We start from the raw sequence: 72,089 nt of genomic DNA on the forward strand, positions 1-72,089 counted from the left end.
ATTGACATTTTAGTTTAGGGTCCAATAGGATACTGAGGTTTCTATCCCCCTACTCTTTTTTCTATGTTATTTCTTTCTTACTAGAATATTGATGATTAAAATTAAAGGGAAGAAAAGAAGTTGTGTTTTGGAATAACATCGTTTCGGCATAATGATGTAGCACACCACAAAATGTAGAATCTTTCTGTTGATAAAGTTGTGTTATGTACTATAGGTAGTCACTCAATTGATGATATCAGTTAATGTATTTGTTTCATTATCAAAGAAAGAGTCTCCCAATAGAGTTTCCGTTTCTTGCCTTGCAGTTTCCTTCATCTTTATTCTAGCAGGGGAACTAGGTTTGCTACTGATTCTATTCATAAGCTGCTCAATTTGACTATTCACCTTGTAATAGGGTATTATCTCTTGTTATAATTATCAGGAATATTCCATATTCCTATTCTGCAAATCCACCTCTTCATTATTGTTTCCTTTTATGGTGCACTGCCATATCTCCCTCTTAATGTATATTAATAGCTTTTCTTAAATGTGAATATTTTCCTTTCTAGTTGTTTATTTTCATTCATATCAATCTATTCTTCCATGTATAAATTAGAGACAATTGTACATCAATAGTGAATGAAAAAGACTTACAAGGTAATTCTTTCATGGTATCAAGAGCCACAACCATACGGCGATAACTTTTTTTTAAGGGATTCGACTGATTTTTTTTCTTCTTTTTGATATTCCACCATTACCAATTAATAATAGCTTCACCATTCCATCATTACCAACATCCCAAGCCTACCCAAATTTAGTGTTTCCTTCCCTACAACCCACTGTTACGACAACATACTCTATTCCCACACTTATATCACAAGCACCCAATACATCCACAATAACCACACCTAACTTTTCACTTTTTCCTTCATCTAATCTTACACAAAAACCACAACTTTTATCAATAAATGCATCAGCTCAAGGCCCTATCAAACTTACACCATCAAATTATCAAATATGGTACACTAAGTGGCGCTCACTGTTGATTGGATATGGCTTCACAAGCAATGTTGTTAATAAGTCTGGTAACGGAATCAGAAAATTTTGTTCCGATTCGTCAACTCCGTTTCTGATTTGGTTCCGGCACCGGTAACTACACGGTACCGGTATACCGGTACCCAATGGTCCGGAATACATTACCGATGCGAACCTTTAAAAAAATCTGGTATTTTCGATTTTGGTTGACCGATTCTGGTACTGGTTGACCGGTTCTGGTACCGGTTGACCGGTTTTGGTTCGTCAAATGCGTTCAATTTCTGCCCCCTCCTCCTTTTTTAATTAAAATTGAGATTGGGTTGGTATATTTGGCAACGGCTCTTTTGGCCGTTGCTTTGAACTAGCCGTTGCTCCCAGCCCCCTCCCGATTACCCCACCCCCTCCCAACTACCCCATACCACCCCTTAAAATTTTCATTATAAATATTCTTCATTTTAATTTTTTTTCCACACAACTATTATCATTTCAATTCTCAAACTCTCTCTTAATATCACATTCTCTCTAAATATTTATAATTATTATATTAGTTGGAGTTGAAGACTTTTTGAAGATATTATAACCTTCAATTATCATCTTTTAATTCCGACATTTGGTATACGTCTGCTTTTACGCAGACGTTCGGTATATTCGTTCCAACTTTAATCTCTTTTTATTTTCATTAATATCTATATTTTTATTTTTTAATAGCTACATTTGTTTACTTACATTAATTTTATAATTTATAATATTTATATTGCTTGTTTTAATAATTTAATTTAAATTATGGATTTCGAATGGTAAAAAACCAAGCTTTGGTAAGTTTTTTCGTAGAAATAAAAAAAGTAAGGCTAGTACTAGTTCATTACCACCTACATTTAATGAAACTTCTTTATCACAATCCAATGGTTTCGATATTGGTATTGGTATGGAATTAGCTGATGAGACCCTAAGTAGGCATTATAATAATTTTGAGAAAGACTTACCGAAGGAAGATGATATAGAAGAACAAGAGTTAGGTGATACCCCTACCCCTACTTGTCCGGTTACGAAATTACCGGAACACGGTGAAGAACTTCCCCCTTTACTGGAATTTACTAGGGCCAAAGGTACCGAACGTACTAAAAGGTCTTTATTTTGGAAATTTATGGAGCATGATAGGGTAAAAGGTATTGCTACTTGTAATAAATTCAAGAATATTTTTAAACATTTGATCGGGGGAGAAAATGGTAGGACAGGGTTGCTAACTACGCATTTGATGAAATGTAATAAAGAATTTATTCGTCTAAAAAATGAGGCTAAGGAAAAAAAGATGGTACAATATTTGTACATGAATCTGTAGGAGGTAATATGGTTCAAATGAGTTTAGACATATTTAACCCGGTTGAAGCAAGTTCATCATCGACATATAGTGAAGATGTAGATAGAGAAGAACCAGCGAAAATGGTTATTGTTATGGGTTTGTCTTTTAGTTTTCCTTCGCATCCTGGTTTTATTCATTATATTCCACAAGTATATAATCCCTCCTTTAAAGATTTTTCACGAAATACAATTAAAAATGATATTTTAAAATTTCAAGCTGAACATTGTCATTTTCTTCGTTGCTTATTTGATAAATTTGATGGTAGAATATCTGTTACTTCTGATATGGGTCGTAGTGTTGTCGGTGTTGATTATTTTACTGTCACGACTGATTGGATTGATCATGATTGGAACATGCAAAAAATAATTATTGCTTATAAATATGTTGACGAGTCTAAAACCGATATGTATATAGCTAGTACAATAGCGGAGAGCATGAAATATTTTAGATTTATTGGTAAACCTATGGCATGCACATTAGATAATGCTTCCAATAATTTGAAAGCTATTGACGATTTAAAAACTAGATTATGTTCTATAGATGAAGATCATTTTCATGTCAGATGTCCTGCACATATTTTAAATTTGATAGTACATGAAGGTGTTCATTTGTTTGGAGATGGTTGTCTTAAAGTTCGAATTGCTTGTAGTTCTATTTTTAAAAATAAAAGAAAGGGTGTAATGGATGATTTTAAACGTAAATGTAAACAATGTGACCTTCCATATAGAAAAGTTCCAAAAATAATTCCTACTAGATGGAATTCTTTGTTTCAAATGCTTGAAGTTGCGTTTATTTATCGTAAACCTATACAATTAGTTTATAATTCTCATAATTAGGATGTTAGTTTAATACTAGATGAAGATGATTGGACTGAAGTAGAAGAACTTTGTAAATTTTTGAAAACTTTTTATCAAGCTACGAACACAGTATCTGCTAACTATTTCTTCCGTGTTAGTAACTATTACTGCTATTTCTAAAATACTTGCTGAATATAAAAAAGTATGCCCTTACAAAGAGGTAATTGAATCTATGGTTGAAAATTTTTTAAAATACTATTTTCCTATTCCACAAATTGTTTTGACAACTAATTTATTCAACCCATTTTATAAAGAACATGGTACAGTGATGTTGGTTAGAAAATTATACAACAATTTAGAAATTGGACCTCATGAAAAGCCATCAGTTGACACTTGTTGTGCTAATATAGTATCTACAGCTAGGAGTTTATATAACTTGTATCAAGATATGGAACAAAATATTGGGCCGATCGAACCTCCTACTTCTAGACATAGATATGATGATTTAGATGACGATATGGGCAAAGAATTTGGTCTTCAATGTTGTAGGAGTAATGATTTCGATTCGTATCATTCGCAGGATTGGGAAAATATTAGAGATGAAACTGGAAAACAACAACTTTTAGCGTGGTGGAAGACCCGTATCAGACAATTTCCAAAACTTTCAAGGATGGTTCAAGATTTGCTATCAACTTAAGCTTGTTCAGTTGCTTCGGAGCAAGATTTCAACGCAGAGAGATTTATAATAGGAGATCATCGATATTCGTTAGCAAGGGATAGTTTGGAGATTTTGGTATTATTTAGAGATTGGATCAATGCCGAACAAAGAAATTTTGGCTCCCTAAATTACTTCCCCATGTTGAAGATGAAATAGATGAATTTTTAAGGAAAATAGTGATATGGAATGGAAGCAATGGAGGAACAAGGAAAAATACCAATTCCGAAAGATTTAACCGCCGAAGAAATAGAAAAGTTACGCCCAAAAAATTATAATCAATTTACATATTAATAAGATTCAACAATAGAGATCTAATTCAAACAGAACCCTTCCAAGAAGGTGGCTATGTAGATTAGATTTTCATTTAATATCTTTATAATAAATGTACAATGTATGAAATTTGAATAAATATAGCGGCTTTGTAATAGTAGTATCTCAACAGTGAGAAAATGGGTGACATCCGCGTTCATGACTGCAAGGATTCTCTTTGCCTTGGTCCAGCTCTTACCGTGTAGATATGGTCTCTTTCCTCTAACATATTTAATCGCTTCTTCATCTCATTGGAACCTAGAAACTAACTGATCAAATCCCAAGCCACCGGAATCAGCTAGATTACGAAGATCAGCGTACCTATCTTTGAAATTATTGTAGAAGTTGAGGTCCATTATTGTATCAGCAACATCATAAGCATCTGGGTACGCTAATTGCCTGCCCCTCATGAGGCAGAAAATTTCATCAACATTCTGTGGTATAAGAAGATAATTTTTAAATAGGTTAGTAATTGTAAAGAATAAAAACACAGTGGAAAGAATCCGATGTAGAGGATTCTCTAAATCAGTTCACAGATTACCCAGCCAACGCAACTTATGCAACAGATGTGTATTATGTTGCAATAAAATACCAAGCTGTTGCAACAGATTACACATCTGGTGCGTAGATTCTTCTTCATGGAGTAGATTGGAAGGGTAGGTTAGCAAAAGTAAACTTACCTTATCCTCGTACCACACGCACATATTTGTCATATTCGAGAAGTTTTTGGCGGTAAATGAATGCATGGTGTATTCTTTTTGAACCTTCATATTAATGAATTCTTCCAGTTCCTTCTTCTTCTCCTTTCCAAGCGCCGCAAATATGTCCACCTTCTTCGGCGGCCCCTGAACTTCAACAACAATGCAGTTTTTTAGACTTGCTGAACATCATTTCTACCCTCGATGCCCGTGAGGCTGCTTTGTTGGTCTTCTTCTATTTTCTACCTAGGTGATAATCCAGACCATGCAGCTTCCTAGCAAAGTGTCCATCTGCATTGTTTTTCTTTCAGAGACACAACAGATGAAATTACATTATCGGATACATTTCATATTTGTACTTGATTCAGATTTCGCATCTGTTAAGATAATTCCATCGGCCAGATTTGTTAGAAGTTACTTTCTACCCTGTGACTCTTCTTCAATTAGCTCTCAGATGATATAGTCTTCCATCAACAACCCATTTTCCCTCGAAAGCATTCTCCTACCGTACCTTCTGGCATATAATCATTAACCCGAGCTCGTAACCCAACCATATAAATTTTGGCCAGGGCAATAACTATATTGGTTTTTCATTCTTGTTTGATGCAGTACAAGGCTTAGAGGGCCCTCTAAGGGTCCAATACACACTTAAAGTTAAGTCCAATCGCTATTAGTTCTCTGCAGTAACGACAAATATTGATCCCTTCTCAAAACTTGACACGCATAAACATGAGCACCAACCATCAGTAATTCGTAACAGGGTATCTGCACCATCTTCATGAGGTCCTCACCTTATCAATTTCGAACCCATTAAACTTAACGGTACAATGCAGGATCTTGTTTAAATGATCAATGCCTAATCGATTAAAAACTGCATTCACAAAAACATTGTACTTTGTGTGTATTGTCTTAGTAACCTTATCAATAATACATACTTAACTCCCACACATATGATGTGGATCCATCTGCACGCATCTTATTTTTCCTAGCCCATCTATGGCTTGAATTGAATAAAAAGATGACTAGCTTGTTGCAACAGATGACACATCTGTTTATATTGTCAATTAATTGGAGACATCTGTTATGACAGTGATCAACCTGTTGCAGAAATCAAATAGATATATACATCTATTGCAAAAAGATTGTCAGTATGTTGTAAGTTATCTAACAGAAAGAATATATTTTGTAACAGATTACCCATCTGTTAGATTTATTTTAAAGCAATTTTCTTTTTTTTTCGAGATACAATAATTTATAAATAGGTCCTTCCTTACAAATATGGATGATCCAGATTCGTACAAGAATATTCATATCGAGTTCTTGGGTGAACTTCAAAGGCAGTTTGATTGATGAACTCCAGAGAGATATTTGGCTGACTTCAGAGCAAGGCTGCCGGATGAATGAAAGATGTCTGATTGACAATAATAATAATAGTAGTAATAATAATTAGGTAATGTTTTTCATTTTAGCGATTATTTTCCTCCTTTTGTATATCAAATCTACCCAAGGGATTCAAAAATCTATGAACATTCATTTCATTTTGTTGTCGACTTTGAATTTTTAATTCTTATTTAGTATTTACTAATAATCATTCTGTTTAATATTTGTTCTCAACATGTCGACGGTTGGTGGTAAGGATAGAGCAGCAATTTGTGTCAACAGTTAGAGGTTAATTTGCTACGATAGATCGATCATATGTTGCACCTAGCGGTTATTAATAAAAAAGGGCTATTGTTGTTACTGAGAGGGTGAATGAAAGACATGACTCGGAGTTCCAATTATTCAATATGAAAAATATTTCGTAAATAAATAATAAACACAATTTATAACCACAATTTTAATAACTGATCATGACTTTTCACCATTTTTGTTTTTTAAATTATTTATTATATAATAAAATGATTATTATTTTATTAAGGAATTTGAAAAAGGCATTTTTTTTATTTATAAAATAAAAAAGTAAGCAAATTTGGATTAATGATATGATAATATAGTTATTTTTTAAAATGAAAAAGTAGATTATATGTTGCAACAATTAAATTATCTGATGCAACAGGTTCACTATGGTTGCAACAGATGATATATTTGTTGTCACAGATGATTTATCTGATGCAACCTATATCGAGTCACAACTCAATAAAAGCAGTTCTTGGAAAGAACTAATTAATAATAATAATATGAAAAGTCACGACTTATCACAATATTTCTTAATTTAATTAATTCATTACTTTTCACATTAATAAAAAATATAATTAATAAATGGAGGTAAATAGTTAGATTATATGTTGCAACAGATATGTTATCTGATGCAACATATTTTATATTTGTTGCAACAGATAATATATTTGTTGTCACAGATGTGTTATCTCATGCAACAGATATAGAATCTGTTGCCACAACTCAATAAAACTGGTTCTTCGAAAGACTAATTAATAATAATAATCTGAAAAGTCATGACTTATATCACAATATTTATTTTCTTAATTTAATCAAAAATTTAATTAATGTATGGAGGTGAATAGTCGTGCCTTTTTGCCTCTCATTCAAATTCAATCCTCTATAAATAGATCCGTCCTTGCTCAATCGTTCATTCAAATACACACTATATTTATTTATTGCATCTCGTCTTTCATATTATATTCTAGAAGATAAGATTATGGCTGACCTAGTTGGAACGCTGCTTTTCTGCAAGACGCCGTGAATGAACTTCGGAATCAACTTCGTAATCTGCAATGGAAATTGGGAGGAGTTAGATCAAGAATGCTCCATGAGATACGCAGGCTGAGGAGGGCCTTGCTACTTTCGGTTGAAGATTGGCCAGCTGGCAATGATGATTCTGATAATAATAATAATAATTATACTATTATTTTTCTTTTAGTCTAGTATATGTATTTTTATTTGTTTAATAAATGAATTATGTTTGATCTTTGATGTTTTAATCCATATTTAATTTTCATTCTGTCTATTATCTTCTCAACAAACATTTCGACGATTCGACGTAAAAAGAAATAATTTAGAATCCAGTAGCAATAGCAAGATTTATCTGTTGGGTTTGTGGCAGGGGTTGATTTTTATTGTTTCAAATAGATTAATCATTCGTTACAATAGATAATTATTCTGGTGCAACAGATAAACATTCTGATGCAATAGATAATTAGTCCGGTGCAGCAGATAAATATCCTGATACAACAGATAATACGTCTGATGCAACAGATAATACGATGATGCAACAAATAAATAGTCTGATGCAACAGATTACTCATCTGATGCACCAGATGATTGATCTGTTTAAATTGTAGGCACTTGTGCTAAATTCATAATCGGTGTTCTATCCATTGTTGGAAAAACAGAAGTGTACCCAGATGACAAATACGAATAAAAATTATAATTTTACTTACCAAAGTAACCTATGAAGTAATGACAAAGTGGAAAGTGATGTAGTAAACAAAATTTGACCTAAGAAATTAGTCAGATCGCAGCAGTATCGCTGTACCAACAACAACAACAACAACAAATGGTCGACAAGAAGAAGATGAAGCAGAAGATGATGAATAAAGCAGCAGAAACAGAAATAATTAACAATAAAAATCGCTAAGAGAGAGAAAACAACAATGGATGAGAAGAGAGAGAAAGACGCCTTTTTTCCCTCCGTTTTCCGTTATTTTAGGTATACATTGAGATCAAAGTGTAAATTTAAAAACTTGTGGGTTATTTTAAAACTTCCCCAACTTTCTTAATACATAATAAAGTAATTGTCACCTCCAACTAATAATTAAGACTTGTGTCACCTACACCTCATTTTAAAACTCTTTTGTCGCCTGTGGCTCAAACCCCCCAAAAAGTTGGACACGCTTTGCCCTGCCCCGTTTAGGAATTTTTTCTAATTTTTTCTTGGCTCAACCTATCGCTAAGACTTACCCCAACCTTCATCTCGGGCCTGCCCCGTTTGTGCTTTCATTATAACTTTACACTTGATACTACTTGTGGGATTACACTTGGTATTATGTTGTTGTTTACCTTTTACTTTGTGGTATTTTCTTTATTTTCTCATTCAGATAACATCCTTTGCTCTTTATGGTCACTGGTACAATTCAAGTCTAGTAGTTCTTACTAGACGCCAAGTTGTTTTTTTTACAGTACTTTCCACTGTCTGTGAGGTCTCAAAACACTTGATCTTCCCTGGCTTGATTTCCGATCTCAATGTCATTAATGCAAGAAATGATGTTATCAAGGAGAAACAAATTTAATTTAGCCAAATTCCATTTTCCATCAAGGATCAACTCTTTAATAGAGTTTAAAGCTCTTAGTAGTGTTCAGGGAAGCGTTATGTGGAAAAAAATGGGCAAGGCGCATCACGCATTACACGGTGTGTGAAGTGATGTGACCGCATCATTGAAGTGAAGCACAATTGTAAAAAAAAAGCATCCAAAAGTAAGTCTTACCTAAAATAACCACAACAACTATATAAACAACAATAAAGACGATATATAAGCAGAACGAAACATTAAAATCCAAAGTTTGATCACTAAAATCAGAGAAAAAAGAAAAAATGAGGAGTAGAAGTGAAAAATAGAGAAAAGAAAATAAAGCAAAATAGTAACTGATCGAAGCAGTGAACAACAGAAGTGAAAAGAAGAAGAATAAGAAGAAGAAGAAGAAGAAGAAAAGTGAAGTCACAGCAGTGAAAAACAGGAAAACAGAGAAGAACAAAAAAGGAAGACGAAAGAAGAAAGAAGGAAGAAGGAAGAAGGAAGAAAAATTATCATAAAATCTCAGTGAAAAAGAAAAGAGGCTGCAACAGTGAAGTTGTGACTCATAGCTAACACTAAAAATTCGCAAAAGTGAAGGCAATAGTGATTTAACTCTTTTTTAAACTTATTGACCCCACTCTTTTATTTGTAATTTAAAAATGGCCCTACAAATAAAATCAACACGATGTGAGCGCATCAGCTCGCATCTCGCATCACAGAGTTATGCGTCTGCATTTTTTAAATATCCTCGCATCAGTTACTCTAAGCGGGAAAGCCTTGCATCGCATCACTGCATAATATGATGATGTGCTCGCATTCCAGAACACTGGCTCCTAGTCCCTTCAGAAACGAGATAAGCAAGGGAACCTTTTCTAGTTCAATTAACCCACCAAAAATTTTTAAGTACCTAAATTGATTTACCAAATAATGTGACTCTGCCTTTTCCCTAACCTGAATCAGATGCTTCCGGGTATGGAATTCACCTATGAACCACTGTTTACTCATCATGTGAGATCTAATACAATATTTACATTTAAAAAAGTGGACTAAAGAGGCATCCAAAGGTGTGACCTAGTGATTAATGAAATGGATTGAGAATCATGAGGTCTCAGGTTTAAATTCCAACAAAAATGAAACACTAGGTGATTTCTTCATATCTGTCCTAGCCTTGATGGACAGAATATATATTAGGTTGCACAAAAAAGCAGGAAATTACATGCTATAGCCTAAATAGTGAGTGACTTTGAATTTTGACCCTAATAAAAAAAGTCTTTAAAGACTAGCATTCCTTCCATTTTTAGTATAATACAAGTACAATTTTGCCTTCTACGTCCCAAATATTTTTAAATTTTTCATATTCATTTGTCTGTCAAATTCTATTTTTATTTTTATTATTTTCACTTTTTTTATTTTTCCTTTAATTTTATTTTCATATTTTAATTTATTTGTCTCAAACTTTATTTTTTTTCTCTTTTTTCCTTTTTCTCAAACATTATCTATTTCTTCATTTTTTTTAATTCATTTGTCTTAACCTTTATTTATTTATTTTTTAGATTTTTATTATTTCTCTTTTTTTCCCCTCAATTTCCTCAAACTTTATTTTTATTTTTTTCTCTCATTTTTATTCTTCTCAATTTTTTTAATTCTTTGTTTTTTCCTTAATCTTTATTTTTGTTTTTGGCTTTTTTTTTTCTCAATCTCTTTTTTTTTTATTTCTCTATTTTGTTTGATCGCTTTTTTCTTTTTTCTCTACTTCTATTATATTTTGCTAATAAATAAAAATTTGAATAATCCGAAAAGAGATCTTCTTTTTTTAACATCAAAGAAAATTCAAGGGCATGAAAACATAACGTGGTAGAGTCAATTCTTGCCCGTGGGGCATAATTTGTTGTTTGAAAGTCTTTGAGCTATGTCTTGCCTCTAAGGCAATAGTTGTAGAACATCTCATAAATGAAAACATAACGTGGTACAGTAAACTCTTGCCCGTGGAACATAATTTATAGTTTTAAAGTCCTTGAGCTAAGTCTTGCCTCTAAGGCAATACTTGTTGAACATCTCATAAATGAAAACATAATGTGGTAGAGTCAACTCTTGCCTGTGGGACATAATTTGTAGTTTGAAAGTCATTGAGTTAAGTCTTGCCTCTAAGGCAATAGTTGTAGAACATTTCATAAATGAAAACATAATGTAGTAGAGTCAACTCTTGTCCGTGGGGCATAATTTGTAGTTTGAATGTCATTGAGTCAAATCTTGCCTCTAAGGCAATAGTTGTAGAACATCTCATAAATGAAAACATAATGTGGTAGAGTCAACTCTTGCCTGTGGGGCATAATTTGTTGTTTGAAAGTCCCTGAGCTAAGTCTTGCCTTTAAGGTAAGAGTTATAAAATATCTCATAAATCAAAATTCAATGTGGTAGTGTCAACTCTTGCCCATGAAACATAACTTGTTGTTTGAAAGTCATAAATCTTGCCTCTACAATGTGGTAGTGTCAACTCTTACCCATGAAACGTAACTTGTTGTTTGAAAGTCATAAGTCTTGCTTTTATAATGTGATAGTATCAACTATTGCTCATGAGATGCAACTTGAATGAAAGAAATCGAAGAAAAGAAAAAAAATAATAAGAATTGCAGAAAAAGAAGAAAATGAAGAAAAATATTAAAAAAATAAAAATCAAAGAAAATATAGAAGTTGAGAGAAAATGGAAAAAAATAAAGGTTGATAAAAAAAAAGATTAAACAAAAATAAAGATTGAGAAAATTTTAAAAAGAAAGAAAAATAAAATAAAATAATAATAATTTTTTTTTATATAAAAGTAGACGTTGAGAGGTGTAAAGAAAAAAAAAGTAAGGGTTGAGAAAAATTAAAAAGAACAAAAAAAAAAAAAATCAAAGTAAAAGAAAAAAGAAAAAAAAAAGAAGTTGAGAGGAACCAAGGTACTATCAAACACCAAAACCTACTAATGCTTGTAATAGAAACACCATACTCTTATGTTGACACAAAAGGACTCAAGCTTCCTCAAGCACCAACATTTCTAAGTCAATTTGCAACCCAAGTGATTCCACACTCAAAGATGCCTAGTTTCAATGACTTTTTCAAGTCCTACACTAGAAACACTGCTCACAAGAGAGTTTACTCAATATTCATCAAAAGCTAATGAAAAATAGATTATAAGCCTAAATGTCTATTTATAATTATTACATAAAGACTAAACTACCCTTAATGAAAGGGTGCTCCTATAGAGTGTAAAAGAGAGGTATCAAAAAATCATAATGCCCTTAATGAAGCTTAAAGGTGAGGCGCCTCTTGAGTGTGAGTTTGTAAGTGTAAGAGACCAAAATTCCCTTTAAGTGAGGCGCCTATGGAGTGTAAGGCTCCTTCTCCTCTATTCAACTTGGGTAATCCTTTGAAATGGTTCAAAGGCCCTTCACCCATCTTGTAAACCCAAACTTGGTCCTTTGAGAAAGATGTACTCTTTGCGCTCGTATCATTGGGTATAGTGCTTATGTGCAACATGAAAGGTGTATTTTGTATGGAGGAAATTTTGTAGCATTTGGACAGTCAAATTTTTTGGAAAATGTTTTCTCTAAAAAAGGAGAATTTCTAAAAAAAAATGAAAAAAATGTTTTTCGTAGAGGAACTAGGAAAAAACAAATTCTACAAGTAACATTTCGCATTAATTATCTCTTCCTAACCCCACACCTTACTCTTCAATCTCATAGTTCGTAATATTTGTCTAGATTATATACAAATATTTTTGAGACTTTAATTTTTACTTACGATCAAACACAAGAAAATAAATACTCCTTTCATCCAACAATACTTACTAATGTTACTAAAGATAGATATTCAACATATCTTTTCAGTAAAATTTTACTATTGAGGTTTGAGGAGGGTAAAGTGTGAACATACATTATCACTACCTCAGAGAGGTAGAATGATTATTCCCGAAAGATCCTCGGCTAAGTATAGCAAATTCAGGTACGAAGAAGAAGAACACATTGAAATAATATGTCAACACAGGACAGTGTGGAATCTACCATAAACAATAGTCAGCCATAAAATAGTGCAATAATTAAAACACAATAAACGACAACAAAGATGAATATCTACTGCTAAACTCTATGGTACCATATTGCGACTAGTGTACGACAATATTTCTACAGGACTAACCTTTTACTCTAATACACGTTCGTCATATTCCTCTATCTAAGATCATGTTCTCAGTAATCTGAATATGCATCATGTATTGTTTAAACATCTCTCCCCAATACTTTTTTGGCCTACCTCTGTCTCTCTCAGTACCAAGTTTGAAAAATTAACGCATAATTTATTTATTTTACCTTTAGCTATTAATTATAGTCATTACCAACACATTTTTAAAGCATTAAATCAATTATATTTAAAAGGTGACATAATAAAAATACTTTTATTATTTATTATTTATTATTTTTAATATATATGCCAAATTAATAGTGACCAACTATATTTGAATCGAACGAACCGAACGAATAAGAAAATGACTCATTTTCCAGAAAAATATTTTCAGAAGTACCACTCACTCAAAATGGGCTCACTAGATCCACATGTAGGCATGGGTCGTTTTACATGGTAATTTGCAATTGAGAAGCGCTGTTCGACGATAAAGTTTAATACTATCTCTGTCCTAATTTATATGATACACTTTTTTTATGAGTTATTTTTAAAAAGAATTTTCTACATGTATTAATAATTTAATTTTATAATGTTCATTTTATCAAATGATTTAGCACATAAATATTTATGATTTATTTTAGATCAGAAATTTTAATTTTTTTTTATTTTTTTTTAAAACTTACATTACATAAATTGCAATTGAGGGACTAATAGTTAAGAAACGCTAGTCGACAACAAAATTTAGTGCAGCATGTGATCGTATCGTATTCCCCGCAACCCCCACCCCCTCCTCCCCCCACCCAAACCCTCCCACACAACTGTGATTAATTTAGTGTAGCATGTGATCTTATACCCACCCCACACCCCCACACACACTATGGTTATAGTTATGAAACGCTATTGTACAACAAAATTTAGTGTAGCATGTGATTTATAATCCCCTTCCAAACAAAATGAAAACAAAGTGTGTTGCCCTCCCTTGAAAGTTATTTGAAAGATACCTATCCATGTGCCTAAATATTAGTACTAAAAAAAACAAGATAGTAATTGACTCATGCCTAAGATGTGGCCCTATTTCTTAGAACAGATAAGTTATTTCGCTCAAACATTCTATCAAGTACGCCGAAACCTGTATAGAGTTCCTATGTCGTTAACATTTCACAATTTTATGATGAAGATTCTTATTAAATTTTATATCTTTTTGCAGAATTATTTTCCAGCTAAAAACTAACACAAAACTAAAATACTTTTTCTTTCTTGGTGTTTAGTTGAGAAATAGTTTTTGTGAAGTATGTAAAAAATTTCGAATTGTTTATTAAAGAGGGTCTAAATTATAAAAATAGAATAGTAATCAAATCTTAAGCTAGTCTCTTTGGTTAAAAAAATTGAAAACTTGAAAAATTCTTTTGAATTATTTTTCTTCAAAACAACAAGAATTCTTTAATGTTTCTAAATTCTAGAAAATTACTCCCCAAACTTGAACTCATCATGAAAATACGTTGCCACATGTAGTGGCAGGAGGCTGAGCTTGATATCTTTTATATACTTGATTTTAATCGGATTTGTTTTCTTTTTAGCTCTTGAGGTGCTTTTAGTTGGATTTGACCGCACAGTCCTAAACATTCTACTGTCAGATTTGCAATTTAAATCACCTTTTTGATTGACTGCAGTCTCACTCTTCGTTGCAACTAAGAGTGAACGGGGAATACGCTGGAGTTATATATCTAAGATTATATATTCTTGTTGCTCCATATATCATTCACAAATATTACCTTTTCTATAAAAGCATATAGATCATGACACAATCACCTAAAGCGGAGGCCCTGCTACTGCAGGAATCAATGAAAAAGAACTAATATTGGTGAAAGACTAACAATACTGTATATATACGTTGTAAATGAACATTTGCTTTAGCCATGAAGGGCGGCAAGGCTGTTGATCAAAGCCAACGCATTGCTTGTCATGTGTGCAACTTCCAGTATCTTTCCCCTTACTACTGTCTTAACTTTCCCATTCATGACTTTTCCACCGAATCCCTCAGTGCAGGTGTCCTCGTTGGTCAAGGCGGCACTTATCCAAGTTTGAATATCATTCATTTTCAGGTCAAAATCTCTTCCTCTTACTTGCTTCATTTCACCCAAAGACTTTCTCAGTTCACTGACTGTGTCACCTAGTTCCTCCACACAGTCGCTCATGGCGCCAACCTCTCTTTTCGTCATGCCTTGACCATGTGCCACCTTCATCATCATGGCAGATGTTGACTGTGCTGTTTCAAGGCTGATGGTGAGGGCAGCATGGGCCATAAGATGAGCGGAAACTCCAATAGCACTTGCATGGCTTGATAAAGAGCTGAAACAAAGGTTGGGATAAGTTGTTGACTTACAAGATGTTCTTATAAACTCTGTATTAGTACGTCTGGTAACTGGCCTTGCTGCTGAGGCGAACTCCATGAATGTAGTAAAGGCTACTAAAATAAGAAAGACAGTGAGCAAATGGCAACGGTTATTACAAGAACCTTCCATCTCTCTCTTTTCTTAAGCTTTTTTGTTTGTTCGTCTCTCAGTTACTAAAGATAGTTGAGTGTGATGAAAAAGGGAATGCAAGCGTTCTGCATTTATAGCAAAAACTCTCAAGTTGGGTGGAGATGAGCTTGTAGAGTGCCATCTAATAGTACACAAAACAACTTCTATTTCTCTATCATAATTAGAGTAATGTCGATAAATACAAAATTATGCACACTTTAGGATAATCGATCTTAATTTACTTTACTTTCAAGCGAGTTAGAACCTCATTTTTTTCATTGGCCAGACCAAAAAGTTAAAAAGTTGTAGTGAAATCTGATTACATTGATTTAAATTTAAAGAATTAGTTGTACCAAATATCTAAACACGAAATTGTATTAACTGTATATGAAATAAAATATCTAACTCTTAAAGTGGTCTGCATCAGCAAAGTACTCACAGATCAAACTTGAGCCTCAACACATGAGGAGTGCATACAAAGAGGCCCCAAATATGAACATGACTGATTAGCAATAAGGAAAACCAAATGCAAGATAATCGGGACACTTATTACTTCAGATAGTTTATTAATATACTCTAATTTAATTTGATGATGCTTGTACACAAGTGGACAAAGCTTAAAATTTTGAAGTACTTCTACCTTAAAGGCACGATTGGCTTCTACCTATTGTTATCTCTGTCAATTTATGTTTTGACTTTCTCAGTAAGAGGAAGAGTTCTATCATATTCACTATTGTGTTGCGTAAAGCTCCCACATTGTTAATATGATACAAAGTGGGAAAACCGGAGAATTAGAGTATCATATTCAGAAAGATGCCGTGTTGATTAATACTCTTCCGTCCACTTTTACTTGTTTTCTACACTAAAAATAGATGTACAGATATATATTATATTCAGTTTGAAAAATTAATTAATCATTTTCTAATGCATTTCACAAAATATTTGAGTTATAGATGAGGGCTAAAAATACCCCAACCTGTGGAAAATGACTATTTTTTTTGACTCATTACCCTGACGCTCTGCATCTGATATCTTTTTTTGCTTTTCAATTTTAAAAAGCCACGTGACTTATTATAATTGGCTAAATATATTATTTAATTTAAAAATTTATGCTCATCATTGTCTCCATATTTTCTCAATGTTATATTCTCATCTGCATAGGGTGCCTTCCAATATTTTTCTCCAAATTAGCTTAAACACTACCAGAAATTGTGCCTATGAGAACGAATTTTTTAACTATGATTACAAATTTATCGTCATAGATATTCTATTACAATACTTTTAACTATTACTAAAAATAATAATTCTATTAAGACTGTGATCATTGCTATTGAAAATAATAATTCTATTACAAGCATCTATGACAACACTCAATGAAAAAAAAAAACATCTATTGCATCACTTATTATTAATTCCCTCCACAATATTTCACTTAATACTGCCAAAACAAAATTTTTTTCTCTTTCTTTCTCATAAAATTATCAAAACCCTTATTGCGTTTTTCTCTTTCTCTTTTTTTTTTTTAATTCAAAACTAATTTCTCAGATAAATGATAAATTGATAACCCATTTCTCAGGTAAATCAAAAACTGTTTCTCAGATATTTGATTTTCGAAGCGTCTGTGTAGAAATCGTTACTCAAGAGGGCAATTTGATTAGCTGTGACAAGGAAATTGAATTTTGAGGGTGAAATTGGAAATCAGGGATTGAAGAAATCGAAGCTTGTTGGGTACTACTGAAACTGGTGATGAAGCTTGTTAAATGATTGGTGTGCATCTAATTCTTTTTCTTAATTTTCTTGTCATTTTCTATTTACTAATCTGAAAAAAAAATAAAATAAGATGGGAGTAGTGCAGTAGAACCATGGTTTGTATCTTCCTACCTTGAATTGAGATGGGAGCTTTCATCTTGAAGTGAAAGTTTTAGAGGATATCAGTGTTCCAATAAATTTACCTTAAGAGTTGGCAGTAATTTTAGTCATGTTAGCTTTTATGGAGTCTTTTAAAACTGTCAGAGATTTATCTTTTGTTTTGTATAATGTTGTCCTGGGAATGAGGATTCATATAGTTAACCCAACTTATTTGGGATTGAGGCATAGTAGTTAATAGAAATTTCTCTGTGTGTTTTTCTATAGAGATGGCGATCAATACTTGGGTTTTTCCTTTGTCTCTTCCAAAAACTCGTGATGCTGGCTAGAACCAGAAGTCGCTTCAGAGAACACGAATACGGTGCTTCACTTACCCTTCACTAGAAGCTCCTGGCTCTTTTTCTCCGCTGTGTTACATAGAGCGAAGCTGAGGGCTTATGTTTTCCTGTGCCAGAATGAAAGCTTTGATGGTTGGCAAGGGAAGTTCTGGTCCACTACTGATTTGTTGGTTAAATAGGAAGAAATGTTGCAGGTTGAGGGAAATAGAGACAAAAATAGAGGGGCATAGAAAAGATATAGGACTCTGCTTCAAGTAAAACTAATTAATTTTTCGATTGTTGGATATGATGAAGAAACCTCATTTACGAAATATAATCCCTTCTTTTATATCTCCCATAGGACACATGAAAAATTACTTGAAGGTCTTCCTTGAATTGTCTCCATATGCGAAAAAAATTTCTTGAGAAGTTCTCTTCTGTTTTAAGCCAACAACTTTTCCCCTTTCGCCTTTTTTTTCTTCAAAAATGAAAACAATAGCATACTTTCTTATCAACCACACAGTTTTTTCTGGTTTTGTTTCTTCCTTTTGCTATATTCTTAACTTTGTGAGTATAATGTGCATGAGCTTCTTTTAATTGCCTTTTACGCATGATCAGGATCCAGAGGATAAACCTCCAGAAAGACAAGATTTAAACGAAAGCACACTAGACTTGTCATTGGGCTTCACAGATCACGAGAAAAAACGATGCTGACTTGAAAACCAATTGGACAAAAGACGGTAAACTGGACAGAGTGAACTCCAATAGCACCGGCTGATGCTGCTCGTATCAGTTGAGCCTCTTTAACTGCATTAATCCTTAATTGGCTTTAAGGTAATTGTAATGTAAAAACCATTGTACTAGAATATAGACTCACAAAAAAGTTTTTCCTCATTGACTGAGTTTATTTTCTTTTTCACTGGAATTATAGTAAAACAACACTATGATATTGGACTTGGTTGAATGAAATATAACGTTGTTTGATTTCATAAACTTCCATTTGCAAACATATGCATATTCTTCATGTCTTTGGGAAAAAAGTTGTTGCCTTCGTTATCAAATTGCCACATTAACTGCGTGGTAAGTATTGGAGTACCACTACACGTTAGGCATAGTAGTTAATCCGACTTGTTTGGGATTAGCTCAATCTCTCTTTTCTATTTTCTCTAATCGCCGATAGACATTAGAAGAGTACCCGATTTTGGTAAATTTAGAGTGTGTTGAAGGCTATTATTATCCTTAAATTTGGACATTGAGCTTGCTATTCGTCGTATTTTGTACATACAACGCTCCAACCTGGGATCTAGTTGTCATGTTGCAATGTCTCTCTTTTGACTTTTTAAAATTATTCCATCTTCCACCTCAAAGCTTAGCAGCTTACATCCTTTTACATAAGTGTGCCTACTCAAAAATTGAGTGATAGCATGGAGCATGCTAGCATCAAATTAGTATTCATGGTTATGGCTTTTTTCATGTTCTCAAATTTGTGATCAAGTATGTATCAAAGGTGAAATTTGCTTGTTGTGTCATCCCATTTTCATACCAACATCTTATTCTTTGTCATCCCATATCAAATGAGTGATAGCATGGAGCATGCTAGCATCAAATTAGTATTCATGGTTATGGCTTTTTTCATGTTCTCAAATTTGTGATCAAGTATGTATCAAAGGTGAAATTTGCTTGTTGTGTCATCCCATATTCATACCAACATCTTATTCTTTGTTTATATAAATCTTTTGAAATTGTAAGAAATATTTTAAGTTATCCTCTTTTTGTTGTTTATTGGCTTGTTTCAGTTAGCATGTTTTCTACATACAAACCAAATTAATGAATGTAGTAGTTGTAGTGGTTTTGTGGTAAGCCATGTATGATAAGCTTGGTGTTCTTTTGCTTATATTGTTTGGCGATTTACATTATTTCTTTAGGAAAGAGAGGAGCTGATTGACCGGAACAAGCAAGGTTTTCTTAATGTTTAGATCAATAAAGAATTAAGAATGCAAACATTCTTATGTAGTAACATGGCCTAATTATCTACTAATTACAGTATATTGAGATCATATATAAATTTCAACAATGCCTTGCTCCAACCTGGGATCTAGTTATCATGTTGCAGTGTCTCTCTCTTTTGACCTTTCAAATATATTCCTTCTTCCATCTAAAAGCTTAGCTGCTTACATCCTTTTGCAAAAGTGTGCCTACTCCCATTGTGTTCTTAGATAGAATTCCTCTTTATAGTTTTCGGCCATCCAGATCAATATCCTATATTGTTTTTCTTTCTTTCTTTTTTTTTTTTTGAGGAAAAAAATGAGCTAGGTTTGTTTTGACAGAGAGAGGTATTACATATTTTTCTGGCTTTTTAAAATGTTTTGCTACCCGATATTCAGTATAAAAGCCAGATCGATATATTGATCTTCAGGATAATTAGAATCTGGTAGAAGACATAAATAACAAATGAAAATAAAAGTTTTTTTTGGTTTTTGGAAAGGGAAGGAGGAGATTGATGTAAGTTACATGCTTGAGAGGTTTTTTATAATTGTGTGACTAAGGTATACTAGAAGTGAAGTTATCTAGCTTAACTATGAACTTGTAAGATGATGCAGATCTGAACTCCACTATTCTCGTCATCACCAGCAATACCAGGTACACCAACTCAACTACTCTCATCATCACAAAGAGTGGATTCAATGGGATTATATGATAGTAAGTCAATGCCTAGATGCAAGTGTTTGCCTTTGGATGCACCACATACTTGTCTCACACACTGACTTTGTTGAGCTGCGGTAGATAATATGACTGCCCTGCTAGTAGTAGTTCTTGTGCTGTTGTAGTGGTTTCTAGAAAAGATCATGGCTTCTGAATATACCATGTTCGGGGAATTCTTCAGTGATCACTCCACTGTAATGGGAGCTATTTGTAGTTTATCATTTTATCTTGTAGTAATTGCAGAGTTACAGATTTCTGTATAATAATTTATCCTAATTGTACTGTAATGTATATCTAATTCTAGATTTTCGATGTTATTTATTATTTTGTATTGTTCTTCTCGTAGCGAGTTTTTTAAATTATATAAACTATCACATGTACTTTTTTCTAAATTTTCTAAGGTTTCTTCTATCCATATTAATTTTTCTTTTAGATTCTCCATTATTTTTCTAATTGGGTTTCTATAATCAATTTCTTTATTTAGATTATCTTGATTTTCTCTAGTTTTTCTAATATATTCTAACATCTCCTAATCTGAATAATATCCATCTGGGTAATTATCCAGGTATAATTGTGCTATCCAATTTATAGTTTCAATTTCATAGTCTAATACTTTTTCTAATATTATTTTCTTAATATCTATAATTTCTATATCTCTAAGTATATATAAGATTAAAACTTTAAGATTATCTATCATTTAAAATTGACTAAATATTTTATTATAATATTTTGTGGTTGTTTGTTTTAGTCTTAATAATTCTTGCATATTTTCATTAAGAAATTCTATATATTTTATATCTTTAGTTTTCATGTATTTGTCTAAATTTACTTTCATTTGTTTTTCTATTAACTGTATATTTCTCATATCTTTTTTCAAAAATTCTAGATATATATGTAATTTATCATGGTAAGTATTTGTAGGAGTAATTAGGTAGGTATGTTATATAATTTATTCTGGTCATATAATATTTACCAAATGCTTTTTCTAATATGATTTTTCTTATATCTACTACTTTTATATCCTTAAGTGCATACAAAATAAGTATTTTAAATTTATCTATCATCACATCAGATAAATAATTATTCATTTTCATAAAATTGCTATTTTCAAAATATTTCCTTCAATCATGTACATAACAAAATATGGTCATTTTAGATTACTATATACTAGATTATTCTTAAATAACATGTTCTTCGGTCACTATTAGCATGTTAATCTGAATATTTTTTCCTTAAATAGCGCCTTTACTCTGGTTACTCCCCACCATGGCTTCTTGCCTCATTGGTTTCACCTTTAGGATGACATAGTTCTTAGGGATTTTTCTCCTTTTCCACTTTGCTAATAAACTTCTTAACATATTATTCTTCGAATAATTCTACTATAAAGTAACTAACGTGAATTTATCTTATCATACCATGATTGTTGGGAATTATGAATTTAGCTATTCATAATCATAAATAAATATACCTGTTCTGGTAGGTTTGATATTTCTAAGTTTTGCTCCTCCATAGATTTTTTCATTGAAATAAATTTGTTTTTTAATAACTAAGCAAAATATTTGTTGTGGACAAGAGAGAGTATTTGTGTTTCAACTCATGAAGGCTTGCCTTCTCTGCTGCCTTCTATGCCTCTATTTATAATCAGAGAATGAATAATTTACATGGTTCTAATGTTACAAAAGAAAAAAGGTTATCCTAATATGTCTTTACACGTTTCCTCTATACATTTGTCCTAAAAAGACAATAATGGTGAAAGCTAATAAATGAAACAAGAAAAAATCAAAAAGGCTAAAGCTAAAGGTATTTACGTATATTTCAAAGTTAGCTTTTTCTTTTCTCCATATGTCGCTTTCTTCCTTTAATGCTTTGTCTATTTTTGCTCCGTCTTTATCTTTTGTTCGTATCTGTTGATTTTTTTATCTTCTTCCCAGCTGGCATGCTTATCTTCTTGATTCTTTTATTCTAGGCGGACTTCTGGGATAATATTATCTTCTCCATTACATCTTGAACATTGATGGTCTGGATATTTGTGTCTAATTATCTTGCAATATCTTGTCAATAATCCGTCTGAAATAAATCCTCTCTTAATTGCTCTTGCAGTAGATTATTTTTCTGGGTTAAGTAATGTCATTATCCATTGCCTAACATCTTCCATATCTGTTTGTCGTAGTTCTTTTGAATTTGAATAAATCATCTGATGGTCTCTTGAATAATAGCTCCATATTGGATTTCCATTGGTATAATTATTTGCTAATTCTTGAATAATTCTAGCTAGTCCAATGAGTCGTTTATTTACGTAGAAATTAGGTATCTCAATTCTAGGTATCTCTGGCTGCTGCACGATATCTTCCGGTATAATCATATCTCTGGTTAATCCTATTTTTACGACTTGTATAACTGGTTTTATTTCGTCGTATAATATCTCTGCTGGTACAGTAATAGATTTCCTTTGGTTAGTCTTTTATAGGTGGTGAATATTTTATGTAATTCTTCCATAGGTGTTAGTTCTTCTCCGTTTTGGGTATATATGGTATTTAATAATCCATAGTCAAAACAAGTTTTTATTAAGCTTGGGTTGGTTTTGGGTAGTTTAAAAGAATTTAAAATGCATAGAGATGAATTATTAGAAAAACAATATATACAAAAAAGTAATAGTAAACATAATAGTTCAGCATTTATAGTAAATAAACATAGTGCACAAAAAAGAGGAAAAAGTAGAATGGTTATTGACTATAGAAATTTAAATGCAAAGATTATGACATATAATTATCCAATACCAAATAAGATATTAAAAATAAGACAAATACAGGTTTATAATTATTTTAGTAAATTCGATTGTAAATCGGAATTTTACCATTTAAAGTTAGAAGAAGAATCTAAAGAATTAACCGCATTTACAGTACCACAAGGATTTTATGAATGGAACGTATTACCACTTGGATATAAAAATGCACCAGGTAGATATCAATATTTTATGGATAGTTATTTTAAACAATTATCTAATTGTATGGTATACATAGATGATATATTATTATATACAAAAACTATAGAAGAACATTTAAAATTATTAGGATAATTTACAGATATAATAAAAAAATTGGGAATAAGTCTAAGCGAAAAGAAAGCTGAAATTATGAAAAATTAGATAGAATTTTTAGGAATACAAATAGATAAGAGTGGAGTAAAAATGCCACAACATATAGTACAAAAAATAATAAATTCAAAAGAAGAATTAGATACAAAAAAGAAATTACAATCATTTTTAGGATTAGTAAACCAAGTAAGGGAATATATTTCAAAATTAGCAGAAACTTTAAAACCACTACAGAAAAAATTAAAAAAGGATGTAGAATATAACTATAATGAAGAATATAAAAAACAAGTTCAGAAAATAAAATTACTTTGTAAAGAATTACCAAAACTACAATTTCCAGATGAAAATAGAAAATTTATATATATAGTAGAAGCAGATGCTAGTGAATATAGTTATGGAGGAGTACTTAAATACCAATATGAAGCAGAAAAATTAGAACACCATTGCAGATGCTATTCAGATACGTTCAATGAAACACAAATAAAATGGAAAATAAATAGGAAAGAATTATGTTCATTATATAAATGTTTGTTAGCATTTGAGTCATATATTGTATATAACAAGTTTATTGTACGAACGGATAATACACAGGTATGCTGGTGGTTAACAAAAAAAATACAAAATTCAGTTACAACAAAAGAGATTCGGAGACTAGTCTTGAATATATTAAATTTCACATTTATAATTGAAGTAATTAGTACTAACAAAAGTGTTATTGCAGATTACATATCAAGACAAAGCTACACAAACTGATATAATAGAAAAGGATACTTTAGAAAAAGTACTCAACACCCTAACTACGCTTTCAATGAAAGTGGACAGTATGGGTAATGAAATAGAAAAGCTAAAGACTAATGAAGTTAAGCTGAAGTCTATAGCTACAAATCAGCTAACTCAGCAGTGTGCAGAGCTATGTCGATCGGAAGACATTAAAGTTCCAGAGCTAGAAGGAGACGATGGGACACTCCATAAAACTCATAACGCTTATCAATCTACTGTGACAGGTACAAGCAGAGGAGTTAGTAGACAAAGATATCAGAACATGAATATAAATAAGATATTTGAGAAACCATTTATACCAAAAATACAAAAAGACCCCTTATTCATACCCATACCAAAAACACAAAAAGACCCCTTATTCATACCCCCACAAATTGCCACATACCGAGATAGTCTGAACCAAGATAAAAAAGTTTACAACTATACAGTCCAAAAATACATAGAAAATATCTACAGAGTACAAACTTTCCTAAACCTTAACCCCAGAGCTACAAATATCAGAGAACCAAACACAAACTATATAACCCAAAAATTGCAAGGTTACAACAAGCTAATTGCACTACCCAAAACCAACCCAAGCTTAATAAAAACTTGTTTTGACTATGGATTATTAAATACCATATATACTCAAGACGGAGAAGAACTAACAGCTATGGAAGAATTACATAAAATATTCACCACCTATAAAAGAATAATCAAAGAAAATCTATTACTGCACCAGCAGAGATATTATACAACGAAATAAAATCAGTTATACAAGTCGTAAAAATAGGATTAACCAGAGATATGATTATACCGAAAGATATTGTGCAGCAGCCAGAGATACTTAGAATTGAGATACCTGATTTCTACGCAAATAAACGACTCATTGGACTAGCTATAATTATTCAAGAATTAGCAAATAATTATACCAATGGAAATCCAATATGGAGCTATTATTCAAGAGACCATCAGATGATTTATTCAAATTCAAAAGAACTACGACAAACAGATATGGAAGATGTTAGGCAATGGATAATGACATTACTTAACTCAGAAAAACAATCTACTGCAAGAGCAATTAAGAGAGGATTTATTTCAGACGAATTATTGACAAGATATTACAAGATAATTGGACACAAATATCCAGACCATCAATGTTCGAGATGTAATGGAGAAGATAATATTATCCCAGAAGTCCGCCTAGAATAAAAGAATCAAGAAGATAAGCATGCCAGCTGGGAAGAAGATAAGAAAATCAACAGATACGAACAAACGATAAAGACGGAGCAAAAATAGACAAAGCATTAAAGGAAGAAAGCGACATATGGAGAAAGAAAAAGCTAACTTTGAAATATATGTAAATAGCTTTAGCTTTAGCCTTTTTGACTTTTTCTTGTTTCATTTATTAGCTTTCACCATTATTGTCTTTTTAGGACAAATGTATAGAGGAAACGTGTAAAGACATATTAGGATAGCCTTTTTTCTTTTGTAACATTAGAACTATGTAAATTATTCATTCTCTGATTATAAATAGAGGCAGCGGAGAAAGCAAGCCTTCATGAGTTGAAGCACAAATACTCTCTCTTGTCTACAACAAATATTTTGCTTAGTTATTAAAAAACAGATTTATTTCAATGGAAAAATCTATGGAGGAGCAAAGCATAGAAATATCAAACCTACCAGAACAGGTATATTTATTTATGATTATGAATAGCTAAATTCATAATTCCCAACAATCATGGTATGATAAAATAAATTCACGTTAGTTACTTTATAGTAGAATTATTCGAAGAATAATATGTTAAGAAGTTTATTAGCAAAGTGGAAAAGGAGAAAAATCCCTAAGAACTATGTCATCCTAAAGGTGAAACCAATGAGGCAAGAAGCCGTGGTGGGGAGTAACCAGAGTAGAGGCGCTATTTAAGGAAAAAATATCCAGATTACCATGCTAATAGTGACCGAAGAACATGTTATTTAAGAATAATCTAGTATATAGTAATCTAAGATGACCATATTTTGTTATGTACATGATTGAAGGGAATATTTTGAAAATAGCAATTTTATGAAAATGAATAATTATTTATCTGATGTGATGATAGATAAATTTAAAATACTTATTTTGTATGCTCTTTAGGATATAAAAGTAGTAGATATAAGAAAAATCATATTAGAAAAAGCATTTGGTAAATATTATATGACTAGAATAAAATATATACCATACCTACCTAACTACTCTTACAAATACTTAGCATGATAAATTACATATATCTAGAATTTTTGAAAAAAGATATGAGAAACATACAGTTAATAGAAAAACAGATGAAAGTAAATTTAGACAAATACATGGAAACTAAAGATATAAAATATATAGAATTTCTTAATGAAAATATGCAAGAACTACTAAGACTAAAACAAACAACCACAAAATATTATAATAAAATATTTAGTCAATTTTAAATGATAGATAATCTTAAAGTCTTAATCTTATATATACTTAGAGATATAGAAATTATAGATATTAAGAAAATAATATTAGAAAAAGTATTAGACTATGAAATTGAAACTATAAATTGGATAACACAGTTATACCTGGATAATTAGCCAGATGGATATTATTCAGATTAGGAGATGTTAGAATATATTAGAAAAACTAGAGAAAATCAAGATAATCTAAATAAAGAAATTGATTATAGAAACCGAATTAGAAAAATAATGAAGAATCTAAAAGAAAAATTAATATGGATAGAAGAAACCTTAGAAAATTTAGAAAAAAGTACATGTGATAGTTTATATAATTTTAAAAACTCGCTACGAGAAGAACAACACAAAATGAAAATCTAGAATTAGACACAATTAGGATAAATTATTTTACAGAAATCTGTAACTCTGCAATTACTACAGGATAAAATGATAAAATACAAATATTTAAAATATTGGAGAGAAAATATGGATGAAATAATACCACAATGAATCTATTTTACAAGTTAGTTATCCGCACCCCCCTACTAAGTGATTTTGGACCTTCTTCAAATATTGCTGATGAAGTAGTAGAGAAGATATTAGATAAACTGGAAGAGAGGATGCAACAAAGAATATAGAAAAAATTCAATGCTCAAAGAGATGTTACAATGAACATCATTGCACAACTGCAACGTTTAAATCCAGGATTAACACTTGATCCTAATATGCTGAGATTCAATGTTCATTCGTTGGGAGAAGAGGCTGCTATTCGACCAATAAATCGTCTATCTATTTATAGTAACAATCAAGGTCAGTCTTCATTTCTTATTCTTATTCTTCTTGTTCCATTTTCTTCTTTTTTATTGGCTGCATCTGTTGATATGATGTCTCCTTCCGAGAGCACTTTTGTTGGTTTATTGGCCGGTTTTGTTAGAGAAATTGATTTAATATTAGGGGAACAAGTACATGGGTTGGTAGTGAAAATGGACTAAAATTTTCTATTTTAGTGAGTTATTCGTTGATTAACATGTACGCAAAATGTTCCAACTTATGCATGGTGGAGAAAATGCTTGAGGATGTTCCTGTTAAGGATGTTGTGTTGTGGAATACTCTGGTTGGTGCAATAGCGAAGATTGAAAGAGCGGATAGAATGTTGGTTGTTTTTAGGAAAATATGTAAGTGGTGTATTTCCTATTGATACGACTTATGTGAGTGCCCTAAACAGCTGCAGTAGCCAGCAGTTTCTATTTCTTGGGGAGTCTATTCATGCCAAAGTGATTTAGAGAAAGTTTGAATCTGATGTATATGTCGGTAGTGCTTTACTTGACTTTTATGTTAAGTGTGATAAATTAGATGATGATTCTTTACTAGTATGACAGAATAAAACTTGAAAGCCTTAAGATCTACTTTACAATAGCCAAACTCCATTCGATACCACATACTTTGCCTTTAATCAAACCTTACTAGTTACCACCAAACTTTCCATCTGTCTTAGGCTTTTTCCTAGAATTACAATCAATTTTATCCTATTTGCTTTGATGAAATATCAGCGAAGAATGTGGTTCCTTGGAATACTTTAATGTTGGGTGACTCAAGTAACATAGCCAGGTAACATCTATGTTTAACACTTTTCGTATTTAGTTGAATTTGGTCCAGTTAAACTAACATCCATGTTTAACACTTTCCATTAAATTTTAATTAATTTTTACATGAAATAGATGTGCTCTGTTTACTCGTTCCCGAAGTGATGACTGTTTGCTTGATCTGGAGATCTCAAAGCAGAGTTCCTACTACAACATTTAGTTTATGTTCTTTACCTACAAGTTTAGTTGTAGTTTCCAAAATCCTATCTAGTTCCAAGTTTTAAGTACATAATACAGACTGGAGAATGAATTTGCATGTTATTCTAGCAATAGAACAAAAGCCAGCAATATAAGACAAACTAATCTTATGCTATAAGGCGTGAATCTATCCAAGTCTTTTGAGTTGTTTGATAGTTATTTGTTTCTGTAGGTGTCCAAAATGAAGAAAGTGCTGAACATTGACCTTAAGAAGATTTTGGGATTGTTGATAGGTGCTCTATTATCAATATTTTTGATATTGAATATCTTGAAACTTATCGCGACTCAAACTTGATACTATGTAAAAACTTAACTAATCATTTGGGTGACTAATGATTATGTGATTATTAATGAATGATTTTGTTTTGTGATGTGTATTTAATTATTTATTATATAATTTATTATGTATGTAATTTATTACAACATGTGGCAACAATCGTTGCAATAGATCAATAAATCGGTGCGATAGTATAAGAAATTATTGCAATAGGTAGTTAAAAATCATTGCAAAAGGCTAACAAAATCATTGCAATAGGCTTTAAAAGTACTTGCCATGGATAGGAAAAAATTGTTGCGATAGAATTATAAAACCGTCGCAATAACTTCTATTGCAACGGTTTAACATTGTTGCAGTAGAGTTAAAGCCTCTATGACCAACCAACAAAACGCAAGAACAACATGAAAACTAGAAATAAAGAAGCAATTTCAAACCGAATCTAAGAGAACAAGCAAGAAGAACACCAAACTAATGCATAAAGGTATAAGATAGATATCTTTACATAAGAACATACAAACCAAAAGAACCAAAGTGTCTCAAACACTAAAACCCCTATGACTCATGAACAATACCCAAGATCTTACTTAAACACGAGGAACTCAACCTCCCCAAGCACTTACGTTTCTAAGCAAAAGATCAACATTAGTGACGTTCACACTAGTCCTAATTAAAATCTCTCAAGAGAGAAGAAAGGTGTTTCAATGTTTTGTCTTTCAATATCAATAAGCAACCAAAGAGAAAATAAGCCTACTAAAATCTATTTATACCTATTATATAAAAGGACCAAGACACCCTTAATGAGAGCAAAGAATGGGCACCCTTAGGGTGTAGAGAATAGGCGGCCTTGGAGTGTTTTTAAGGTCCTTCATACTTCAAAACATGCATTCCTTTGGATGAACTCATGGCACACTCAAACACATCCATCTTCATGAACATGCCTTGTAGATTTTATAATTCTCGAGCTTGGCTCCTTCTGAATGGCCTTGGGATTTTTACACCTATATCATCCTCTCCATCTTGAAAGGAATTTGACCTCAAATTTGTGGCTTCATCAACATCAATAGTGTTAATAAGTGAGAGGTCACACATTGAAAGCGTTGTGCATTTGATATTCTAGAGGGAGATTAATCTTGTAGGCGTTATCATTGATCCTTTCAAGTACTTGGAAAGGACCATCACCCCACGACACAAACTTGGCTTTCCTTTGTATTGGAAACCGCTCCTTTCTTAGGTGCACTAACACCCAATCACCCGGTTCTAGCACAAGTCTCCTTCTTCCCTTGTTGGCTCTTTTAGCAACCTCTTGATTTCTCTTCACAAGTCAGCTTCACACCTTCTCATGCAACTTTTTCATGGCTTCAGCTCTTTTGCTTCCATATAAGATCAACATAAGATAACTAGACAAGGCTGTTAAATCTAAAGTAGTAAGGGGGTCAAGCCGTATACATACTCAAAGGGAGTCATACCCGTAGTCGAATGGATAACACGATTATAAGCAAATTCGACTAGGGGTAGGTGATCCTCCTAAGAAGTCATCTTACCTTTAACCATGGATAGTAGCATAGAACCCAAGGTCCTATTTACTACTTTTGTTTGGCCATCGATTTATGGGTGGCAAGAGGTTGAGATTAAAAACTTCGTACTAAGCCTACCTCACATCGACTTCCAAAAGTGACTAAGGAATTTGGAGTCCCTATCACTAACAATGGTTCAAGGGATCCTATGTAGCTTAACAATATGTTCAACAAACAATGAAGCTACACTAGATACATCCCCACTTTTAGAACATGGAATGAAGTGAGCCATCTTTGAGAATCAATCAACCACTACAAAAATGCTATCCCTACCTATCCTTGTCCTTGGCTGCTCCAAAACAAAGTCCATAGATATGTCAAGCCAAAGGCGAAGGGGAGTGGAAACCAGGGTATATAATTCTTGAGAGAGGAGGCATGATTTTGCACTCCTATAATCCATACATTGGCCAGAAATCCTAGCAACATCATTGCGCATTTTGGGCCAATAGAATTGTTCCTCTAAGATCTTGAGGGTCTTTTCAACCCCAAAGTGTCCCATTAGACCACCATCATGTGCCTCTCTTACAAACAACTCTCTCCAAGAAAAGAGGGCACATACAACCTTCTTCTTTTGAATAAATACCCATCAAACTTGGAATATGGAGTGAAAACCCCATCCTTGATCCATCTTTCCCTAACCCATTCTTCACATTTCCTAAAGATAGGAGCAAATGTGGGGTCCTCGTGTAATGACTCGAGACTACCCCCTAGTCATCACACGGTACTTAGGACCACAAGTGATCCTAAGCTAACCCTTGTGCTGGTATAACTTGTGAGCAACTAAATAAAATACGTAAGTATGAAAGAAATAAGCGGAAGATATATCTTTTTTGAATATGATCAAAACAAACTATATTAAAATAATTACAACTCTGATTGTATAAGACAAAACTGGAATCATATACATTAACTTCTACTGACAGTTTATGAAGACCTGAATAAAAAAAGGCTCATCACCTACTGACTGAAAGCTGCAACTGTCTGATTATAATGTGCATGCTACAACTTGTACCTACATTATTAAATGATGTAGCACCTAGATGTATATGTGAATCAGTACTTTTGGGATGTACTGAGCATGTGGGGGTGAATGCATAAGTAAAAATGATATCTCAATGTTCATATAACTTGTAAAGAATGCATGCTAAGTGTGAATGACTCACATTGTCTTGAGTAACTGAAAGCTAAAAATCATAAATCATGAATAATAAAGCATACTGTATATATCTTGTGAGCCATAACACTTAGTTCTAAAATCTATACTTTTACTCTTTCTACTAGTGGAGTAATATAACTGAAGTTAAGTTTGTTTTCAAAACATGCAGGCTAAGTGTAAAAAAGGACTCACCTTTATATTTGTAAACTTAAAGCTGAAATCTCATAGCCAATGTCTTATGTAAAATAATATCTGAATAAAATTGTGAGCCTTTATACGTAGTTTCTAAAAAACTTTCTGTTATTCTTATCTGTTAGGGAGGTTCTTCTAACCGACATACACCATGTGAGCTATCATGATGTCCAACGTCATGTTCCCCTAAGGGGAAAACCTCACATTGGGGAAAGATGTCATACTCTTACCAAGGAGTATAACCTGAGCTAAGTGATCATAATCTGTATCTGCATCCATATAAATGGAAATAATCTGAATAATCTGAACCTACATTTGCTTGTAGTTTCGGGGCATGTGAAGTGAGACACATACCCGTTTTTTGGTTTAATTTTGCATTTTATTAATAATCAAAACTTAATGGACCAACCTATCATACAACAAAACAGCTACCTACCATTATTCACCATACTCGGCCCAACCCCAAAACATAAAAATAACAAATAGAAAGAGTACGGTTTCTAAAAAAAATTAGTTTCCTAATCCGCATCTCAACTTCACCACTTTTATACCTTTGCTTCCTTTTTTCACTCGATTTCTCCTCTGGCTGATGCTGATCGATCTTGCATCTTCTCCCTCTTGATTACCTATTTTGTTCAACTTATAGAGGTAATGAATGGACTCCCCTTGAACATTTACTCTTTGATTTCCTTTTTTGCCTCAATATTGATGCTCTCCTCTCCGTAGCTGTATCCAACAGTTGAGTAAATGTGAAAAATTTTGTGTAACTAAGAGAACTCTAGTCTGCTGGGATATTGTATAACAGCTAAGTATCCTACCCTCTTCTTGTTTCCTATCATATTTTCTAAATCTAATCAGATTGACTCCAACTTCTTTTGTTTGTACTCCAAAGATATGATAAATATGAAGAAAAGGAAAGACTTGATGTAGTCTCCTCCTTCTCAGGTTTTTGTAGCTCCATCTAGTCCATCTACACTTCTTTGATGCTGAGAATTATTGACTGTAAAAGATTAGTAGTACATGCAATTTCATTGATGATACTTACTTCTGTATAAATATTACATGTAAACTATTAAGCTTAAATATCTTCCTGTGCCTTATTATCTTGTTGGTATGATCCTCAAGTATGGGCTCTGCCATTTGTCACTATTTAATATGGCTTTTCCTCTTTTCTCTAATTGCTGATAACTTGTGATGGTGAAAGCACCTGTGTCTATTTCTCAGTTAGCTAAATAATCAGCTAATTGATTACCCTCCCTATAGATGTGCTGATATTGAACTTGCTTGTTTTGCATGAAGCTTTGTATCTGCTTGACTATATTTGATATGTTCCATGGACAAAACCATTCATTTGTTTATACCTTCTGCTTGAGTATGGAGTCTCTCTAAATAATAATCTTATTGTGCTTTAATTGTAAACAATGCTTAGCTGCATATAAGATTGCATTAGCCTCTGCTTGCATACTATCTACATAATGTTGTGGTTCTCCCTTAGCAAATATCACATCTCCTTTCTCATCCCTTAAACAAAAGGCATATGAACTGCCTAATTCTCCTCCTCTCATAGCTCCATTTGTATTGTATTTTACCCATCCTTCCTTTGGTGCAATCCACAGTACTGTAATGGCTTTCACTCTTGTTTGTAAGTTGCCCAATTCTACAATTATGTATGACCATTCTATTGGGAATTCCATTGCTGGTTTTCTAACCTTCAACATCATTCTAAGATTCCTTGTCACATTTTATATGATCCTCAATCCTGTAGTTTCCTTAGCTTCATGTTTCTTTCTGTTCTTACTCCTCCACAATTCCCATAGAATCATGCTAGGAAGAGCAAAGTAGTATGGCTTTTCTCTTCCTTTCACTTCAGCATTCCACCATTTTAGGATTGTTCCCCTTAGGGTCAAATTATGAATATGAATACCTGCAAAAGAAGAAAAATAAGACCAAGTCCTGTTAGCTTTAAAAGAGTTCCTGAAGACATGAGCAATTGTCTCCACTTTCGGGGCACCACAACACCACCACTTAGATGGACCCTGCATCCCCCATCTCCTAATTATATCATTCACATGAATTCTTCTTCTCCATAATCTCCACATGAAAAAGTTAATCTTAAAAGGTATACCTTTCAGCCATATCCCTATTTTTTATATACTGCAAAGATGATTTGACTGTGAACAGACCTTATGGTTCAATACTCCATATAGGCCAATCGTCTTCTTCACCTGATGGATGGATCACTTTTAAAACATAATCTGCCACCTTATCTGTGAATAAAGATCTAATTAATTATTCATCCCATGTATCATTTCTGATTAAATCTTTAATCTGTTTATATTGACTTTGATCTCCATCAGCTTCTTCCATTATAGAATATAGATCTTCTAGTCCAATCCAGTTGTCCAACCATATGTCACTGTTTCCTTGCTTCACCTGCCATACTATCAAATGCTCCACCTTGTCTCTTGCCATTAATATCTTCTTCCATACTTGTGATCCACCTGCACATATTTTCCACATTACTACTGTTGGATGCTTTTTTTTGCAATATTTATTGAACATATAATCCCTCCAAATTGTTTTTGTAGTCCTGAAAGTCCACCAAAGTTTACAGAACAGTGCTATAGAGATATCAACAATTCTTCTAAAACCCAACCCCCTTTCTCTTATGGTAAACACACTATTTTCCATATTACCCGATGCCTTCTCTTCTAATGCTTTGTTTAAGGGATAAGATTGCATTAGCCTTTACTTGCATACTATCTGCATAATGTTGTGGTTCTCCCTTAGCAAATATCACATCTCCTTTCTCATTCCTTAAACAAAAAGCATATGAACTGCCTCCTTCCCTTCCTCTCACAGCTCCATTTGTATTGTATTTTACCTATTCTTCCTCTGGTACAATCCACAGTACTGTAATGACTTTCACTCTTGTTTGTAAGTTTCCCAATTCTGCAATTATGTATGGCCATTCTATTGGGAATTCCATTGCTGGTTTTCTAACCGTCAACATCATTCTAAGATTCCTTGTCACATTATACATGATCCTCAATCCTGTAGTTTCCTTATCTTTATGTTTCTTCCTGTTCCTACTCCTCCATAGTTCCCATAGAATTATGCTAGGAAGAGCAAAGTAGTATGGCTTTTCTCTTCCTTTCACTTCAGAATTCCACCATCTTAGGATTGTTCCCCTTAGGGTCAGATTATGAATATGAATACCTGCAAAAGAAGAAAAATAAGACCAAGTCCTGTTTGCTTTAAAAGAGTTCCCGAAGACATGACCAATTGCCTTCACTTTCGGGGCGTCACAACACCAGCACTTAGATGGACCCTGCATCCTCCATCTCCTAACTGTATCATCCATATGAATTCTTCTTCTCCATAATATCCACATAAAAAAGCTAATCTTAAAAGGTATACCTTTTAGCCATATCTTCTTGAAAATATTATCTTTCCCTTCCCTATTCCTTATATACTACCAAGCTGATTTGACTATGAACAGACCTTATGGTTCAATACTCCATATAGGCCAATCCTACTCTTCACCTGATGGATGGATCACTTTGTTAATAACATGATCTGCCACCTCATCTGTGAATAAAGATCTAATCAATTATTTATCGCACGTATTATTTCTGATTTAATCTTTAATCTATTTATATTGACTTTGATCTCCATCAGCTCCTTCCATTATAGAATATAGATCTCCTAGTCCAGTCCAGTTGTCCAACCATATGTCACTGTTTCCTTGCTTCACTTGCCATATTATCAAATGCTCCACCTCATCTTTTGCAATTAGCATCTTCTTCCACACTTGTGATCTACCTGCACATGTTTTCCACACTACTACTCTTGGATGCTCCATTTTGCAATATTTATTGAACATATAATCCCTCCAAATTGTTTTTATAGTCCTAAAAGTCCATCAAAGTTTACAGAATAGTACTATAGCGATATCAACAATTCTTCTAAAACCTAACCCCCTTCCTCTTGTGGTAAACACACTGTTTACCATCTTACCCAATGCCTTCCCTTTTCTCTAATTTTACTACTCCTAAAAAATTGAGCTAGCATTCTTTGAATAGTAGTTAATACATTCATGGGAGGGTTTAATACTGATAAACAATGTATTGGGATGCTTTGTAATACATGCTTAACCAGTACAACTCTACCTCCATAAGAAAGCAATTTGCCCTTCCATGTCTGCACCTTACTAGCAATTCTATTCAGTAGCTGCTGATAATAGTCTTTCTTCTTTCTCATGTAAAAGATAGGTCACCCGAGGTAAAAAAAGGGAATTCTCTTCTCAAAATACCAGTAGCCACTTCTGCTAACACCTTTACTCCATTGGATACCCCTTTGTGCAAATAAATTACACTCTTCTCTTTGTTTATTTTTTGTCTTGATATTTCCTCATATTTATCCAAAATTGCAGTAACCAATTGTAAAGTTTTCATTTTAGCTTTGCACAAGATGATCATATCATCTGTAAATGCAAGGTGATTCAATTTTAGACTTCCTCTTGGCATCCCAAATAACTTGAAATCCTTTTTGTGCATCAATTTATTCAATGACCTTGATAGTACCTCTGCTGCTATTATAAACAAAGTTGGTGACAATGGACCCCCTACTTCAACCCTCTTGTAGATCTAAAAAATCCTTTAAGTTGACCATTTAGAAGTATTGAATACTAATTATTTTTCAAGAGTCTAAAGACCATGTCTATCAGCACCTCTGAAAGACCAAATGATCTCAATACCTTTGTTAAAAACAACCATTTCACTCTATCATAAGCTTTCATCATGTCAAGCTTTAAAACCATGTTAGGTGGTTTACCTCTCTTTCAGAAACAATTTCCTATACTATCAGAACATTCTTAGCAATACTCTTCCTTGAACAAAACCTGCCTGTTCTGGAGATATCAATTGAGTTAAAACTTCTTTAATCCTTTTATGAACTATTCTTGAAAAATTTGATTGACAAAGTTACTAAGTGAGATAGGCCTCACGTCAGAAAAATTATTCACTACTAACTTGTTTGGTAACAATACCAAATTTGTATGAGTAATGAATCTAGGAAGTTGAAATCTACAAAAGAAAGCTTTTACCATTTTGTGAATGTCCTGTTTAATAATCTCCTATGTATCTTGGTAGAATGCCCCTGTTATCCCATCTGGTCCACCTGCACTATCCCTTTTTAGCCTCATCACAACTTTTTTGACCTCCTCCTCATTAGGAATTCTCATTCTTGTTCTTCTGTCACCACCTTTGGTATTCCCTCCAGCATGCTGAAATCTTCTGCATTTTTTTTTGGTGAACTATTTCTAAAAAAAATTAACTACAGCCTCTGCAATATCTAGTACTTCCCCCAACCATTCACCATTTTCATTCTGAATCTTACTGATCTTAAGCCTATTTCTTCTTCCTTTCACTATAATATGGAAGAATTTGGTATTTCTCTCTCCATCCTTGAACCATTCATTCCCAGCCTTTTGTCTCTAGTAATATTCCTCACTTTTAACTGTATATTCACTTCAGCATGCGCACAAATTAGCTCTGTTCATTCCACTAGGATCTTCCTCAAAATGTTTTTCTCTTACCCTAATAATATCCTCTAGTGTAGCAATTTCCTGGAATATATTACCAAAATACTCTTTACTCCATTTAGCTAAAGCTAACTTAGTGTTTTTCAACTTCTGATTAAACACTATAAATGGATTTCCTTCAATCTCTGAATTCCAATTATGTTTAATCACCTCCAAAGAAGCTTTCTCCTTTAGCCAAATATTTAGAAATCTAAATGATCTCACTATGTGCTTACTTTTTGTTCGTGGTTTTACTATGTTAGACTCTTAAACATGAACAAGATAGTTGTTCCTTATTATCTCATTGACTTTTCATATGATTTCTGGACTTTTGGGTGTATTTTCCATTCTATTTATATATTGTATATACCTACTTTATCTTTGGAACTCAGTTGGTAGTAGCCTAATGAGTACCATTCATTTGGTACTCATACTACAATTCTACAGCCTGCAGATCATAGTACGGGTTATTGCCGTAGATGTGTGCATCATGCGGAGCAACCCTAGTTCAGAGTCTTAGAGTGAGCTCCTGATGTTTGGAGCATTACTTATCTCTCTCTTATGTATTAAACTAGTCTCAAAGTTGTTTTCAAAGATAAGTTGTATCATTGTAGTTCTCTTGAAATTTCACTTTTGTACTCTTTTTATATTAGAAGCTCTTGTACTGATACCACCAGGTTTTGAGATTCTTCTATGCATTGATCTTTATTTCCTATATTCTGCATTTTTTCCTTATATTATTGAGTAGTCTGTTACTAGCCGTTCTGGACTATGGGTTGGCTTGCCTACTGGCGGGTTATGGTAGGCGCCATGATGACCTGAAGAAATCGAGTCATGAAAAATTGGTATCAGAGCCTAGGTTTTATTGGTGTATTAGTACAAGAGCTAAGTGTTAGTAGAGTCCTACAGATCGGTGCAGAGACTTACGCAACCTATCTTTGGGAGGCTACGGTGATATTTTAGAAAATTCACCTCATGACTTCTTATCGTGTGTCTGCATTTCTATGAATCTTGAACACATTCTTTGACTCTATTATATCCCTGAAGGACGATGTGATATTATCGACAGATGTAGATGAGACTCCAACACATGTTTCTTGAATTTCAGCACAACATCAGACTAGAGAGTCAGAGATGGATATAGAAGATCATTAGCGGCAGCCGAAAAGGATTTGAGAAGAGTCCCCATCATTCTTGCGGAGTGTGGTATGGTTCTTTGAGCCATGGTGACCATTCTAGATTATGAAGGATAATATCTCAAAGTATTCTAGGATCTTGGTTTGGTTGTGTTATGATGAGACACTAGTTCAGAGAATGCCCCAGGTATGGGATAGGTGATCAGCTAGAGTTAGCCTATATTCCCTGACAGCCAAGAGTTCCTAAGATAGACTGTGATTTTAGAAGTTTAGACATAATTTTGAGAATTTCTCTCAGTGTCAGTTGGCCAGCCATTTGGGCTCAGATTGTGTTCTCTCTATATTGATGCTTCAATAATTGCTACGACTGTAGAGAGACCATACTAGTCTAGGGAGTGCCCCTATCATAAGATTCTAGTCATTTAGCTTCTTTAGACCAGCTCACGATGTTGTGGAATCTTCTGTTATAGATAGTTCACTTGACGTCTAAGTTGATGATTCAGTCAGTTGGTTTGAGTTGCACCCGTTCAGATTTATTTTTCTATGCCCGTCATGCATGTGACTGTGAATGTCACCACGATTGGTGTGCTTTCATTTCCCGTATTTATCTCTTATTATGTGTATTGGAGTTTTTATACCTATTGATGATTATGTGCCTTAATGAATTTATATCATTCATTATGTGCGTTATATTGAATTCATGATTATGTTACTACTCCATGGTTTAATTCTTTTAGTAGTGGATGGAGTAGATCTATATTGATGTTTTCCCCCTATAGGTGTGGTTTTGGGTTTGAGTCTCATTTATCTTGGCACATTAGCCCTATTGTGGTCATGGAGTGGTACATGATATTGATATTCATTTTGGCACTGCCTATTCAGTATGTTGATATTGATATTATTGTTACTATTTCTACCACTGTGTGATGTTATTGATATTACTTTATGTTATTACTTGATGTTGTTATATAATGAGTTTGATTCTCGTTGGATACTCTGGTGGTGGTCTCGATTCTAACCTTGGTTTTGAGATTGATATTTCTTCTTCGATGATGTTATTCTTGGGTGGATTCAGGAAATCCCCATTTCTTATTCGGCCTAGTGAGGTTTGTTGGAGTGATTCTCCTTAATGATATGAGCTTGTGGCTATTTCTTTGCCTAAATAGAGCATTGCATTAGTTAGTTCCCAGCTTAAGTTGCATTTCTTCGAGTTAGTAAAGTTTTTGCCTTCATTGGCGTGGTTTTCAGCCTTGAGAAATTTTGAGTATGTTTGGATAGGTCATGCCCTCCAGTAGATATGGAGCGGGTTATATTCATTTTCAGCCATTGATTTTTCCTTTGGCATGACCCTATTTTGTGGCTATGTTTTATTCCCTTCAACTGATATAGAGTTAGTTGTTTGTGTTATCAGTCAGTCGTTATTTTTATGGTGATTTTTCTCTCTAGATATGTCTCGACTGTGGATTGGTATGATTTATCTTGGCTATTTCAGATCTGGATACTAGAGTCGATTTGAGATAGTTGACATTGATATAACTTTATTGGCCCAGTTTTGGATTTTGACTCCTTGGAATGCCAATTTAGAAGTATGATAGATTTGGTGAATTAGTGCCTACCTGTTTTTAGTTTTGATTTAGATATTTGAGATTGAGCGGTTCAACCTTCGTATTAAGATTTCAGCTTAGTGTTGTAGAGCTTGTGTGCAGCTTTTTTTTGTAGACTTGTCCTTGTTCAAATTTCATTCATATGTTGGTTGAGCCTACTTTATGGTTGCCTGTTCGATCTTCTAGACTTTGGTTAAATTATAGTTAATAAGTGTTCAGATGATAGCCCATGGGCCTCGTATTGGTTATTTCAATTTTGACCTTGAGTTTTAGTTTTCTTTGGGAATTTTGGATGATTTACTTAATGGGAGTAATATTTTCTAGTTGGATTTAGTATGACTTCATTCTTGGTGGATGAGACATCCTAGAGTAAAATATTCAGTAATGAGTAGTTATACCTTGGATTTCAAGATTTTAGTTTGATTTCATTTGGACTGGTTGCAGCATTGGCATGGATTATAGTCATTGATTATCTCCATTTGTATGCCTAGATAAAGACTTATGAGCTTACTCTCATGTTTGACCTCAGCTTCAGTTCTTTGAGTTCTCCGTGATAAGCCTGTGTGGACGAAACTCAAGTGATTTTCCTCTTGGCTTGGAGTAGATAGCAGGTGCAAAAAGGTAAAGAAAGGTTGTTTTTGGATTTTGAGTAAGTTTTATGACTCATGTCTTGGTTTGTTTTGGCTTGGATGAGCCTTTGTATATTTATGTGGATATAGAGATATTATCAGCATGATGTGATTCAAATATGCGTGCATCAGCCTTTTCAGTTTAGTTGGAGGATAGTTAGTGGTTAAGTTGAGTCGGCTATTTTGGAAGTAGAATGAGGGTGCTGGTTGAAAAAAAATTACCAGTGGCGAAATACCTTGCAAGCTTTTTCTCTCTGCTGAGGTTATCTGGGAAGTCATGCTTGGAGCATGCAGACCTAATACCTCATCCTTTTGAGCTTTTGAGATTCTTTCTGTCGTTGACTTTTGGGGACGAAAGTCCTTTTAGTAGTGGATATTTTAATGACCCTTCAGGTCATTTTCCATATTTATGGTTATCTTCACCATTTGAGCTTCTCCATGGCTTCCCCAAGTCATTTATGACTTGCTGGGACCGACGCTTCGATTACCGGGTAGTTCATTTGGTTTTTAGAGCCAATTCCCTATTTTGAAATAGTTGTCTATTAAGGGACTATAGCACTTGATGGCTAGGAATCTAGTGTATTAGTTAATGAATCTTGCTTAGTTGAAACATGGTAGCTAACGATGGTTAGTTAATGAATGGTGTCAGTTAATAAAAGATGGTTAGGCGACAAGTAGTAAGGTGTTTTCTAGGAATTTTTAACGGATATAGGATGATTAGTTCATAATAATGAATGGTTGATAAAGGGCGGTTTTGGTCTAGTGATGAACCTTGACTAGATGATAGATGTTGGCTAATTAATAAATAGTGGTTAGTTTATATCCCGTGAGTAAGGATTATGTGAAGGATAATGTTTAGGCTAATAACTAGAGGTTATGTGATGACTAGTGAACTAGTGATTCTATTATAATAAGTGTTATTTAACTAATAACGAGCAATTGAGAAGTATTGAATAGATAGTTATTCTCTGGTGATATGTGTATGTTTATGAGTATTTTAGTGTATCTTATTTGGTAATCATAACTGTGATGATATTGATACCTGGTAAGATCAGAGGATAATATTATGATGATATTGATACCCGATAAGGCTGGAGGACACTATTATGATGATATTGATACTCGACAAAACCGGAGGATACTATTGTGATGATATTGATACCCAACAAGACCGGAGGATACTATTATGATGATATTGATACCTGACAAGATCGGAGGATACTATTATGATGATATTAATACCCGACAAGACTGGAGGATACTGTTGTGATGGTGTTGATAACCGACAAGTACGGAGGTTGATTACACTGATGATGGTCCTGATGAGGACAATTATGATGATTTATGATATTGATTATGTACTTTGCATTAATTCATATATGCGCATTGCCTATCGCCAGTATGCACCTATGTCTATCAGCTGGTATGGGACGGTTGCATAGATATGGATGAAGAATATGCCTTGTGTTGTTGTAAGTTGATTGGACCTTCGGAGCCTGGGGCGGTGGGGATATGCATAGGCTCGGCTAGGTATTTGGTCGTCCGGAGTAGTAGATTATTCACATTGTTATTGATATTGTTGACATTGGGCCTACCGGATAACTCATCGAACACTAACTCAAGAAAATCCTTATTCTTTAATTTATGGGACTAAAGTAGTCCTTCAACTTGAGTGCCTAATACCGTCATTGCGGTAGGTTATCCAAGAAGGACTTACTGAATAAGAAAATGTCCGTCTGTGCTTTGAAGAGTTAGAGACCCTTTATGATAAAAGGTTGGAAACTCAATAAAATTTTGACTGTTCAAGCTCAACTTTTTGCTTTCAATAAAAAGGTTGGCCTAACGTCCTTCAAAATTGGTGATCAATTTCTTGTGGTAAGACGACCAATCATCATATTTCATAAATCGGGGAAAAATTTCACCTCAAAGTGAGATGGGTCGTATGTTGTTCAAAAGCCTATTCAAGTGGCGCTTACAAACTTGTAGATATGGATGGCTTGACAATTGGTCCCATCAATGTGAAATTATTTAGAAGTACTGCCCCTGAAGAAAAACGTCGCTCCTTAAGGCACGCGCATAAACTGCATATCATTCTTGGCCTGCAAGAGTATAAACTATGTACGGTTCCAAAAAGAAAATTTTTGATAGGTTGAAAACCTCAAAAGAGGTGGTTTAGAAAAAATTTGGGACACATCCGCTAGGTTGAAAGCCTCGAAAGAGGAGGCCTAGGCAAAATTTAGGGTACAAAAAAAAACTCTTTCAGAACTACGTTATGACTTGATACTCTTCATTGAGGAACGTAGGCACTTAGAGTTTCATTCTAATTTCATTCAAATGAGTAAAAAAATATGGTGTCTCGTGACCATCATATTAATTCTCTCAATTGAGGATCCATATGTAGTTGAAAAGAAAACAATTTGCAATAAAATATAAGGAAGGAAAAGTTAGTGCCAGCGAATCCAACAAGAATTATGCCTTTATCATCATTATATTTATGGAACTGTTGGATGATTTCTAAAGAGTAGGAAGTGGATAAGTCTAAAGATCTGAGCTTAAGTTAATTCTATTCAGTATCTAGTGGATGAGTCTAGGTCTCTAGAACTTAGAAAGTTATTCAGTCTAGGTAGAGAATTTGCAATGATGCAACCCACTGGATGGTCCATTATGGGGTGAATGTAAATTTTTGGTCTTAGAAATGGCTCTCCAATTACAACACCCTCAGGGAGCACATTATAGGCTACATACTCAACACCAAGTTGGGCGGAGTCTCTCTAATATTTGGTTAGAAAGGGTTTGAAACTTTTATAGGCTTTCTTTCACCCTTTCTCAAAATATAATGCCCCGAGTCTGTACCCCGGATGTCACACAGTGCTCATAATCCCGAAGGACCCCAAGCGAACCCATGACTGGTACCTGCTGCAAACACTGAACAATAACACTGTAAAAATATGGAAATTAGACTGAATCTATCATAAGGTTCATAACTGAAATCAAATACCGATAAATAAATACTGTAAACTGAACATCTATCTGAAATAGTCTAGCCTGAAAGCCTCTAACTATCTAAACATGGAGTAGATGGGACTAAACAACTGAAATACTGAAATAATAAATCTGTCCTTGAACTATGAGGACTCACCACTAAATCTGTTGCTGATAGTCTGAACTGCTAAGTACGATCAAGAGCCCGTTCCTCTGAACCTATGATATAAGACATCATAGCACAAAAAAAGAGTATGTGTCAGTACTTTGAATGTGCTGGTATTCTAAGTGAGGTAGGCTGATATGCAAGGGTTCATATGCAAGAACAAGAACTGGCTGAGTAACATAAATATAACTGAATGAAAGTACTGATTATGCAATGCTACGTGTGACTCTACTTTAGTATTACTGAAATCATTGATAACTTAATTACCGATCATTGGGTGACTGTTTCTAACAGTCTTGATTTTATGGAACCGTACTTAGTTCTGTACTGGCTGGGTAACTGTGTCTGATAGTCCTGATTCTAAAAATTGAACTGAGGTTTTATACTAAGTCTAAAATTGAAACAATAACTGTGAGAGTGTTCATCTAACTGACATACCCCGTTTATAAATTGAGTTCGGGTCCAACCTGTGACCCCAGATAGAAGGGTGTTAGCACCTTGCCAAGGGATACTAACAATGGTTATGAGTCAACCCTATCTGGCAGGAAAACCTTTCGTTAACCCTCATTGGCAGGATAACTCGTACGAGATGTATCAATCCTAATCCGGCAGGAAGATATCTCAACCTACGTTGGCTACGTAGTTTTGTAACACATAGATTTCTCCTAAGGGTCAAACCCTTCACTGACAGGAATGCCCCCATCCCTGGGTTTGATCGGTGCTGATTCCTACTCAGAACTGAATGGACATTGAATTATTTCTAGACTGTGCTAGGCTTGAATGAACTATTACTGATAGTTTTGTCTAACTGAATTGGACTGAGTTTACTGGGTTCTGTTAACTGACCGAATACTACTATACGTGATAGCACTGAGACTATTCTAAAACTACTAAAATTCTAGGTAAATAGCTAGGTTTCGGGTATAGAATACCCCTAGGAATCGATAGTGTAAATAGTAAAACATGGCACAATCTTAAAAGCATGATAACTAGTCACCTTGTCACAATGCATTCATTGAGGCATTTTATCAAACACTTGCATGGCATGAACTTGTACACATACTATTATGTCATGATTTCATCCTTAACTCACATAAACACTTTATCAAACACTTGGGGAGCATAATTCATGCACATAATAATAATAAATAATGTAAGTATCATGATTACAATTCCAACTCACAATTTCAAGGGGGCTTTAAACATAAATCCACATAACACCACACATAGGTTCATTACTTCACATGAATCTTGTCATAAAATGTGGATTAAAACCCCAAATAACATCATAATCTTGAAGACAATCAAATTCCATGAAAGCAATCAACTAGTGATTTTAAAAAAGGTTCTTGAACTCCAAGAAGGAAACCCTTGGGTGAATACCGAACATACCTTGATTGTTAATTTTGTGAAGATTGGGGTGAGTTCTTGGGACTTGATTCTTGAACTTGGTAAAGCTGGGGCTTGTTATTGAGAGATTTTATGAATAAAGAATGAGATTTTTCCCTATAGAATGATTAATTTCGTGTTAAGGCTGAATAAGGGTGGGGAAATGACCCATTGCCCCCCCACAAACCCGGATAAAATAATGTTGGATGGGGTCCTCATCATGTCGTGACCCCTTCTTTGGTCTAGAGACCATCGCGACGCGACCCCTGCTCGAGTTAAGCAGCCCTCGCGGTGTGACCCTGATCTGGGTCAACTGGACCTCGCGACACTAGCCCATCGCGATCCCTTGCTATTTTGGATATGCAAACTCGCCCTTACGCTAGACCAAAAAATTTGAAACTTTCTTGAGATGACCTATAAGTGACCTTGATCATGAATCAATTTGAAAATCAACATACTAAGGCCAGGAAGGTAAAAAATAAGACCCTCAAATTTTGAAGGCTAAAATAATTCTAAGTCTTGACACTTAGCTGAAATTTTCTATGCCTGGGGCCTGTTTTGGCATGCTGTTCAAGACAGAAATAGCTAAGATTTTGTGGGGTCTTACAATATCTCCCCCTTGGGAACATATGCTCTCAAATGAGATTGAATGAACTGAGATTACTGATAGACTGATCTTACATATTGAACATGCACAACTGAAGCTTGATTATATGACTGAAACTATTGATGTACTGAGTTTTCATATTGGACATGCATAACTGAAGCGTGACTAAATTCTGTTGACATGACACATGACTGGGCTATTTCATGAAGGTGTGCATGATATAAGAATGTTATGCAACTGAACTGCTATTAAACTCGTAAAGGAAATCTAAACATGGAATTGAGTAGATTCAAGGAAGACTGGTACCTTGAGCTGAGTCTGAGTTTGCAAAGAAGAGGAGAGGATACTTAGTCCGTATGTCTTCTTGTGCTTCCCAAGTAGTTCCCTCGACAGACTGATTCCACCAAAGAACTTTGACTAGAGGAACTTCTTTGTTCCTCAGTCTGCGAACCTGATGATCGAGGATTTCGACTGGGATTTCTTTATAAGAAAGACTGTTTCGAATGTCTATACCTCTATAGGGACTACAACTGCTGGGTCACCTATGCATTTCTTTAGCAAGAAGACATGAAACACTGGATATACTGAAGCTAAGTCTAAAGCTAACTCAAGCTCGTAAGCTACCTTTCCGAAATGGCCGAGGATTCGTTAAGGACCGACATATCGGGGACTGAGTTTCCTCTTCTTTCCAAACCTCTTCACTCCCTTCATAGGCAAGACTTTCAAATACGGATAATCACCAATCTCAAACTTAAGTTCTTTTCTTCGCACATCTACATACAATTTCTATCAGCTCTGAGATGTCTTAAGCCTTTCCCTGACCAACTGAACTTTTTCTAAAGCATCAAATACCAAGTTAGGCCCTACCACTGCGGCCTCACCCACTTTAAACCAACCAATGAGAGATCTATATCTCCTCTCATAGAGCACCTCAAACGGAGCTATCTGAATGCTGGAATGATAGCTGTTGTTACACGCGAACTCAATCAAAGGCAAGTGGTCATCCCAACTACTCTTAATGTCAATGGAACACACTCTTAAAATATCTTCTAGAGTCTAAATGGTCCTTTCTTCTTGACCATCTGTCTGAGGGTGAAAGACTGTACTGAGGGGAACTTGGGTACTAAGAATCTTCTGGAAGACTTTCGAAAAGTAAGAGGTGAATTGCGTACCTCTGTCTGAAATGATGAACAATGAAACTCCATGCAATCTGACCAACTCTCTGACATAGTGCTTGGCATAATCCTCAGTTGAATAAGAGGTATGAATAAGTAAGAAGTAAGCTAATTTGTTCATCCTATCTACAATGACCCAAATCAAATCATGCTGGAGACGAGTACGGGAAGGCCCGTCACAAAATCCATATTCAATTCCTCCCACATCCAAGTGGGAATACTGAACTCCTACATAGCTCCACTAGGCTTCTAATGCTCAATCTTAACCTGCTGACATGTAGGGCACTTGGCTATAAATTCTGTAATATCTCTCTTTATCCCACTCCACCAATAGACTTTCCACAAGTCACGGTACATCTTGGTAGCCCTTGGATGAATCGATTAGTGCGCACCATGCACTTCTGTAAGAATTCACTTTCGCATGCCATCCACACATGGTACAATAGTCTACCCTGGCAACGTAACACACCATCTCCCTCTTAGGAGAAAACCTCTACTTTCTGATCTCTGACTGACTCTTTTAGTTTAACTAAACTGGGATCCCTGTCCTGCTTTTCTTTTACTTCAGAAACCAAAGATAATTCCAAACTATTCTGTACCCATACACTAGCCTCTACTGAATCGACTAAGAGAACACCTAGTCGGGCAAGCTGATGAACTTCCTAAACTAAATTCTTCTTACCATCCTCTATGTGAACAACCTTACCTATAGACATCCTACTGAGAGCATCAACCACTATATTAGCCTTGCCGGAATGATACAGAACACTCATGTCATAGTCTTTCAACAACTCTAACCATCTTCTCTGATGTAGGTTCAGGTATTTCTGAGAAAAAACATACTGCAGGCTCTTATGTTCCATGAACACATCAAAATGTACTCCATACAAATAATGTCTCAGAATCTTTAAGGCAAATACTACAACTGCTAACTCAAGATCATGAGTGGGATAGTTCTTTTCATGGGGCTTAAGCTGTCTAGAGGCATAGGCTATGACCTTATATCTTTGCATCAAAACACACCCCAAACCAACTGTTAAAGCATCACTATATACCAAAAACCCGTCTGAACCATCTGGTAAAGTCAAAACTGGGGATGTAGTGAGTCGAGTCTTCAACTCCTGAAAACTCTTCTCAAAAGAATCTGACCACTGGAACTTGACTTTCTTTTGAGTCAATCTGGACATGGGGGATGAAATAGATAAAACCCCTTCCACAAACTATCAGTAATAGCCAGCCAATCCTACGAAACTCCTGATATCTAACGGAGAGATAGGTCTGGGCTAATTTCTCACTTCTTCAGTCTTTGAGGGTTAACTCTAACACCATCACTGAAAATGATATGGCCAAGAAAAGCTACTGACCTTAGCCAAAATTCACATTTACTAAATTTGGCGAACAGGTGATGGGCTCTGAGGGTTTGTATCACCATTCTGAGACAGTCTGCATGATTATGTTCACTGCGGGAGTAGACAAGAATGTCATCAATGAAGACTATGACGAACAGGTCTAAGTACTATGTGAACACACAATTCATCAAGTCCATGAAAGTTGCTGGGAAATTGGTAAGACCAAATGACATGACTAAGAATTCGAAGTGACCATACCGAGTTCTGAAAGTTATTTTTGGAATGTCACCTTCTTTGACTCTGAGCTAATGATATCTAGATCTAAGGTGTATCTTAGAAAAGTAACTGGCACCCTGAAGTTGGTCAAACAAGTCCTCGATTCTGGGAAGTGGATACTTGTTCTTGATTTTGACTTCATTCAACTGATGATGGTCAATACATATTCTGAGAGAACCATCTTTCTTACACACAAATAAAACTCGTGCACCCCAAAGGGATACATTGGGTCTGATGAATCCCTTATCTAGGAGATCCTTCAACTGTTCTTTTAACTCTTTGAGTTCTTCTGGAGCCATTTTGTATAACGAAATAGAGATAGGCAGAGTATCAGGAAGGAGGTCTATTCCAAAGTTAATTTCCCTCTCGAGAGGGACTCTTTTGAAGATTTTTGGGAAACACATCTAGAAATTCACATATTACTGAAACTGACTCAAGACTAAGAGTCTCAGAACTAGAATCCTTAACTCGAACAAGATGGTAGACACACCCCTTGAATATCATTTTCCTCGCCCATAGGTAGAAAATAGGCTGACCCCTAAGTGCTGAAGTACTGCCCCTCTATTCTAGGATAGGTTCATTTAAAAACTAAAAGTAGACAATTTTATTTCTGCTGTCAACTAAAGAATAGCATGAATGAAGCCAATCCATGCCGTGAATGACGTCAAAATCTGTCATCTCTAGCTCTACTAAGTCTGCTGATGTAACTTTCTGAGATACCATAATCGAACATTTTCTGCATATACATCGGGCTATGATAGATTTACCCACTAGGGTAGAGACTGAGAAGGGCTCTACTAGGATTTTTGGACTAACTCCGAAGTCAACAGCTATATAAAGAGTTATGAAGGACAAAGAAGTTGTTAGATCTAGCAAGGAATAAACATGTAAATGATAAACTTGTAAGCAACCACATCAAGAGAACTTTCCTGATCCTATCGGGAGTGAAGTGCACAGATTTTGCTTGGGCGCTGCCCACTAGTGGCACTGGAAGCAGTACCCTGCTGATTCGGGCGATCGGTCTGAGAAGGGACGGTTTTACTGACTTTAAGAATCCACCTGAGGACACTCTCTGATCCTATGTCCTGGCTTGCCACATTTGAAACATACATCACTGCCAGCTCTGCAGACACCCTGATGGTTTCGACCATACTTCTGGCAAAGAGAATTTGTTCGGATACTGCTAACACTACCCTGGGGTTTAGGGCCTGGTGCCCTATCTTTATTGCCATCTCTAAATTTCGGCACTAGAACACTGGCTGAGGACGGAGCTAGAATTGAAGATTTTGGGAGGAACTGGGAACGATTACCACCCTATGACTTAGGCTAAGTGAAGTTAAAGTTACCTGTTCTAGCTCTCTTGTTTTCCCTCTCCTTCTCCTTATTCATAGCCTCCTCTATCTGCTGAGCATGAACCATGATCCTGGATATGTCTATCTCTATAATCCGCATTATGATCCTATACTCCTTGACCACATTATTGGACACACTAGACACAAACTTACTCATTTTAGATTTGTTATCTGCTACCACATGAGAGGCATATCTAGATAACTGAGTAAACTTGAGGGATTACTCATTCACCATCATATTGCCCTGTTTCATATTAATAAACTCCAAAACTTTATCTTTCATCATCTCCAGTGAGAAGAACCTATCAAGGAATGTAGTTGCAAACTCTTCCCATTCTACGAGCCTTGCATCTGTGCCCCTATCTACCTTTTATTTCTTAAACCATGTGTGAGCCACATCCTGCAATTGATATGTAGCTAACTCAGCACTCTCACTGGAAGTCACCCCATTATATCTGTGATCTTTTATACCATGTCAAGGAATTCCTACGGGTCCTCCTTAGGCTTAGACCTTATAAATGATAGAGAATTTATTTGGGTAAAGTCCTGAATTTTAGCTGCAGTAGTATTGGCTACTGGGTTGACCTAAACGGCAGCTGGGCATTCATTCTAGGCTGCCATAGAATGAGCTAGAGTGGTGAAAGCTGCTCTGAATTTTGCGTGAGAGACATGCTCATCTAGGGGATCTGCCTGAATGGGCGGAGGTGCTTGCTGATTTCCAGTCTTTCTTCTGTTATTCCTTTTTGGAAGTATATTCTGTGAACAAAAGGAAACATTGGATTAGACAGAGATTTTAATTTGAGCCCATTCTCACTCATATGATATGAATACTGAAAGAAGGGAAACTTTTCCTAAAAATACCTCATAGCCTCTCGTCCATAAGTGTGGTGTGCTACACACCCATGCACAAGACTCTACTAGATGCGGCTTTCAGACTTCCTAAGACTATATTGAACCTAGCTCTGATACCAAGTTTGTAACGCCTTGAGTCTGCACCCCGGATGTCATACGGTGTTCATAATCCCGAAGGACCACAAGCTAACCCATGACTGGTACTTGCTGTTAACACTGAATAATAAAACTATAAAAATGCAAAAATTAGGTTGAATCTTCCATAAGGTACATAAATGAAATCAAATACTGATAAATAAATACTGTAAAGTAAATATCTGTCTGAAATAGTCTAGCCTGAAAGCCTCTAACTATCTAAACATGGAGTTGATGGGACAAGTCACCAAATAACTCTGACTACTAAATAACTAAACAACTAAAATACTAAAATGATAAATCTATCCTCGAACTATAAGGACTCACCACTAAATCTGTTGCTGATAGTCTAGACTGCTAAGTACGGTCAGGGGCCCGTACGTCTGAACCCATGATATAAGATATCATAATACAAAAAAAAGTATGCATCAGTACTTTGAATGTACTGGTATGCTAAGTGAGGTAGGCTGATATGCAAGGGTTCATATGCATGAATAATAACTGGCTGAGTAACATGAATATAACTAAATGAAAGTACATGTATAATTGAAACTGCTGTAATTATAGATTATGCAATGCTGTGTATGAATCTACTTTACTATAACTGAGATCACTAATAACTGAATTACCGATCATTGGGTGGCTATTTTTAACAGTCCTGATTCTGTGGAATCGGACTTAGTTCAGTACTGAGTTGGGTGACTATGTCTGACAGTGCTGATTCTGAAAACTAAACTAAGGTTTTACACTGAGTCTGAAACTAAAACAGTAACATGGGAGTGTTCATCCAACCGACATACATAGATTATGAATTAAGTTGGGGTTTAACCTGTGACCCAAGTTGGAAGGGTGTTAGCACCTTGCCAAGGGATACTAACAATGGATCTGAGTTAACCCTATCCAACAGGAAGACCTTTCGTCAACCCTCACTGGCAGGAAAACTCGTATGAGATATATTAACCCTGATCTGGCAAGAAGATATCTCAACCTACGTTGGCTACGTAGTTCTGTAACACAGGGATTTCTACTAAGGGTCAAACCCTTCACTGACAGGAATGCCCCCATCCCTGGGTTCGCTCGGTGCTGATTCCTACTCCTAACTGAATGGACATTGAATTATTTCTAGATTGTTCTAGGCTTGACTGGACTCTTACTAATAGTTCTATCTAACTGAACTGGACTGAGTTCACTGGATTCTGTTAATTGGCTGAATACTACTGTACGTGACATCACTGAAACTATTTTGAAACTACTGAAATTCTAGGTAAATAGCTAGGTTTCGGCTATGGAATGCCCCCAGGATTTGATAGTGTAAATAGTAAAACATAGCATAATCATAAAAGCATGATAACTAGTCACCTTGTTACAATGCATTCATTAAGGCATTTTATCAAACACTTACATGGCATAAACTTGTATATATACTATTAGGTCATGATATCATCCTTTATCTCACATGAACACTTTATCAAACACCTGGGGAGCATAATTCATGCACATAATAATAATAAACAATCTAAGCATCATGATTACAATTCCAACTCACAATTTCAAGGGGGCTTTAAACATAAATCCACATAACACCACACATAGGTTAATTGCTTCACATGAATCTTGTCATAAAATGTGGATTAGAAACCCAAATAACATCATAATCTTGAATACAATCAAATTCAACATGAAAGCAATCAATTTGTGATTTTAAAAGAGGTTCTTAAACTCCAAAGATATAAGGAAACCCTTGGATGAACACCTAACATACCTTGATTGTTAATTTTTGTGAAGATTGGGGTGAGTTCTTGGGACTTGATTCTTGAACTTAGTAAACCTAGGGCTTGTTCTTGAGAGATTTTATGAATAAAGAATGAGATTTTTCCCTATAGGATGGTTAATTTCATGTTAAGGCTGAATAAGGGTGGGGAAAATGGCCCATTTGCCGCCCATAAACCCAAAAAAAATAATGCTGGATGGGGTTCTCATCGTGTCGCAACCACTGGTTGGCTCAACCAACCATTGCAACGTGACCCCTGCTTGGGTCAAGCAGCCCTCGCGGCGCGACCCTGAGATGGGTCAACTGGCCCTCGTGATGTGGACCTATCGCGACCTTTTGTTGTTTTGGACATCCAAACTCACCCTTACGCTAGTCCAAAAAATTTGAAACTCGCCTAAGATGACCTACAAATGACCGTGATCATGAATCAATCTAAAAATTGACATGCTAAGGTCGGGAAGGTCGAAAATAAGACCCTAAAATTTTGAAGGCTAAAATGATTCTAAGCCTTGACACTTGGCTGAAATTTTCTAAGTCTGGGGCCTCTCTTTTGGCATATTTTTTAAGACGAAAATGACTAGAATTTTATGGGGTCTTACCTAGAACATCACCCAAGCCATTCAAAGCTCTTTTTCCCCTAATCCTAGGGCTCTCAAATATTGTCCCATCTGAAGTCTCACTAGTAATGGCCTATTCACCTGCAAAAGTTCCTATAGTCTCATTGATAGTCAAATGAGGATGCATATCTTCCTTATCAATAAGAATTTCTCTTGGATTTGGAAACTGCATATACCTCATAAAATAAAATTCTTCTTTGGATTCTCCATCATAATAGCATGCCCATCAACCTGACCTTGGAAAGAAAGGGGATTAACATTCTTCCTTCATACACCACTTGCAACCAGCCTGAGGATATTTCCCATATTTTCTTTGAATGTCCTATCATTCAGGATTCTAGACTAGTCTTCTTTAGAAAACCTTTTCTTCCCTTTCTATTAACAACTTCCATCCCTCTAACTGGGCCTTCACTTGGTGCTCCCACCAAAGCTAGTCCTTTGATCAACACGTCCCATGGAAGGCTCTCCTTCCTTTTTATCTATGGAATATCTGGAAAAACAGAAACAAGAACTCCTTTTACAGAAAAACAAAAAACCTTCTTTTAATCAAGTTTACTAAGAATCTGTGGAATAAATCCACCTGAATAGGAGTAAGCTTCTTACAACCAACAGCTCTATCATTAATATTAAGTGAAATCCTCTTTCTAGAGGACACAATAATCTTAATACGGATGGTTCTTGCATTGGTAATCCTGAGAAAGAGGGCATATGAGGCCTCTTTAGGAACTTCAAAGGTGATTGGGACCTAGGCTTCCATAAGAGCTCCTATAAAGCCACTATCATCCAAATGGAACTTCTAGCACTTTATGAAGGTCTCAAGTTGGCTATTGAGAATAACTTTACTTCATTAGAGATCAACATAGATTCCAAGGAGATTATTACCATGTAAGAAAAAGAAAACCTACACTATAACCCTATTATTGATGAATATAGGTCAAAGCTAAGGAGGTTGAGATGCCAATGGTGCAACACAGTTATAAGTGTTGACACCTAATTTTTTTCCTCCACGACTAAATTTAACCCTGGGTTTCTTCAATTTTTAATAAAATTAAAATATTTATTTTATCTGGATAAATATGCTCAAAAATATTTATCTGGGTTAATTTTGTCATTTAATTGATGATTATACACTATTGTATTTACATATGCGAAATTGTATAGATTTTATTACTTAAATAAATATTTTTATCAAAATTGGACTTTTACTGATTAAGCTTGAAAATTAATCTAAACGGATAAAGTCTTGACTTAAATAAAATTTGTTCTCAAAATTAATTTATTTGAAGAAATATTTATTTGATTTTATTAAATCAAGAAGCTCAGGATTAAAGGAAGTATAATTTTGTATTGAATTTTAATTTGATTTAGTCAATCTATTAGATTTGGCCACAATTGAAATCAAATTAGCCATAATTACAATGCAATCGGTCAATTAATTTTTTAATTTGGTCAAAATTAAATAAATTTGGCTAAATTTTAAATCTCAATTGGGGTTCAACAACAACAACAACAAACCCAGTGTATTCCCATATAGTGAGGTCTGGGGAGGGTAAGATGTACGCAGTCCATACCTCTACCTCTAAAGAAGTTGATAAATCTCAATTTGGGTTATATTTTAAATAATCCTAAATTCCCAAAAACTCTCACAATTTCTACCCAATTCCAACCAAAATCAAATTCAAATTTTAAAATTCAAAAATTGTACTACATTATACAATTCCCCCTCAACCTTGTCCTTTTTCTAATGTTAAAATTTAAAAATTGTACTACATTGTACATTTCCCCTCAACCATGTCCTTTTTTCAATTTTGAATTTAAAAAATTGTACTACATTGTACAATTCCTCCTCAACCTTGTCTTTTTTTCAAATTTAAATTTTGAAATTCAAAAATTATACTACATTGACAATTTCACCCTCAACCTTGTCCAAATTCAAATTTTGAAATTCAAAAATTGTATTACATTATACAATTCCCCCATCAACCTTGTCCTTTTTACGATTTTAAAATTCAAAAATTATACTACATTGTACAATTTTCCCCACCTTATCTTCCACCTCACCTTATCTTTAGTTTTTAAAAATTCCAAAAACATCCCTAAATACTTTCTCCCATATTGGTGGATTAATAGAATTGGATCCCCATCCTTTCCAACAAATACTACCATTATTTTGGTAGAAAGTAGAAAGAAAAAAAAGTTTCAAAGTCTCAAAGAGTGGATAGTCTAATCGAGGTTCTCAAAAGATTGCTTTTCGGTGGTGATCAAGACTCCGAAGAAAGCTTGAAGTCCCATTTCGTTTCCCCCAAAAAGGTAAACACTCCTTTTCCTTTTTAGTTTTATTATCGTTTTCTTCTTCATCTCCTTCTTCTTCATAGTTCATAGTTGTAATTATGTTTGCTGGGATTGTTTGTTGTAGACGGCCTTGAAGGCCATAGGACATTATGTTATTGATATATAGTTATTTTCACGTTCATGGTATAAAATTGAGCTAGCAATCGTTGAACGTGTTTCTTTGGCTTTATTATTTGATTATTATGGATAAAGTTTCAATCTTTGCTTAAAAAATGTGTTCATGCCTTGTTTAAACTCATTGTTGGTGGATAAGTTTGTTTTAAGCATGTAAAGTTTTTTCCTTTATGTTGAAAAGAATTGTTAATATTGATTGTTTTGCCTTTTGGCTTTATTCTCTGATTATTATGTATAAAGTTTTGATCTTTGCTCAAAAGACGTACTCATGCCTCGTTTAAATTAATTGTTGGCGAATATGATCGTTTTTAGCATGAAAAGTTATTAATTTTATGTTGAAAAAATAGTTACTATTGTTTGTTTTGCCATAATAAAAATAGTAATTGGTTAAGTCAAGAATTTGTAATTTGCTTGCTAAATATTTTAATGGATTTCAAAATTCTCATATAAGAGATAAAGTGCTAGCTTTATTTTCTATCCAAGATGTTTATTCCTCTTTTGTTCGTATGTTGTCTTGTCAAAATGATGAGAAAGTTCGGATTTTTGTGGCTAAAAAAAATTATTTAGATATTTTTGAGTCATGCATAGTATGATTATTGAACGATATTTCACTTTTAGAGATGCTTACCTTTTATTCTAATTTTCTTACTCCGTATTATTATATGTGCTCTTTGTATGTGTAAAGACTTGATTTATGTATCCCTTTAATTCATAATATCAAAAGAGAATCAATGATGTCTTAGAAATATAAACCATTGGTCGTTACACATTTTTCCCTAAAATGTTGGTTTTAATTTAGATGTATGAATCTTCGTTAATGTCACTTTAATTGAAATTTAAAGATTCTTTTTCTTGAAAAGTTAGCCTTTATTTTCTTTTGTTATATGGATTAGTGTTTATGTGTAACACCCCAAAAATCTGTCCTGAGACGTCACACGGTGCTTAGGACCACAAGTAGTCCCAAGCTAACCCTTCTACTGGCATAACTCATAATCAACTGAATGATATGCATAAAACGACTGAGTTTACTGTGCAGAAACATAATAACGATGGAATCTAGGAAAAATACAATATCAATACAACTTTTATATTCTGATAAAGTCTTAAAGAGGGACTGAAAATACGTAACTGACTCTAACTGACATCTGGGAAACCTCTACTATACTGACTATAGATAGCTGGGACGCGACTCCAACTATCACTAATCAATACATCTGAATAAGAAAATAAAGTACATCAATAACATCTAACTAAAGTCCCCGAAGTAGAAGGACTCCTCATCTACTGGCTGGACTCTACAAACTATCTGAATATAGTATACGTGTTACAACTGGGTTGATACCTACATTATGAGACAATATAGCACATAGACATATATGTGGATTAGTACTTTGAGGATGTACTAAGTATATGGGGGGTGAAACGCATAAGTAAAATATTATATCATTATCATAATTTGTAATGCAATGCATGCTAAATGTAAATGACTCACATAAGCTGGAATATCTAAAATACTGAAATATGTAGCACTGAGAAATAAAAAATACTTTATAAATCTTGTGAGCCATAACATTTAGTTCTAAAACTGTACTTGTATTCTCCTTTAAATCATACTGTCTAAGTATAGAAAGGACTTACTCTTAATTTGAAATCTGAAAGCTGAAACTATGGCTAATAACTTTCTGTAGAGCATAATTTGAGTAAAAATTATGAGCCTTAACACTTAGTTTTCTAAAAGCTTTTCTGTAAGTCTTTTTATGAAAGTCCTTACTATTAGGGAAAACACTTTATCTGAAGGGAAAAAGCTTTTATCTTAAGGCTTCAAATCAATAAACTATTTTAAGAGTAGGGGACTTCTTTTGGGAGGTTCTTTTAACCGACATACACCATGTGAGCATCCATGGAGTCCCATGTCTAGCCCCCATTAGGTAGGGCTATTCTACCCTTGCAATCGGAATAGAACTTCTACCTTAGTGATCACAATCTGAGTCATCCACGTAGAAGTGGGAATAAATCTGAATCCTACATTGACACGTAGTTCTGGAGTCTAAAACTATAGTAACCTACCCATCTCGGTGCTAAATACTACTCTCATTCTTATGCTCAAAGTCTTAAAAATTCTACTTTAAAAATAGCACAAGGGTTTATAAGAAAACCAATTATGCATTTCTTTCTTTAAATCTCAAGTTATCTGAACAAAGTAGATTCTTATCTTAGCTTAGGACCAAAAGGTCAAATCTTTGTAAAAATCTGTAAGTAATCTTATCTGAGGGTGCTCATAGCACAAATAATCTTGAAATAACAATATTAAATTGGGGCTTAACAACCCATGCATCTATCTTATGTTAAAACATCTAAAAATTTATGTTTGATAATGTAAACACTTATAATTCATCATAAAATCTGGAAATTACTGCATAATGCATAGAAATATGAATATAGTCATGTAATTCAACTTCTAAATCATGGAAAATCTCAAAATCTTACAAATAATGATAATGGGTATAAACTCTAACTTGAATTTCATGGCAAAATCTCATAAATTGCAGTAAATTTGTAATTGAAGTAAAGTTTTGGGCACAAGGATGAAAGAATTATCCTTGTTCAAACCCCACATACCTTGGATGATGAACTAGATGAACAAGTTTGCTTTGGGGATTCTATTTATGCTCTTGAATGATGATTCTTGGTGTTCTTGAATTAGGAACTTTGAATCTTGAACTGATTTGGGAAAAGAATGGTGGAATCTTGGGGATTCTTGAAGTTAAATGATGAAGCTTAGGGTTTTGGTTGAGAGAAATTTAGATGAACATAAGCATAGAAGACTTGTAATAGGGTTAAATCGTGTGTTTGGATGGATTTGGGGGATTGGGAATTGATCAAAACACCCCCTTGAGCTTTTAAACGATACTGGAAAAGCAACAAAAATCCCAATTTGGCTGGCCACCCCGACGCGCCACAATCACGGTGGCTCACTGGAAAAGGATGAGTGGGAACTGGGTTTTCTCCGCTACACGGAGCTATTGCGGTTCCCTATCATTTTGCCATTTGGGCCACTGGCGCGATGCGCCACTATTGCGTAGGCTTGCTGGAAATTGACAAATATAAAATGGGACTCCTCCATGATATGGTGGAATCACGGAGTCTCACTGGAATTTGAATCCTACCAATTTGTTTATCTCCGTGACACGCTGAGAGTCCAAGTGACACACTGTCAACTTAAAAATGTCATAACTCCTTCACCGAGTGTCGAATTTGGGAGAATTTGGTATCGATGGAAAGCTTATTCACTTTCCCACACAATGGAAAGTTAAAATTTTGAAAATTCCACATGGAATAAATATTATTCATTTGGAAGCTATTCCTTAACATTTTAGGAACAAATTTAAGCTATAAAAGTTTGAGGTATTATAATATCTCCTCCTTGGGAACATTCATTCTCGAACGTGGCTAAGTAGGCTTAAATAAATGAGGAATCTGAGGCTATAAGCTATCATGCACAACTGAAATAAACTGTATGACTGAATCCCAACGTAGTGGGCTACTGAACTGATCTGTGAGTGCATGAACTTTCATGAGAATAGCAATATGGCTGAGATCAAAATAAGAGTGTCAACTTATGACTAACCATTACTTTAGGCTAGATCTAATTTCATAAGGAAAGAATTAGAGGTTTATGACATGAAAACTTAGGGTATTACATTATGTTTGTTCAATTTTACAACTCATGCGTATTTTTCTTATTGCCTTGTTCCTTTACTTTTGCAAGCTTACGTTGTTTGTTCTAGCATTAATTCATTGAATATGACCTTCTTCCTTTTACCTTTCTTCAATATTACTATGAACATAAATCATGAGGCATGTAAGTGGGGATCTTTGCTTTGCATTTTATCTGTTGACTCTCATTCTTGTTATACAAATGCAAGTGTACTTGTCATTGTCATTCAAAAATTAGTTCTTGATATTTTCTTTTCCTTTGAAATATGTAACTTTTATGCGTTGAATGTATATTAATTTCTTTATCTTTTCTTTGCATTCAAAAAATGTCTCAAGTCCAAATTGACTCTCTCCTCTTGCATTTCGTAACGGGCCAATAAGGCCCACCTTTTCTAGTCAAGTTTGAAGTTTAAACCCAAGGCCGACTATATGGACTGCGGGTGCAAGAAGATGGAATAAGAAGGAAAATGGGTCAAAACCCATTGATGAGGTTGCTAAGATACTTGAAAAGTCTTGATTTTTATTATTCTCTTATTCTTTATTTCTTTATTTATTTATTCATTTCTTTGTTCATTCATTTGCGTCTAAAAGTCAAAGTTGTAAATTAATACAGGTGAAGCAGGTTATGGGCCAAATGCCCATTATTTAAATTAGGATAGCTGATGATGGACCGAAAGCCCAAATTAGATTAGGAAAAGTTTATTGATTTGGGCCTAATAGCCTAAGTCTTCTAGTCTCCTCCTTCCCCTTTTACGTGCTAGTTGTTATCAATTTTCTTAGACTTAGTTAAATCTCCTAGTTAAATTTCCTACTGAGTCGTCAAAATTTATTTTATACAAGTCTTTTCCTAAAATCACTTTTTTTATTCAAAAATTAACTTCTCTTTTTCACAGTTAGTCAAAGGTGATTTTCAAATAGTCCAGATAAACGCAAGTTATCAGACATTTTAGGTGCCTTAAAAATCTTCCTAAGATATTGATAAGAACCTCTTACCCAGAATTTTCTTAAAAGCCTAAATTTTTTTTCTGTTTTAAGACTTAGGATTTTCCTTAAAAGTTTTCCTAATTTCTTTTCAAATAAAATAAGTGGCGACTCTGTAACTTCTTAAGATTGTTTCGAATTTTTTTTAAAGTTTTGAAATAGTTTAAAAAGTCAAAATCAATTTTTTTCAACCCTTCAAAATTGAAAAAGGATAAAACATAAATGACGACTCTGTTGGAGAATTTTAACTAGGTTCTAACCAAATATTTGAATTAGCTTCTTTGACTAATTATTAAACTGTTTATGTGCTTATATGTTTAAATTCTACGAAATTTAAATGTTGAATTTTATGGCATAATTTCGCATGATGATTATTAAACTATTTTGGAGTTTCGTGGATGTCCCGACGCCTGTTGATCAACTCCAAATCAAGTGTTGGGAATACGATGGTTTACTTGCATGTTAGGTGGTCGGAGTTGTTCGTATATCCAAAATAAAGTTGCTGCTTGGGAACCTGTGTCCAAACCTATTCTAGACACCTAGGATAGAGCTAAACTAAAACCCTCTTTTAAGCATGATCCTAGGACGACCCATTGCCCGAGGGGGTGTTGGGCCAATTAGAAAACTTGCCCTGCATCTACTAATCACGAATCAATTAACGATGAAGTATATTTATGTGTTGAAGAAATATATGTTATTTAATCCAATCCATTATCCATTGGAATGAGGGGAGGCTTGTTTGCTTACTTTCGTGTAAGGATGCCTCAATCATACACCAATTGATGAAGTAATTAAAATGAGCCAAGCAACAGGTTGATGATTGATCGATTTGGACGATTGCATGATTTCCCAGACTAATGTCCTATGAGTATAGAGCATAGTTATACAGGAATTACTTGATCATCAACAGATATCACATATGACAAGAAGTGGGCAAATCTAAGAGGGCAAAGGCCGATGAAGGAACATCTAGAAGTTATTATCCCCTGCGCGGGACATTGTTCTTTTTCTCATGTTATTTTCCCTTTCCCTAAAGATTGTATCCCTTTTGTGCAACTTTTGTAAGAATTTATGCGCTTCATGTATACCTATAGAGGTTTTGGGGGGATATGGATTAGTTTTAAAAAGCATATACTTCCGTCAAATACGTTAGGCCAACTCTTGGCTCAAAAGGGTCACCCAATTAGGATTCATGTTTATTACAATATGCTCATGTGATTAACTTCCTTATGTGCTTATACATGTTATTTTGATTCGAATTAAAGGCTAATTGATCCAATCCCATTTTTCAAAGAATACCCTAAGCAGAAAAATACCCATTATGCAAAAGTCCGACCAAACATACTCCAGGTCTATTAAGTCTCTCGAAAAAGTCCGCAATCATTATTAAAACTTCCTAAAAGCTCGATATCATTTCAGGAAGGTTGACTATGGACTCGGAAGAAGCCATTATATGTTCGAACTATGCAGGGCCCGGTTTCTCCTCCACGAGATACGTATGCAGCCTTTTGGCCCGACTTCTATCTTCAAAAACTTGGTTTTCCTCTACTTTCTTAAAAGAAGAAACAAGGCCAAAAAAAAGAAGAGTTGAATCTTCTGGATAAATTTCATTTATCCATATCAATGAGTAAAATCCTATTCATTAAAATTCTCAAGTCATCATTACTCCATGGATCAATTCGTATGAGATGAGAAATAACCTTATGTGTTTACTTCCTGCCTTATCATCTTGCTTATTACTAATAGAATCTAACACGTTAGCCTTAGAGTTGATTTTACTTTACAGTTAATAGAAACTACTTTGTGTTGGCATAAAATGCCCCTAATTCACTAGATCAAAGTGAATAGAGATTCCTCTCTTGACTATAGCTTTGTTACAGGACAGAAAAAATGACTAGTAGTAAAACTAGACTCTACCAGCCATTTTTAAGAACCTATAAGTGATGGTCTCGGGGATGGAATAGAAAAAAATGTGATGCTACCATGGAATTTTTTCTACAAGACAACAGAATTAAGGAAGATAAATTGGAGGAAACGTTATTGAACTGTACTTTCACTATAATTATCACTCCCCGATCAATAGGATAGATAAAAAAGTGAAATTTATTTTTTCACAAAGTTGGTGGAATAACGTAATTTAAAACCTGCCAATGTAATGTCATGTCATGTCGAGGGTCAGATGAACAAAGCGAGGTGAATGATGTGAAATGGAAAGAATGTGATGAAGAGCGGTTGGAGATCGAGAGAAGCCCAACGAGGAGAAAATTGAAATAGTCAACCAGGAAAATCACGATGAAATCAAAGAGACAAGTGCTAGTGTTCACTTAGCAGAAGCACAAAAAAGAGAACTCATTCGCTTTCTACGGGATTAAATTGACATATTTTCTTGTTCCTCTGATGATATGTTAGGATTGAGCACCAATATTGTGTCGTATAAGCTATTAATTAATCTCGAGTTTGATCCAGTAAAGCATAAAATGCGAAAATTCAAGCCAGACTTGAGTTTGAATATCAAGGAATAAGTGACGAGGCAAATTCAATCAAGGTTGTGGAGGTCACAAAATATTCAACATGGCTAGCCAATATTGTCCCAGTGCCGAAAAAGGATGGCAAGATTGAATTTGTGTTGACTAAGAGATTTGAATAGAGCCAGTCCTAAAGATAATTTTCTGCTACCCAACATCCATATCCTTCTCGATAATTATGCGAAGCATGAAATGCAGTCTATTGTGGATTGTTTCTCTGGGTATCATCAGATATTAATGGATGAGAAAGATACAAAAAAACGACTTTCATTATGCCCTAGGGTGTTTGTCATTATATGGTAATGCCTTTTGGACTCAAGAACGCTAGTTCAACATGAGGGCTATGACGATTATTTTTCATAATATTATTCATAAAGAAATTATGGTGAACGTGGATGATGTAATTATCAAGTTCTGCAAGAGTTTAGATCATCTGACACAACTGGAAAAGTTCGTCAACCAACTAAGAAAGTACAACTTGAAGCTAAATCCTGCTAAGTGTGCTTTCGGTGTGCTAGTAGGTAAATTACTGGGGTTCATAGTCAGCAGAAGGAGCATCGAGCTAGACCCATCCAAGATCAAGACAATTCAGGATTTGCCATCAACAAGGACCAAGAAAGAGCTTATGAGTTTCCTAGGTTGTCTGAATTACATTAACAGGTTCATTTCCCAATCGACAGTCGTATGCGAGCCAATTCTCAAGATGTTGAAGAAAGATGCATTGAATAAATGGACAGAAGAGTGTCAGAAGGCTTTTGATAAAATTAAGGATTATCTATCCGCTCTGCCTATTTTGGTTCCACCAAGGAAAAGAAGTCCATTGTTGCTTTACCTGTCAGTCTTATAAAATATTTTTGGGTGTGTCCTTGGGTAATATGATCAGACCGGTAAGAAAGAGAAAGCCATTTACAACTTGAGTTAAAATTTTACGCCATATGAGGCTTGCTATACTCTTGTAGAAAGGATGTGTTGTGCTTTGACCTGGGTGGCACAAAAGTTGAGGCATTATCTATCATCGTGCACAACATATTTCATTCCTAAGATGGATCTATTAAAGTATATAATTCAGAAGGCCATTCCTATAAGAAATTTAGCTAAGTGGAAAATGTTAATGAGTGAGTTTGACATTGTGTATGTGTATGTGGCTCAAAAGGCAATCAAGGGGAAAGCTTTAGTGGATTATTTAGCTGAGAATCCGGTTGATAATGAGTACGAGCCACTGCAAAATTACTCTCCATATGGGAAGATTTTATTTGTGGGAGAATACATTGCAGAGATCTACCCTGGATGGAGATTTTTCTTTGAAGGAGCGGTCAACTTCAAAGGCTCAGGAATCAAAGAAGTTTAGGTGTCAAAAAAGGGAGAACACTATCCAGCAACCGCTACGTTGCACTTCTCGTGTACCAATAACATGGCTAAATATGACGCTTGCATCCTAGGTCTCAAGTTGGCACTTGATATGGGTGTTCATAAATTGCTAGTCATCGGAGACTCAGATTTGCTGATTCATCAAGTACGGGGGGAATGGGCAGTAAGAAACTTTAAGATTACTCCTTATGTTGCATATTGTACGAACGTCGAACGGGAGCATGACGGAAAGTCATGGTACTATGATATTAAAATATATTTAGAATCTAGAATGTATCCTAAAGAGGCCATCAACAACTAGAAAAATAAAATCTGGCATTTGGCAAAGAATTATTTTTCAAGTGTTTGCAAACTACGTTTGACCTGAATTTCCAAGAAAGGGATACATAGGCGGCCTATGTCGGCTTCGGTCAACCCCTTAGAAGAATTTATCCTTTTCTTATATGTATGAGATACATTTGACCTGAATTTCCAAGTAAGGGATACATAGGCAGGCTATGTTGGCTTCGGTCAACCCCTTAGAAGAATTTATCCGTTCCTTTTATGTACGAACTATGTTTGACCTAAATTTCTAAGAAAGAGATACGTAGGCAGTCTTTGTCAACTTCGGTCAACCCCTTAGGAGATTTTATCCATTCTTTTTATGTATGAACTACATGATGACCTAAATTCTCAAGAATTGGATACGTAGGGGTCCTATGAAGGCTTAACCCTTTAGATTGTTCTATATATCCTTAGCGTAGTCCTGGACTACGTTTGACCTGATTCCTGCTTCAATGGGATATGTAGGCGCCCAACACCTCGGTCATACTACCCAAGGAAATGGAAACTGGGGCAGAATTTTTGAGAAAAAATCTCAAAAGTTCAAAAGAAAAGATCCTTACCCAGCAAAAAGAATGAAGATCAGCAAAGACTTCAGATCTTCTCAAGCCAAGATCATCTCAAATAGTAGTAAATTGGGGCAGAAATTTTAAGGAGGTCCTCAAAATTTCCACTAATATATTAGAATATATTTCAAATCCCCCAACACCAGAGGTCAGATGCAAGTTTTGTATATCACCAGTTGTGATAAAGTCTAGACTGATTAAATCTCCGACTATGACAAAACTTCTGATAGAAATCCTCAACAATGATGAATCCTTGGACATCCTCCGTGAAACATCAGATACATTCAGAGCCAAGAGGAATACATTCATTGAGCTAGTACGCGACATGACTGACAGAGATTTTCTATAGCTGTTAAAGAAGTTTTTTAAACTAGTTTCTAAAAATTAAGACTACTTTCGAAAATCTGTGCAAATCTTTTTAATTAATGATTTCCTAGGCATCTATTGAAATGTGGAGTCAGGGTGGAAGCCTCAACATGACAGAGCACCCAAAAGATGGAGAGGAGCAAATCAAGGATCGAAGAAGGTCAACACGGAGTAGTTTCACTAAAGATTAATCATTTTTCTGTGGATGTAGGGATCAATACACAAAAATGAGAATATTTTTCAAAAAATCCCCAAGCAAGTTGTGAGCCACACCAATGTATATAATGCTCAAGAACAGTATTTTTGGGTAGCCCTAAAAATGGGTGTAATACCAATTTATCGAGGACCTTTTGAATTGTCTATCTTATTTTGTGAGATCGTAAAGGACAAACAAAGGCACCTTATCTTCTTTATGAATATTGTATTTCAAAATTTCCTAAAAAATAGTCACTAGCAAAACCAACTTTGTGTATGCTAAATATTTACCTTGATCGTGGGTGTATTCAAGGGAGTCAGCATGATTTGAGTCATCCTCAATAGGAGGAAGAGCAGAACGTCATCCTCAAAATTCGATTTGAAGCAAAGAAAACGATATTTGAGTAATCCCCAAATAAGGATTTTGCCCCATTTACTTACATCTGATGGATCTGCTATTTAATTATTTCTTCAAAAAAAGAAGATTAATAGAGGAATAAGTCATTCAAAATATGATGCTCAATATTTATCATTAAACTATCATAATGCCTGACTATGGTCTCAAGTGGGAGCGACATTGTGTATACTAACTATCTACCTTGAGTATAGGTACATGTAGAAAGCAAAACACAGACAAACGGACTGAGGTGAACCTATTTTTAAATCACCAAACAAACCATTTTATATTATCCCATGCTGAGAGGTCCATTTCATATCATCTCATTGTGGAGAGGGCCGAGAGGCCATTTTATATTATCACCGAGAAGACCATTTCATGTCATTGCTAAGAGGGCTATTTCATATCATCTAATTGCCAAAAGGGCTATTTCATATAGTCTCATTGCTGATTGGGCCATTCATGCCGATACCAAGAGGGTCATTTTATATCATCGCTGATAGGGCCATTTCATGCCATTGCCAAAAGGGCAATTTCATTTCATTCCATTTCCAAGAGGGCCATTTCATAGTATTTCATTGCCAAAAGGACCATCATGCCATTCAACTAAGTCTCCATAATCGTTCGACATACAAGACGGTAAGGTATGGCCTTGAAAGATGCTTTGCAGCACTAATATCTTTTGACACACGAGATAGCATACGCTAGCATCGAGGATATCATCAATATTTAATATCTATTGACCTTGAGATAGCATACGCTGGCTTAGAGGATATCATCAGCATTTAATATCTATTGACATATGAGATAGCATATACTGACGCCGAGGATATCATCAATATTTAATATATGTTGACATGCAAGATAGCATACGCTGGCATCGAGGATATCATTAGCATTTAATATTTATTGACACATAAGATAACATACGTTGGCATCGAGGATATCATCAACCTTTAATATCTATTGACATGCGAGATGGCATATGCTAGCGCCAAAGATATTATTGGCATTTAATATTTGTTGACACGCGAGACACAAATATTGGCATCGAGGATATCTCATCATGAATCAGCATCTAAATGCATCAAAAGCTCATGATTTAAAGGGACGTCTTTAAGTCGCTATCTGAAAGCGAATGACATATGAGACTTCCTAGAAATTGACAATTCTAGGGTCATCTATAAGTCATATTATTTGAAATAAGATAGTGTGCAAAATTACCTATGAGTTTATAGTCCATAGGTCATCCGTAAGCTGAAATAACATCCTAACAAGATAGTGTTCAAAGTTACCCTAAGATCGATAGTTTGAAGGTCATCCATAAGTCATAACTAAATCCTTAACGAAGAATATGTGAGATTATCATAATGATACATCCAGGGTTCTCTATAAGCCTCATCATATCCAAGATCAATTATTTATAGGATTACCCAAAGACTAGCAATTTGAGAGATATCTATAGGTGTAATGCCTCAAAAATAGGTCCCGAGACGTCACACGGTGCTCAAGACTATGAGTAGCCTTAAAATAAACCTGCAAGCCTTCTACTAAATCTGAATACTCATAATAGAGAAATATAAAAATAAAATTAATGCGGAAGTCTATCTGATCTAAGCTGAAATTATCTGAACATGCTATCTGAAAATAGACTTAAAAGTTTGGACAATCAATACTAGAAATCTGAATTATAACTAGCAGTCTGACAAGCCTCTACTACTAATAACTAGAGAGCTAATGGGACAAGCCCCCAGCTGACTTGAACTGACAGAAAATACTGAATCAACTACTGTATTGAGCTAGAAAATCTAAATAACTGGATCCCCAAACTATGAGGACTCACCAACTGTTGGGATGTAGATGGAGATGCTCGAAATAACTCACACTGCTGAAACTGAGCACCTGAACCTACATTATTAAACAATGTAGCAAATAGACGTATATATGGATCATTACTTTTGGAATATACTGAGCATATGAGGGTGAATGCATAAGTAAAATAGTGAGGAACTATACACATTTTGCTAATAAACACTGCATGCTAAGTAATAATAGCTCACTTAGGCTTGAGTAATTGAAAACTATAATCATAAATCATGAATGATGAAACATGGTATATGAATATTGTGAGCCACCACACTTAGTTCTAAATCTATTTTTGAAATCTATTTTCAAATCATACATGCTAAGTGTAAAAGGACTCACCTCTGTATCTGTAAACTGAAAGCTAAAATCTAGTAGCTAATGACTTATATAAAACAATAGCTAAATAAAATCGTGAGCCTTAACACTTACTTATAAAAGCTTTTCTATTATTCTTTTTTGTTAGGATTTCTCTTTTCTGTAGGGGGTTCTTTTAATCGACATAGACTATGTGAGCTATCATAGTATCCAATGTCTAGTTTCCTCATGGGAAAACCTCATGTTGGGGAGAGGTGTCCCACTCTTACCAAGGATTAAAATCTAAGCTAAGAGATCATATCTGTAATTGTCATCCATATAGAAATGAAAACAATCTGATAATTTGAACCTATGTTGGCTCGTAGTTCTGGGGCATATAAACATACCCAACTCGGTGCTAAATACTACTCCCTTTAATTTGTATGCTCATTTTGTAGGAAATCCACTTTTAAAACTATTATAAGGGTTTAAAATACAACCCACTTGTGTATTTGTTTACTGTAAACTGTAATTAAAACTATGAAGTGGATTCCATATCTGAGCTAAGATCAAATGATCAAATCTTGATCAAAATCTGAAATAACTAATCGTAGGGTGCTTGAAGCATTGTCATTCTTGAAATATCAATATTCAACTAGCGCTTAGTAACCCATGCATCGAATTCATGTCAAATCATCATAAGTTCATGATAAATAATGAAAATATTAATAATTCAATTCTAAATCTAGAAATTAATGTCATAGGTATAAAAATACAAAAGTGGACATGCAATTCAACATCTAAATCAGTTGTAATCTCATAATCTTCAAATAGCAATATTTGGCTATGAACCTTAATTTGAAACTTATGTAAATTCATGTGAAGTTAACTGCAAAAACTAACTTTGGACACAAGGATGAAATAATTATCCTTGTTGAAATCCCCACATACCTTAATTGATGAATAAATAAAGAATCTTGAACTTTGAGTTCCTATTTGTGCTCTTGAAGATTGATTCTTGAAGATCTTGAATTGGGAATCTTGAATTTTGGGTTATCTAGGAAAAAGAATGGTGGAATTTGGGTTTCTTGAGGATTTGAAATTGAAGTTCTAGGGTTTCTTGGAGAGAAATCTTATGAATAATGAGCGTATTAGGCTTAGAATAGGTTTAATTTAGTGTTTTTCACGATTTAGGGGCTTGGGAAATGACTAGATTGCCCTTTAAAATTTTAAGTTTGGAACTAGAGTCCCGATTTTAGGCCTCAGCGCAACGCGATGCAATCGCGGTGGCTCATTTGAAAAATGATGAGTGTCATTTTGGGCTCTGGCATGATGCAGCGTAATCACATTGTGTCACTGGAAAAAGAATGAGTGTCATTTTGCACTCCACTGTAATGCGGTGTCTTTCCCATTGAGAATATGGCGCGATACCGGCAAATTGCGGTGAGCTAGTGGAAAGGGACGAATGGGATTTTGGGATTCACCGCGATGCAGTGTAATCATGATGCTTCATTGGAAAATGGACAATTACGAATCTTCACCTTACCACGACACGGTGATATCGTTATGGCCTACTGTTTTTCACTAAAAGTATCATCACTTCTCAACCAAAATTGGTATTATTGGAAAGCTAATTCAATTATCTACCATTTGGTGGGTTTCGAGCTGGAAAATTATATACGTATCAAGAGTTATACATTTTTAAAGTTGAACCTTGACACACTAGGAGCTAAACGGGACTAAGAAAACTACGGGGTATTATAATAAGTCATATTGTATCCAAGGTCGGATGATGTACGGGAACACCTAAGAGATAGCGATTGGAGGGATATCTGTAAGCCATCTCTTATCCAAGGTCGGATAATATGCGGGATTACCTAAAATCTAGCAATTCAAAGGATATCTATAAGTTGCCTCGTATCCAACATCGAATAATGTGCAAGATTATTCAAAGATTAACAATTCAAGGAAACTCTAAAAGTCGTATCGACACGAATGATGCGCAAGACTTACCCGAGGTTACAAAGAATTATAGTCAAGTATAGGAGAAGTTATCATTCCACATACAACAAGAATTATAGGAGACCAAAAGGGTTGCCGCATCAGTATAAGATTACACGATTGCAGGGATTATTCTGCATAAAGTATCGTCGGTGTCCAAAAGGGAAACCCCACTTTGAAGACATATTCAATCGGCAAACAAGATGATTATACAACAACCAAGAGGGTTTTTATGTCTGTTATTGCAAGTTATTTTCTTCCAAACAGGTACATAAGAGGATGACTTTGCTTTTTAGGTAACAACTCATGTGGATATATGGTAAAAGACTATATATCCCTTTCATGAATTATGTTTAGCACTAACAATTTTTGAGTCATCATTGAGAGCATCTGAGAGAATGAAAATATCGAATCTAAACCACAGGTGCAGATGACTCCAAATAGGATGCAATACAACGTGAAACTCTTTCTTAGCAGCAAAATGGGACATAGTCTAGAGAGGGACTTCAAAATCTTTGGACGCGAGCTAAAAGATGATCTCAACTACCATCAAACCACACCCTTATTAGAAGACATGTGGGTACTTTGGAATATGTCGGTTTCAGCTTCACCTTTGGGATATTTCTAAACTCATGCTAAGGGTAACTTCTCTTTTCTGTAAATTCGAGTGATGGGACACCTAGAAATTTGGAAATTATGTCCAGGTAAATTCTTACCTATGGAGGTGAAGATCTCCACATTCATGGTTAAGAGGTTACAGACCTGTTTTCATAACTCAAGCAACTTGTCACTCATCCCGAATCAAAGATCGTCTAAAATAAAAGACTATTTTTTTCTACCAATCGTGTTGAACTACAAACAGTCTGATTTCCCGAGTCTCAGGGATATGTAGATTGGGATCTTTGTTGAAAACTCGACTGTATTCCAACCTTCCCCCAATCTGCTTATTCCCCAGGTTTTCAATTTTATTAAAATTCAAAAATCGAGATAACTTGTGATTTCTTTAAAAATCGTGCGTTAAGTCAAGCTTTGTGAACAACAAGTTGCCTGAATTCTAATGTAACATGTGATATGTAGGAAACCTGATACCAGGGTCCGACCGTAACTCTATTAAACTCATGCAAAAATCAGTCTCTTTTAGAAACGAATTTGTGGTCGGATAAAAATTAGAAATGTCAAACTCTCTTTGCCTAGTGTTACTTGCATCCACCCTACCCAAAAGGAAGGCGTAGTAGTTGACACCTAATTTTTTTCCTCCACGACTAAATTTAACCCTGAGTTTCTTCAATTTTTAATAAAATTGAAATATTTATTTCACCCGAATAAATATGCTCTAA

At 34.5% G+C, this 72,089-nt stretch overlaps 1 protein-coding gene and 1 long non-coding RNA gene across 2 annotated transcripts; one reads left to right on the forward strand and one right to left on the reverse strand.

The window, feature by feature from the left end:
* Positions 1 to 15,056: 15,056 nt before the first annotated feature.
* On the reverse strand, positions 15,057 to 15,951 carry LOC107866211 (pectinesterase inhibitor 7). The gene has a single exon (XM_016712363.2). It carries the CDS (start codon positions 15,821 to 15,823, stop codon positions 15,212 to 15,214), a length of 612 nt encoding a protein of 203 aa, XP_016567849.1. The 5' UTR covers positions 15,824 to 15,951; the 3' UTR covers positions 15,057 to 15,211.
* Positions 15,952 to 17,111: 1,160 nt separating this feature from the next.
* Positions 17,112 to 21,026, forward strand: LOC107863428. The gene is made up of 3 exons (XR_001672237.2): positions 17,112 to 17,590; positions 18,625 to 18,840; positions 20,607 to 21,026. It is a non-coding gene; the product is annotated as an uncharacterized LOC107863428 (long non-coding RNA).
* The last annotated feature ends 51,063 nt before the right edge of the window (positions 21,027 to 72,089 follow it).

This window comes from Capsicum annuum, chromosome 3 (genome assembly GCF_002878395.1).
Source record: "Capsicum annuum cultivar UCD-10X-F1 chromosome 3, UCD10Xv1.1, whole genome shotgun sequence".
NCBI lineage: Eukaryota > Viridiplantae > Streptophyta > Magnoliopsida > Solanales > Solanaceae > Capsicum > Capsicum annuum.

Excerpts from the sequence above, each read along its gene's own strand:
- LOC107866211 (XM_016712363.2), bottom strand. The coding sequence starts at position 15,823 with ATGGAAGGTTCTTGTAATAACCGTTGCCATTTGCTCACTGTCTTTCTT.